Source organism: Mus caroli, unplaced genomic scaffold (genome assembly GCF_978045245.1).
Source record: "Mus caroli unplaced genomic scaffold, Mus_caroli_1 scaffold_9, whole genome shotgun sequence".
NCBI classification, from domain to species: Eukaryota; Metazoa; Chordata; class Mammalia; order Rodentia; family Muridae; genus Mus; species Mus caroli.
In genome coordinates this window covers 77,999,941-78,072,029 of record NW_028227264.1, presented here as the reverse complement: position 1 = coordinate 78,072,029, position 72,089 = coordinate 77,999,941, and the positions used below count along the sequence as shown (strand labels likewise).

Here is a 72,089-nt window from a genome sequence, read left to right as displayed (position 1 = left end):
CCTCATTACCAGTTGGAACTTCTTCTGGGTATATGCCCAGGAGTGGTATTGCTGAATCTTCCAGCAATCTTCCTATTTTCTGAGGAACCTCCAGACTGACTTCCAGAGTGGACATAAAAGCTTGCAATCCCACTAGCAGTGGCAGAGTATCCCTCTTTCTGCACATCCTCGCCAGCATCTGCTGTCACCTGAATTTTTGATCTTAGCCATTCTGATTGGTGTGAGGTGGAATCTCAGGGTTGTTTTGATTTGCATTTCCCTGATGATTAAGGATGTTGAACATTTTTTTAGGTGCTTCTCAGCCCTTCAGTATTCCTCAGTTGAGAATTCTTTGTTTAGCTCTGTATCCCATTTTTTAATTCTTTGTATATATTGGATATTAGTTCCCTATCAGATTTATGCTCCACTATGTTCATAGCAGCCTTATTTATAATAGCCAGAAGCAGGAAAAAACCCAGATGTTCCTCAAGAGAGGAATGGATACAGAAAATGTGATCCATTTACACAACGGAGTACTACTCGGCAATAAAAAACAATGAATTTATGAAATTCTTAGGCAAATGGATGGATCTGGAGGATATAATCCTAAGTGAGGTAACCCAATCACAAAAGAACTCACTTGATATGCACTCATTGATAAGTGGATATTAGTCCAGAATCTTAGAATACCCAAGATAGAATTTGCAAAAAGTAAGAAAATCAAGAAGAAGGAAGACCAACGTATGGATACTTCATTTCTCCTTAGAATCGGGAACAACATAGCATGGAAGGAGTTACAAAGACAAAGTTTGGAGCTGAGATGAAAGGATGGACCATCCAGAGACTGCCCCACCTGGGGCTCCATCCCATAATCAGCCAACAAACGCAGACACTATTGCATATGCCAGCAAGATTTTTCTGAAAGAACCCTGATATAGCTGTCTCTTGTGAGGCTATTCCAGTGCCTGGCAAACACAGAAGTGGATGCTCATTGTCATTTATTGGATGAAACACAGGGCCCCTAATGGAGGAGCTAGAGAATGTACCCAAGAAGCTGAAGAGTTCTGCAACCCTATAGGTGGAACAACAATATGAACTAACCAGTACCCCCAGAGCTCGTGTCTCTAGCTGCATATGTAGCAGAAGATGGCCTAGTCGGCCATCATTGGGAAGGGAGGCCCCTTGGTATTGCAAACTTTATATGCTCCAGTACAGGGGAATGCCAGGGCCAAGAAGTGGGAGTGGGTGGGTAGGGGAGCAGGGTGGGGGGAGGGTATAGGGGACTTTTGGGAAAGCATTTCAAATGTAAATGAAAAAATATCTAATTAAAAATTGAAAAAAAAAGAAGTTTGAGGATCAATTCATTGCACATATGCTGTACACCTTAATATAAAGTTTTAGTTCTTTACATTTGCATATTTTGGCCAGTGAAGAGTTCTTTACCTTAGATTTTATTCATCTAATAGAGATTTTCACATCTACCTGTGAAATGGGTGTCTTTAGCTGTCAATTGTAACAAGCCACATATGCAAAACACTTATGTGGGGAAATTCTCTGATGAAAGCTTCTTTGATAAATTATATATGAAAGTCACACATTGACATTCAGTGTCCACAGTAGTTGAATATTGATTATCAAATTTATCAAGTGATATGGGGGTGAACACTTCACATTCATGAAAGGAAAAAGAATCCACCAAGAGACAGACTCAATTCTGCATACCCATGCTCCAAATTTAATAGCCATATTCATAAAATAAAATTTAATAAATCTCCAAACACATATCCATATTCATAAAATAAAATTTAATAAATCTCCAAACACACATTGACCACAAGACAATAATAGTGGGAGAAATCAACACCCCACTCTCACCAATGGACTGGTCATTGAAACAGAAACTAAACAGAGACACAGTGAAACTAATAGAGGTTATGAACAAATGGATTTAACAGATATTTACAAAACATTTTATCCTGAAACAAAAGAACATACCTCTTCTCAGCATCTCATGGTACCTTTTCCAAAATTCACCATATAAGGGGTCACATAACAAACCTCAACAGATACAAGAAGATTGAAATAATCCCATGTATTCTATCAGATCACCACAGATTAAGGCTAGATTACAATAACAACAAAAGCAATAGAAAACCCACTTATATGGAAACAGAACAACTCCCCACTCAATGATAATGTGGTCAGGGAAGAAATAAAGAAAGAAGTTAAAGACTTTCTAGAATCCAATGAAAAAGAAGGTACAACATACCAAATTTATGGGACACAATGAACGCAGTGCAAAGAGGAAAATTCATAGCACTAAGTGCCCTGGTAAAAAATTGTAGAGATCCTACACTAGCAACTTAACAACACACCTGTGATCTCTAAAACAAACAAACAAACAAACAAGCATGCAAACAAACAAACAAACGACAAAAACACACACAAGAGAAGTAGAGGACAGGAAATAGTCAAACTCAGAGCAGAAATCAACAAAATAGAAACAAAGAGAACTATACAATGATTCAACAAAACCAGAAGCTGGTTTTTGAGAAAATCAACATGACAGATAAACACCTATCCAAACTAACTAAAAGACTCAGAGACATTATGCAAATTAACAAATCAGAAATTAAAAACATAACTACAGAAACCGAAGAAATTAAAAAAATCATCAGGTATTATTACAAAAGCATATACTCAACAAAACTGGAAAATCTAGACAAAATGCATGATTTTCTAGACAGAGAACACAAAAGTTAAATCAAGAGCAGGTAAACTATCTTAACAGACCCACATCCCCTAAGGAAATAGAGGTCATTAAAAACCTCCCACACTCCCCATAAAAACAACCCAGGGCTTTAGTGCAGAATTCTACCAGACCTTCGGAAAAAAAAAAACAAAAAACCTTAATACCAATATTCCATAAAACAAACATAAGAAACACTACCTAATTCATTCTATGAAGCCAAAATTACTCTGATAACTAAACCATAGAAGGATGCAACAACAACAAAAACCTAATAACTTCAGATCAAATTTGCTTATGAATATCCTTGCAAAAATTCTCAATAAAATTCTAGACAACAAAATACAAGGACACATCAAAACCATCATTAAACACAATCAAGTAGGCTTCATCACAGGGGTGCAAGGTTCGTTTAATATACAAAATCCATTTATATGATTCACTATATAAAAAAAACTCAAAGTAAAAAAATCACATGAAAAAGTATTTGTCAAAATACAACACATGTTCATCTTAAAAGTATTGAAGAGATCAGTAATTCAAGGCTCACACCTAAACTTAATAAAAGCAATTTACTGCAAATCAATGTGAATATCAAATTAAATGGAGAGATTCTTAAAGCAATCCCACTAAAATTAGAGACAGGACCAGGATGCCCACTCCCCCAATATCTATTCAATATAGTACTCGAAGTTCTACCTAGAACAATAAGACAACAAAAAGAAATCAATGGGATAGAAATTGGTAAAGAAGAAGTAAAAGAAACACTATTTGAAGATGATATGATAGTGTACATAAGTGACCCTAAAAATTCTACCAGAGAACTTCTGCAGCTGATAAACAACTTCAGCAAAGTGGCTGGATATAAAATTAACACAAAGAAATCAGTAGCCTTCCTGTCTTAGTCAGGGTTTCTATTCCTGCACAAACATCATGACTAAGAAGCAAGTTGGGGAGGAAAGGGTTTATTTGGCTTACACTTCCATACTGCTATTCAGCACCAAAGGAAGTCAGGACTGGAACTCAGGCAGGTCAGAAAGCAGGAGATGATGCAGAGGCCATGAAGGGATGTTCTTTACTGGCTTGCCCCCCTCCCCCAGCTTGCTCAGCCTGCTCTTTTATAGAACCAAGACTACCAGCCCAGAGATGGTTTCACCCACAAGGGGCCTTTCCCCCTTGATCACTAATTGAGAAAATGCCTTACTGTTGTATCTCATGGAGGCATTTCCTCAACTGAAGCTCCATTCTCTGTGATAACTCCAGCTGTGTCAAGTTGACACAAAACTAGCCAGTACACTTTCTTTATACAAATGATAAACAAGCTGAGAAGGAAATTAGGGAAGCAACTCCCATCACAATAGCCACAAGTAACATAAAACATCTTGGGGTAACTCTAACCAAACAAGTCAAAGTTCTGTATGAAAATAACTTAAAGTCTCTTAAGAAATAAATCAATGAAGATCACAGAAATGGAGAGACTCCCCCATGCTCATGGATTCCCAGAATAAACACAGTAAAAATGACCATCCTATCAAATACACTCTACAGATTCAAAGCAATCCCCATCAAAATCCTAACACAGTTCTTCAAAGACCTGGTAAGAACAATTCTCAAATTCATCAGGAAAAGCAAAAAACTCAAAATAGTTAAAACAATTATTAAAAATAAAATATCTTCTGGGAGAATGATCATCCCTGACCTCAATCTATACTACAGAGCAATAGTGATAAAACCACATGTCATTGGTAAAGAGACAGACATGTTGACCAATGGATTAGAATCAAAGAATCAGAAATAAAGCCAGATAATTACAGACACTTGATCTTTGATAAAGAAGCCAAAATATACAATGTAAAAAAGAAATCATCTTCAATAAATGGTGCTGGCCTAACTGGCAGTCAGTAAGTAGAAAAATGAAAATAGATCCATATGTTCCACCTTGCATAAAGCTCAAGTCCAAGTGGATCAATGACCTCAATGTAAAACTAGGTACATGAAATCTAATAGAAGTGAAAGTGGGAAAGAGGCTTGAACTCATTGGCACAGGGGGAAATTTCCTAAACAGAACTCCAATGGCTCATGCTCTAAGATCAAGAATTTATAAATGGGACTTCATGAAACTGGAAAGCTTCTGTAAGGCAAAGATATGGTCAATAGGACATAGTGACAACTTACAGATTGGGAAAAAACCTTCAGTAACATGACATCTGATATAGGGCTAAGATCCAAAATATATAAAGAACTCAAGAAGCTAACCACCAAAAAGCCAAACAAGCCAGTCAAAAGTGGGATATAGTAGTAAACCAAAAATTCACAACAGAGGAATCTCGAATGACTCAGAAGCACTGAGAAATGGTCAAACTCCTTAGTGATCAGGGAAGTGCAAATCAAAAACGACCCTGAAATTCCACCTTACACCAATCAGAATTGCTAAGATCAAAACCTCAGGTTACAGGACATGTTGGCAAGAACATGGAGAAAGAGGAACACTCCTCCATTGGTGGTTAGATTGCAAACTGGTACAACCACTCTGGAAATCAATCTGGAGATTCCTCAGAAAATTGGAAAGAGGTCTACCTGAAGATGCAGGTATACCACACTTGAGCATTTATCCAAATGATGCTCCACTATGCCAAAGGAACATGTATCCTACTATGTTCATGGTGGCCTTGTTTCTGATAGCCAGAAACTGGAAACAATGTAGGTGTCCCACAACAGAAGAATGGATACAGAAACTGTGGTTCATTCACACAATGGAATATGACACAACTATTAAGAATGAGAATAACCTGAGTTTTGCAGGCAAATGGACAGAACTAGAATATATTGAAAGACAAGGAAAAATTCAGACCCCCTAGCAAACAGAGTAAAGCCAAGAATGTAGGTTAGCCGGTTCAGTGACCCTTTTCCAGGAACTGGCTGACCACAAAAGTTAGATTAAAATCTTGAGAACAATCTTGAGAAGCAGGGAGTTTCCCCTTGTGATTTTTAGTTCCCCCTTCTGATTTTTCACTGGTATTTTCGATATTTTCCAATAAAGCCCTCCCCACCCCCTTGGGTTATGTTTTTTTTCTTTAAATATACCCTCTTTCAGCTACTCGGGGTCCAACTCCTCTACCCCTTTGTGGGATATGAGTCGGCCCCAGCGTGCTGGTTCCTATCAATAAACCTTTTATGATTGCAGCAAGGACGGTCTCTTGTGAGTTCTTGGGGGTCATGCCATCCCGAGACTTGAGTGAGGGTCTCCCCTCTTCAGGGGTCTTTCATTTGTGGGGGCTCGTCTGGGATTTGCGACCACCCTTGTCTCTGAAGGCCCACTTGGAGGTGAGATATTGTCTGTGACTTTGTGTTTCTGTGCTGGCTGAATTCTGGTTTTGTACTTTTGATTTTGCAGTCTTAGCAGTTGCTCACGTCTCAGGAGGAGACAAAGGGTGTGATCAACTGCCACCTTGGGAGACATCCTGGCAAGTCAGGAGGGTCCTCAGTCCTGTCAGGAGGCTGGAGAGGACTCGGCAATTCTCCTGGATAGGAGAAGCTGTCTGCCCTTGCGGCTGTCTGTATTTTTTGAGTGGTTTTGGCTGTCCAGGTGAAAGTGGACATCTGTTAGTATTTGTCTGAGTGTTTTGAGTCTCTGTTTTGTCTTATTTGTGACTTTGACGATGGGACAGACTGTGACAAATCCCCCCCACCCCCAGTCTGACTTTGAGCCATTGAACTGAAGTTAGGGCTAGAGCACACAACATGTCAATAGCAGTTAAAAAAGGACTGTGGCAGACTTTTTGCTCTTTGGAGTGGCCAATATTTGATGTCGGCTGGACCCCAGAAGGTATCATTTTTGAGATCAAAAGCCATTATTTTTCAGGAAGGACCCAGATCCCATCCTGATCAGCAACCATACATCACAGTGTGGCAAGATCTGGTTCAGAACACTCCCCGCCCCCTTCCCGCCTTGGGTCAAACCCAGGGTGCATGAACAAAAGCCAGGCTCCCGAGTCCTGGCTCTCTGTGAAACACCAAAGGATATATTGAAAGTGAAGGCTTCTCCTGAAATGGAGCCTCCAGCCAAGCCTTTAGCCCCTCCTAAAATCTATCCCGAGATTGAGGAGACTCCTGAGTGGCCTACTCCACTCCCCCCTTATCCACAGCCTCAACACCTGCTGCCAGGGAACCCCAAACCCCAGGGAACCCTGAACCCCTCAGGGAGGCAGGAGGCAGACCCGCTGCAGGTACACGGAGCTGGAGAGTGCAGAGTCTGGATGGACCAGACTCAACTGTGAGTCTGCTGCTACGTACCTATGGACCTCTGGTGGACCTGCTAAACCTTCAATCCCTTCAGTACTGGTCATTTTCCTCTGCTGATCTTTATAACTGGAAAACGAATCACCTTTCTTTTTCAGAAAACCCTGCAAGCCTGACAGGAGTGGTGGAGTCTCTGATATACTCCCACAAACCCACATGGGATGATTGTCAGCAGCTTTTACAGATTCTTTTTACGACTGAGGTGAGGGAAAGGATCCTGTTGGAAGCATGAAAAAATGTCCCTGGAGCAAATGGAGTGCCAACCAATCTTTCAAATGAAATAGATGCTAGATTTCCCCTTAACCACCTGATTGGGACTTCAATATGACAGCAGGTGGGGAGCAGCTGATGGTCTACCACCGGGCTCTCGTGGCAGGGCTAAAAGGGGCCGCTACACATCCCACCAATTTGGCTAAGGTAAGAGATGTTCTTCAGAGGCCTGTTGAAGAAAAACAGACCACCGTCTGTCTTTCTTGAATGTCTAATGGAGGCTTATTGGCGTTATACTCCCTTTGATCCAACCTCTGAGGGTTAGCAAGCTGCGGTGGCTATGGCCTTTATAGGGCAACAGCATCAGATATTAAGAAAAACTTACAGTGGCTAGAAGGGTTGCAGGATTATACCTTACAGGATTTGGTTAAGGAGGCAGAGAAAGTGTTTCATAAGCAGGAGACTGAGGAAGAGAAGCGAGAAAGAGAGAAGCAAGAGGCAGAAGAAAGAGAAGACAGGAGGGATCATAGACAAGAGAAAAATTTGACTAGAATTTTGGCCACAATGATAGGAGAGAAAGAAAAGACAGGACCTAGACAGATAGGGAACCTGGGCAACAGAAGACCAAGAATGAGTCACGATGGACAGAGGTGCCCCTTGGATAAAGACCAATCTGCTTATTGCAAAGAAAAAGGACACTGGGCAAGAGAGTGCCCAAAGAAGAAAGGGAGGGCCCCTAAGGTTCTGACTGTAGAAGATAATTAGAGAGGGCAGGGCTCGGACCCACTTCCTGAGCCTAGGGTAACCCTGACTGTGGAGGGGATCCCTATGAACTTTTTAGTGGGCACAGGGGCTGAATATTCTGTATTAAAACAACCATTGGGAAAGTTAAAAAAATAAAAAGACTATAGTAATTGGGGCAATTGGACAGAAACAGTACCCATGGACCACCTCACGGACTGTAGATCTGGGGAAAGATCAAGTAACACACTCTTTTTTGGTAATCCCCGAGTGCCCTATGCCTTTACTAGGGAGAGACTTACTAACAAAGTTGAAAGCTCAGATCAGGTTTACCCAAACTGGACCAGAGGTAACATGGAAGACTCCCACCTCCCTGGTGTTGGCCCTGAGGCTCAAAGAGGAATATCGATTGCATGAGGTCCCGAATCAGACAGAGACTCCTAACATGGAGAACTGGTTGATAACATTTCCTAAGGCTTGGGCAGAGACTGGGGGTATGGGAATGACAGTAGGAGTTCCCCCAGTGGTAGTAAGACTGAAGACTCATGCCACCCCCATAGGAATACGTTAGTACCAGATGAGCCAGAAGGCTAGGGAAGGAATCAGACCTTATATCTGAAGGCTTCTACAACAAGGCATTTTGGTACCTTGCCAGTCTCCCTGGAACACTCCTCTGTTGCCGGTCAAAAAGCCTGGCACTAATGATTATAGACCAGTACAAGAATTGAGAGAAGTTAACAAAAGGGTCCAGGACATACACCCAACTATTCCCAATCCTTATAATCTCCTCAGCTCATTCCCACCAGAAAGGAAGTGGTACACTGTTTTAGATTTAAAAGATGCCTTCTTCTGCTTGAAACTGCATCTGTCTAGTCAGCCTATTTTTGCCTATGAATATTTTTTGCCAATATCCGGAGAGATCTGGATATTGGATTGGCAGGTCAATTGACCTGGACTAGGCTGCCCCAGGTGTTCAAAAATTCCCCTACTCTTTTTGATGAGGTTCTCCATCGGGATCTAGCCTCTTTCAGGGCTGAAAACTCTTAGGTGACTCTGCTCCAGTACGTCGATGACCTTTTGATAGCTGCGACCACCAAGTTTGAGTGCAGACAAAGGACTGAAAAATTACTAACAGAATTAGGTGAGTTGGGAGAATCAACTGAGCCTCAGCTAAAAAGGCTCAGCTGTGTCAGATTGAAGTTACTTATTTGGGATACATCCTTCGAGATGGGAAGTGGTGGCTAATGGAAGCCAGACAAAAGACTGTAACTCAGATCCCCACCCCAACTACACCAAGGCAATTAAGAGAATTATTGGGCACCACTGGCTTCTGCAGGCTCTGGATACCTGGGTTTGCAACCTTAGCTGCCCCGTTGTACCCCTTAGCCAAGGAAGGGGGTGTTTGTGTGGACCCTAGATCATCAGAAAGCCTTTGAAGAAATTAAAAAATGCCTTACTGATGGCCACATCCTTAGCCTTGCCTGACCTAACCAAACCTTTCACTCTATCTGGATGAGAGAGAGGGGTCGCCAGAGGAGTCCTTACCCAGACTTTGGGTCCTTGGAAAAGGCCAGTGGCTTACCTGTCCAAGAAGTTAGACCCTGTTGCCAGTGGGTGGCCTTCTTGCCTGACAGCTATTGCTGCCATAGCTCTGCTTGTCAAGGATGCTGATAAGCTCACTCTGGGACAGCAAGTAACTGTAGTGGCACCCCACTCTCTTGAAAGCATTACCTGACAGCCCCCTGACTGATGGATGACCAACACTCATATGACACATTATCAGAGCCTTTTGTTGACTGAATGAGTGACCTTCGCTCCCCCTGCTGACCTCAATCCCGATACTCTACTGCCCAAGAGTGATGACTTCACCTACTCATCACTGTGCTGACATTCTGGCAGAAGAAACAGGTACTCGAAATGATCTGAAGGATCAGCCTTGGCCTGGGAGTCCAAGCTGGCACATGGATGGCAGGAGCTTCATGGCTGAAGGTAAGTGGATGGCAGGGGCAGCAGTGGTGGACAGGAAGCAAGTGATCTGGGCCAGCAGCCTCCCTGAAGGGACGCCGGCCCAGAAAGCCGAACTTGTGGCTTTGATACAAGCTCTACGAATGGCAAAGGGGAAGTCTATCAACATCTACACTGACAGCAGGTATGCTTTTGCCACTGCCCATATACACTGGGCAATATACAGACAAAGAGGGCTGTTGACATCTGCAGGGAAAGACATAAAAAATAAAGAGGAAATTTGAGTCTCTTAGAAGCCATACATTTGCCAAAAAAGATGGCCATTATATATTGTCCAGGACACCAGAAAACTCGAGATGCTGTGGCTAAAGGTAATCAGATGGCAGACCTAACTGCCAAACAGGAGGCCCAAGGAGCAATGATCCTGGCAGTCAAGGAGCCTAAAGATTATTATGATGTCAGAGAGACCAGCTTTAGATACACCCCTGAGGACTATCAACTTATGAACCAATTAGGACTGGTAAAGGAAACCCCAAATGGGGTAGTAGAAACAGAAAAAGGAAAACTAGTCCTCCCATGGGAAGAAGGATGCAAGTATGTTTTCAACTTACATTACTTGACTCACTTGGGGGCCAAGAAATTAAAAGGTGTGGCTAGGTCCTCCAACTACTATGTTATAGGACTCTCTGACTTGGCAGAGGAAATAGTCAAAAGCTGCAAGGCCTGTGCTATGACTAATGCAGGATACTCCATGTATACTCCTGGGAACAAGCTCAGGGGTGACCGGCCTGGGGCCTACTGGGATGTAGATTTTACAGAAATTAAGCCATCTAGATATGGCAACAAGTACTTATTAACATTTATAGACACCTTTTCAGGCTGGGTAGAAGCTTTTCCTACCAGGACTGAGACAGCCAATGTGGTAGCCAAGAGGATCCTAGAAGAAATCTTCCCAAGGTTTGGGATACCCAAGGTAATCGGGTCTGATAATGGATCTGCTTTGTTGCCCAGGTAAGTCAGGGATTGGCCACTCAGCTGGGGATTAATTGGAAATTACATTGTGCTTACCGACCCTAGAGCTCAGGTCAGGTAGACAGGATGAATAGAACCCTAAAGAAACCCTCACCAAATTGGCCTTAGAGACCAGAGGGAAAGACTGGACAGCCCTCTTTCCCTTTGCCCTATTCTGAGTTCGGAACACCCCAGGATGATTTAAACTTACACCTTATGAGATCCTGTGTGGGGGACCACCACCGCTCACTGAGTTGGGTGGAATACATGATCCTGATGCTGTTCTCTCTAAACCCTTGTTTGCTTGCCTAAAGGCCCTTGAGGTGGTGAGACATCAAGCCTGGGAACAACTGAAAGAGGCCTATGAGACTGGGAGCCCGGACGTGCCCCACAAGTTCCAGGTCAGAGACGCCATCCTGGTCCGATGCCATAGAGTAGAAAATCTGGAACCTTGCTGGAAAGGACCATATCTGGTGCTCTTGACAACTCCTACAGCGGTGAAGGTTGAAGGCATTTCTGCTTGGATCCACGCCTCCCACGTAAAACGGGCTCCAAGGCCAAAGATGAGCGGACAGTCCAAAAAACTTTGGACCCTCTTAAGCTGCATCTGCATCACAGGCTTAACTCAGGTGACAGGTAATAATCCCCATGCACCCCAGAAGCTGACCTGGCAGATCCTGTCCCAGGAAGGAGATGTAATATATAGATGGGGTAAGGAGACTCAACTCTGGACGTGGTGGCCCAATATGACCATAGACGTATGTCAATTGGCAGGAGGTTTAGATTCCTGGTGGTCAGGTGGATTTGGCTGCCATTCAAACATGTCCTCTTGCTACCTCAGGGGGGTGGATCTTTATACGTGCCTCAACTTGGCTACTACGTGTGGAGGGGCAGAACATTATTTCTGCAAGGCCTGAGGATGTGAAACTGCATGAGAAGCTGCCGCCCCAGACTCCATCTAGTTCAGAGATCACCCCCAGTAATACTATTAATGCCCAATCAACAGGACAGAGACTGCTCAATCTTGTACAGGGAACCTTCAGTGTGATAAACCGAACCAATCCTGATATGACTAAGTCTTGTTGGCTTTGCCTTGCTTCAGGACCTCCTTATTATGAAGGAATTGCAGTGTCTGGAACATTCAAGAACACCACCAGTCATGAGGCTTGTGTTTGGGGAACCAGTCATAGACTGACCCTTACTGAAGTTACAGGTACAGGAACTGGCTTGGGAAACCCACCGGCTGCCTATAGATATTTGTGTAATGAGACACTTAAGAGCCCTAGGACTTCTGATATTAGATATTTATTTCCTGGCCTAGATAAATGGTGGGCCTGTAGTATGGGTTTGACTCCTTGTGTGTCAACTTCAGTGTTTAATAATACCAAAGACTACTGTGTGCTCATACAATTAGTACCTAGAGTCCTTTACCACCCCACTAACTCTTTTGAAGGTGAATTTGACAGGCAGCTAATCTGTTACCAGAGAGAACCCATCTCACTGGCTTTGGCAGTAATCTTAGGCATCGGAGTTGCTGCAGGTGTGGGGACAGGCACTGCTGCTCTCATACAACAGCCTCATTATTTACAAAAGCTAAGATCAGCTATGAATGAAGATTTGAGAGCATTATAACAATCCATAGCTAAGCTTAAAGAATCTTTAACTTCTCTTTCAGAGGTAGTCTTGCAAAATAGGAGGGGTTTAGAATTGCTGTTTTTAAAAGATGGAGGATTATGTGGTGCCCTCAAAGAAGAATGTTGCTTTTATGTAGATCACTCTGGGGTGATTGAAGACTCTATGAGAAAACTTAGAAAGAGATTGGACAAAAGAGAGAGAGAGAGAGAGAGAGAGAGAGAGAGAGAGAGAGAGAGAGAGAGAGAGAGAGAGAGAGAGAGAGAGAGAGAGAGAGAGTTTGAAAATTGGTTTAATAAAACTCCATGGATGACTACTTTGATATCTTCCCTTATGGGACCCCTTTTGATTTTGCTTCTGCTTTTAATTATAGGTCCATGTATATTAAATAAGTTAGTAACCTTTATTAGAGAAAGGGGTAAGTGCTGTTCAGATTTTGATGTTACGCCAACAATGTCATGCTTTAGAAAGTCAAGAAAATCAATATTATGAAGTTCTATGATTGGAACTAGGTACTAGAAGAAGTGGGGAGATGAAAGACCAGGAAAAATTCAGACCCCTTAGCAAACAGAGTAAAGCCAAGAATGTAGGTTAGCCGGTTAAGTGACCTTGTTCCAGGAACTGGCTGACCACAAAAGTTAGATTAAAATCTTGAGAACAATCTTGAGAAGCAGAGAGGTTTCCCTTGTGATTTTTCACTGGTGTTTTCCAATAACCTACCCCCTTGGGTTATGGTTTCTTTCTTTAAATATACCTTCTTCCAGCTACTCGGTGTCGAACTCCTCTATCCCTGTGTTGGCCCCAGCACGCTGGTTCCTATCAATAAACCTCATGTGATTGCAGCAAGGACAGTCTCTTGTGAGTACTTGGGGGATCTCACCATCCTGTGACTTGAGTGAGGGTCTCCCCTCTTCGGGGGTCTTTCAATATCACCCTGAGTGAGGTGACTCAGACCCAAAAGGACATGCATGGTATGTACTCACTAATAGGTGGATATTAGCCAAAAAATACAGAATACCCAGGATGCAATCCACAGAACTCAAAAAAGGTTAACAAACCAAAGAGCCCAAATGATAATTCCTCAGTCCCACTTGGGAGGGAGAAGAAAGCAATCACAAAATGAGGAGGGAAGAGCCTGGGTAGGAAAGGGAAAAGGGAGAGAAAGAGGGGAATATTATCAGCTATTGGGTGGGAGAAACAGGATTGAAGCTCTGAGGGTCGGCACAAAGAATAAAAACAGGCAACCTAGGGAGGTAGGGTGGGGGAGGGTCCTCCAGAATGTATCCAAGGCCAGGGAGATTGAGGCCCTCAGGACTTAAAGGGAGGGACCTTAGATGAAATGTCCAATACTGTGGAATGGGAACTTATAGATTCCACCTTCAGTGGAGGGATAGGACTTCAACTGGATGAATGGTGTTGCCATCTCACAATGAATAACTATGAACAAACTGCCAGGACAAATATGGAAAAGATCCTGAGAATAAGGATGTCCAGTGACAGGCCCAAATTGGGATTAAGTTCAGGTGGATGTTCTGAGGCTTGACATTATGAGGCTATGTTGTGCTCACAGAAAAGGGCCTATCATGACTCCCCTCTGAAACACCCAATAGGCAGATGAATGAGTCAGATCCAGATATGCTACATCCACTCCAGTAGTGACATGCATTACAGGCCTGAAAACCTGAAAGCAGTCACGAGGCAGGGAGTTTCAAGGAAACTTTTGTGTCCTGGAACCTTGGCATCTCCATAGCCCGTATACTCAAACCCTGTCCCCGCGTTAGTCTGGTGTATGGATCCATGTTCTCTCTTTCAGTACTATTTTATTATAAGTGCCTTTAAGGATTGATTTTGACATAGCTAAGCCTCCACCAGTGCTCCAATGGTTCCTAGAAAATCCTTGAAGCTGACTCTGAGCTTGGAATTCAGTAAGAATGTTACCTATTCAGTAACATTCAAATTCACTTCTAGTAGAGACATTGAAACTAATTAGGCATTACAAAGAACAGAGCTAGAAAAGCTCAGGGCTAGTCTGCATAGTAGTTACTTAGGACAATAGCCGAGTCACACCCAAACACAGGAATACATAATGGCCTAGCAAATAGGTGGGTTGTTGCATGAAAGAATTAGTGGAAGGGAATTCTCCTGGTACAGGTTTCTTCACTAGGCCCAGAGGAATAGCATCATCAGGTATTTACTAAAGAACCCCTGGTGGTAGGTTTAACAGTAGACTAGCATTACATCAGACCATTCAACTGACTCCTGTGTTTAGCTGATCTTTTTAATTAAGTGGTAAATGTAGCCTGGATCCTGCCATCTATTTATGTATGCATTCTTTTTGTTTTGTGTCACTGTAATTTGGCAGATGTATTTTCCTGGGTTTTCTTGTTTTTCTTCTGTATTAAAAGTCTGGTGTTCATTTGGACAAAATACATTCAGATCCAGCACACTCTCTCGTGCCTGTGTCTGTCTGTCAATACTCGCCGACTCTATGCACACTTGCCGGAACCCCTGATTCCCACGGATTGAGAGGGGCCAACTGGGTCAGGTCTGTGGCACAGATATTTATTCACAACCAACTGAAACAAGCTGCTGTCCCCTGTGGTTGAATTAGGGAAAAGCTGGAAGAAGCTAAGGAGGAGGTTCTCCTGTAGGAGAACCAGCAATCTCAAATTACCTGGATCCCAGAGATCTCTCAGACACTGGGCCAGGAACCAGGCAGCACACACTAGCTAATATGAGGCCCCCAACACATATACAGCAGAGGTCTGCCAGGGCTGGACTCAGTCAGTGAAGATACACCTAACATCCAAGGGACTAGAGGACCAAAGGAGTGTGGATGTCTGGTGGGGTTGGAGATGGCAGGGTGGAGACATCCTCATGGAGATAGGGTAGGAGGTATGGAATGTGGAACAGACATAGAATGGATTAGGAGGGGGAGAAAATCTGAACTGAAAAAAAGATTAATTTATATAAAATAAAAGATTTGAAAATGTGAAATCTTATGAAGACTATTGTGGTATGAAGTTTAATGTGGCAGTTACAGTGTGTGAAATCGATTACATACTTCATAATGGGGTTCCAGGGAATCAGGTTATGGATAGAATATTTGGTGAGAATGTATATCCACAAAACTATCATAAGAAAAACATGCCATAACTTTACATTTGACTGTCATAATGGTTGAGACCTAGAAAAATTCAATTTAGTTGAAGAATCATGTGAACTATGTTTTAAGTAAAGTTTTGCTCCTGTGGTGTCTTTTATCCCTGTTGTGAGTAAGTGTGTTCAATTCTGGCCTAAACAAAACGATGTAGCACTTAGGAGCAAAGACTATGATAAGAATGCTTGCACTGGAAGCCAAGATAGAGAACATTTCCATAGCCACCATGACCTTCCCAGAGGTGCTGTGGTAGACAGGGAGGAACATGACCCATAAACTGCAGAACACAAGCATGCTGAAAGCCAGGGACTTGGATTCATTAAATCTGTCAGGCAGTCTCCTGGATAAGAAAGCCAAGAGGTAACTCCCAAAGGCCATGACTCCCAGGTAAGCCAGAGTGCAGTAGAAGTAAATATATGAGCCCTTGTTGCAAAGAATGATGATATGTCCATGTTCAGAGTGATAATCCTTGTCAATAAATGGAGGAGATGTCCCCAGCCATATACCAGAGAGAAGTACTTGTATCAGTGTGCAAACTGGAATGGGAAATTTAGGGACCTGTGATGTCAGCAACCATCTTATCTTTCTTCCTGGAGTAGTAATCTTGAAGGCCATAACTACAGTGATGGTTTTGGCCAACACAGTGGATAGGGTCACAGTGAACAGAAGTCCAAACATGTACTGTTGCATTATACATGTTGCTGTATTTGGAAGGCCAATGAAGAGCAATGGAGAGAGGAAACAGAGGATGAGAGTGATGAGCAGGATGTAACTGAGAGATCTATTATTGGCCTTTATAATTGGAGTGCCTCTGTGTTCTACAAATACCCAAATAACAAGAGCTGTGAGTGTTGAGAATCCAGTGGAAAGAAGTGTAATTCCCTTCCCCAGGGGATCATTATAGGACAGAAATGTTACTGCTTTCTTCAGGCAGTATCTCTTCTCTGCACTTGCATAATGAGTTTCTGGACAGTGTACACACTGATCCAAACCTGGTAGAAATGAAGTTGGTTATGAATCCATGGTTAAGTTTTCCCTTTACCCTAATATATTTGAGAGTTCAAACTCATTGTCTTGTTATTACAACCATGTTCCATTGTCACTTTTGGTATAGAGAAACATGTATTCTAAAGTGAATAATCACACAAGTTAAGGTTCCTACTCCTTTAAAAAAACCCATGGGGGAAATGCCTCTTCTGGAGATATGGGTGTTTTTCACATTACTCATTACTAATATGTCACTGAGCAAACAATGAAGGAAGTGAAGATATGATAAGGAGGTAAGAACTCAGTCTGAATACATCTGAGTGTGGTTTAGCCTGCTCTGTCTCAACCATATTCCTCAACCTGATTTGTTAAGTAGCTCATGGTCACCTCCTCAAAAATCACAACAACGCAGTCAGGCTGTCCAGCTCACAGCAATCATTAAACACGATGTGTGCAAGAGGCTGGCCTACAATGCAGCCCTTGAAAACATTTCTAATACTAGTTTTCCTTTATTCCATAAATATTGATTGTGTCAAACAGACAATGAAAATATGCAGAAAACCATATTACTAAAGCCCATTTCTTTTACTGTATATTGAACTGTCCTTATTTTTTTTAACTTTTATTTTTATTAGATATTTTCTTCATTTACATTTCAAATGCTATCCCCAAAGTCCCCTATATCCTTCGGATGCCCTGATCTTCAACCCACCCACTCCCACTTTCCGTCCCTGGCATACCCCTGTACTGGGGCATATGATCTTAGAAGACCAAGGGCCTCTCCTCCCATTGATGGCCAACTAGGCCATCCCCTGCTACATATCCAACTAGAGACACAACTCTGGGGGGTACTGGTTAGTTCATATTGTTGTTCCTCCTATAGGGTTGCAGACCCCTTTAGCTCCTTGGGTACTTTCTCTAGCTCCTTCATTAGGGGCCCTGTGTTCCATCCAATAGATGAGTGTGAGCATATACTTCTGTATTATCAGGCACTGGCATAGCCTCAGAAAAAAGAGCTATATCAGGGTCTTGTCAGCAAAATCTTTGTGGCATATGCAATAGTGTCTGGGTTTGGTGACTGATTATGCAATGGATCCTCCGCGTGGGTGGGGGTAATTCTCTGGATGGTCCTTCCTTCTGTCTGAGCTCCCATCTTTGTCTCTGTAACTCCTTCAATAGGTATTTTGTTCCTCATTCTAAGAAGGAGCGAAGTATCCACACTTTGGTCTTCCTTCTTCTTGAGTTTCATATGTTTTGCAAATTGTATCTTGGGTATTATAAGTTTCTGGTCTAATATCTGCTTATCAATGAGTGCATAGCATGTGTGTTCTTCTGTGATTGGGTTACCTCAGTGGCCTTTCTCTACACAAAGGATAAAGAAGATGAGAAAGAAATCAGGAAAAGAACACACTTCACAATAGTCACAAATAATATAAAATACCTTGGTGTGACTCTAACTAAGGAAGCGAAAGATCTGTATGATAAGATCACAGGGCCCTCAATGGAGGAGCTAGAGAAAGTACCCAAGGAGCTAAAGGGATCTGCAACCCTATAGGTGGAACAACATTATGAACTAACCAGTACCCCGGAGCTCTTGTCTCTAGCTGCATATGTATCAAAAGATGGCCTTGTCGGCCATCACTGGAAAGAGGCCCATTGGACATGCAAACTCTATATGCCCCAGTACAGGGGAACGCCATGGCCAAAAAGTGGGAGTGGGTGGGTAGGGGAGTGTAGGGGAGGGTATGGGGGACTTTTGGGATAGCATTGGAAATGTAAAGGAGGAAAATACCTAATTAAAAAAAAAAAAGAACTTCAAGTCTCTGGAGAAAGAAATCAAAGAAGATCTCAGAAGATGGAAAGATCTTCCATGCTCATGGATTGCCAGGATCTATATAGTAAGAATGGCTATCTTGCCAAAAGCAATCTACAGACTCAATGCAATCCCCATCAAAATTCCAACTCAATTCTTCAACAAATTAGAAAGGGCAATTTACAAATTCATCTGTAATAACAAAAAAAACTAGAATAGCAAAAACTCTTCTCAACAATAAAAGAACCTTTGATGGAATCACCATGCCTGACCTCAAGCTGTATTTCAGAGTAATTGTGATAAAAACTGCAGGATACTGGTACAGCGATAGACAGGTAGATCCATAGAATAGAATTGAAGACCCAGAAATGAACCCTCAAACCTATGGTCACTTCATCTTTGACAAGGGAGGTAAAACCATCCAGTGGAAAAAAGACAGCGTTTCCACAAATGGTGCTGGCACAACTGGACGTTATCATGTAGAAGAATGCGAATTGACCCATTCTTACCTCTTTGCACAAAGCTCAAGTCTAAGTGGATTAAGGAACTCCACACAAAACCAGAGACCCTGAAACTTATAGAGGAGAAAGTGGGGAAAAGTCTCAAAGATATGGGCACAGGGGAAAAATTCCTGAACACAACAGCATTGGCTTGTGCTGTAAGACTGAGAATTGACAAATGGGTCTCATAAAATTGCAAAGCTTCTGTAAGGCAAAAGACACTGTCAATAATACAAATGGCAAACAACAGATTGGGAAATGAAGGAGAATCCAGAAGAATGGATACAGAAAATGTGGTACATTTAAACAATGGAATACTACTCAGCAATTAAAAACAAGGAATTTATGAAATTCTTTGGCAAATGGATGGATATGGAGGATATTTTTCTCTTCTTAATCTTTTATTTATATTTTGTAATATAGTTGAAACTTACATTTAGATTTTGAGAATTCAGAATTATACTGCAGAAAATAATTTACTTCTTACACCAATTCACAAAATGTTTCTTAATTTCCCATTGATTGTGTGAATTCAATTTTCAAGAAATATTGTTCATTGCATTTATTGTATAAAATCATGATAGTCTTAGATGTATGAAATGTTTTCTTTTCATGTGATCTTGATTGTATACCACTGAATAGTTGTTCAAAATATTTCTTGTCTTTTCCTCCCCTCTCATTTTTTGTTAAAAGGCAGATCTCACAGATGTTATTGTTAATATGTGGACGTTAGAGAAAAGTTATTGTGACTTAACTCTCTAATCACTTTTGTGTTCTTTGATGATATTCAGGTTAGTATGGGGGATGTAAACTCCTTTATATATTGAGAGAATTTTGTGGCTATTAGTTTAAGGAAGTTTTGATAAACTTAGTGAAAGTTTTTCAGTAAAACACCTACATAATAATAAAATTTATGTTTTCTTTGTTCCTCCAGAACAGAATTTAAGAACTAAATCTCTGTGAATCAAACTTAGTGGAAGAAAAATATATGACTTATTTCCTGACATGTATAACTTTCCACATTTTGTAAATGTGTCATTTCAAGAATGATTTTGTTTCATGTTTTTCCTAAATCATATAGAAAGAATATACATTTAAATCCTTTCTCCTTCTCCTCTCTATTTGTGTATGTTTCTTATGCTTTTAAAACTCTCCTGTCACAATCGTTAACATTTTCTCAATATCTTTATTTCTGCTAACTTCACACTCATATAAATATATGCTGGTCTGCTTTTAGATCATTTTTCTTTCTATGTTATGTTAGCTTCTAATATGTTTCATATAAACAGTATTCATTTATCAATGGTGACTGATTTGTAAGAGACCACATTTTATTTGTTTAAAACTTATGTTTTGTCTTGAAATATAGGTTTTGTATATTTCCCTATATTTTCTTTAACTTTTGAATATTCAACACAAAAAAATCAATACAATCTGACTTAGTGATATATGGAGAAAAAATTTTAATTCTATTCTATCAACCCAAATGTATATAACACTGAAATGTCTAATCCTTAGTCTATAAAAATAGAAGAATTTTGAGGGGACATTTGATGTGCTAATTCTACAATTACATTAAATTAATAAAGGAAATGACTATGGCTTCAATCTGCATAGAGGAACTATAATCAAATGAACAGTCAGGTAGGTAGATTCTACGTTTTATCTCTATATGTTCTAGAGGAATAACTTATGTATAATGTGTTTATAGTGAAATAATGGGAATTAATAGGTGAGGAAATATAATTATCGTTCTTTCCAGACCAGACTTCCAGTCTCCTACCACATGTCTGCCTACCTTCATCAGACCCATTGATCCAGAACTATAAAGGTACAATTAAAACATAAAACCAAAGAATGATAGGAAACAACAAAAGTCAAGGACCATAGAACACCCCATCCTACAATTTCAAGCCCTGCATAACTTAACACAACCAAACCACAATGTCCTGAAATACAATCTTATAAAGATGTGGGAAATAAATAAATCGCTCAAAGAAATAAAGGGATACAAATTGGAAAGGAAGAAGTCAATATATCACTTTTTGCAGATGATATGATAGTATATATAAGTGACCCTAAAAATTCCACCAGAGAACTCCTAAACCTGACAAACAGCTTCGGTGAAGTGGCTGGATATAAAATTAACTCAAACAAGTCAATGGCCTTTCTCTACACAAAGAATAAACAGGCTGAGAAAGAAATTAGGGAAACAACACCCTTCTCAATAGTCACAAATAATATAAAATACCTTGGCATGACTCTAACTAGGGAAGTGAAAGATCTGTATGATAAGAACTTCAAGTCTCTGAAGAAAGAAATTGAGGAAGATCTCAGAAGATGGAAAGATCTCCCATGCTCATGGATTGGCAGGATCAATATAGTAAAAATGACTATCTTGCCAAAAGTAATCTATAGATTTAATGCAATCCCCATCAAAATTCCACCTCAATTCTTCAAGGAATTAGAAAGGGTAATCTGCAAATTCATCTGGAATAACAAAAAACCTAGGATAGCAAAAACTCTTCTCAAGGATAAAAGAACCTCTGGTGGAATCACCATGCCTGACCTAAAGCTGTACTACAGAGCAATTATGATAAAAACTGATATAGCGACAGACAAGTAGACCAATGGAACAGAATTGAAGACCCTGAGATGAACCCACACACCTATGGTCACTTGATCTTTGACAAGGGAGCGAAAACCATCCAGTGGAAAAAAGACAGCATTTTCACCAAATGGTACTGGCACAACTGGCAGTTATCATGTAGAAGAATGCGAATTGATCCATTCCTATCTCCTTGTACTAAGGTCAAATCTAAGTGGATTAAGGAACTCCACATAAAACCAGAGACACTGAAAGTTATAGAGGAGAAAGTGGGGAAAAGCCTCAAAGATATAGGCACAGGGGAAAAATTTCTGAATAGAACAGCAATGGTTTGTGCTGTAAGATCGAGAATTGACAAATGGGACCTCATGAAACTGCAAAGCTTCTGTAAGGCAGCGTACACTGTCAATAAGACAAAAAGGCCACCAACAGACTGGGAAAGGATCTTTACCTATCCTAAATCAGATAGGGGCCTAATATCTAATATATATATATATAAAGAACTGAAGAAGGTGGGCTCCAGAAAATCAGATAACCCCATTAAAAATGGGGCTCAGAGCTAAACAAAGAATTCTCACCTGAGGAATACGGAATGGATGAGAAGCATCTGAAGAAATGTTCAGCATCCTTAATCATCAGGGAAATGCAAATCAAAACAGCCCTGAGATTCCATTTCACACTAATCAGAATGCCTAAGATCAAAAATTCAGGTGACAGCAGATGCTGGCGAGGATGTGGAGAAAGAGGAACACTCCTCCATTGCTAGTGGGATTGTAAGCTTGTACAACCACTCTGGAAATCAGTCTGGTGGTTCCTCAGAAAATTGGACATAGTACTACTGGACAATCCTGCAATACCTCTCCTGGGAATATATCCAGAATATATTCCAACTGGTAAGAGAGACACATGCTCCACTATGTTCATAGCAGTCTTATTTATAATAGCCAGAAGCTGGAAAGAACCCAGATGCCCTTCAACAGAGGAATGGATACAGAAAATGTGGTACATTTTCACAATGGAGTACTACTCAGCTATTAAAAATAATGAATTTATGAAATTCCTAGGCAAATGGATTGACCTGGAGTGCATCATCCTGAGTGAGGTAACCCAACTACAAAAGAACTCACATGATATGTACTCACTGATAAGTGGATATTAGCCCAGAAACTTAGAATACCCAAGATACAAGATATGAAACATGAAACTGAAGAAGAACGAAGACCAAAGAGTGGACACTTTGCCCCTTCTTGTAATTGGGAACAAAACACCCATGGAAGGAGTTACAGAGACAAAGTTTGGAGCTGAGACAAAAGGATGGACCATCTAGAGACTATCATATCCGGGGATCCATCCCATAATCTGCTGCCAAACGCAGACACCATTGCATACACTAGCAAGATTTTGCTGAAAGACCCTGATATAGCTGTCTCTTGTGAGACTATGCTGGGGCCTTTGCAAACACAGAAGTGGATGCTCACAGTCAGCTATTGGATGGATCACAAGGCCCCCAAGGGAGGACCTAGAGAAAGTATCCAAGGAGCTAAAGGGATCTGCAACCCTATAGGTGGAACAACAATATGAAGTAACCAGTACCCCAGAGCTCTTGACTCTAGCTTCACATATGTATCAGAAGTTGGCCTAGTTGGCCATCAGTGGAAAGAGAGGCTCATTGGTTGTGCAAACTTTGTATGCCTCAGTACAGGGGAATGCCAGGGCTAAGAAGTGGGAGTGGGTGGGTAGGGGAGTAGGGGGAGGGTATGGGAGACTTTAGGGATAGCAATGAAAATGTACATGAGGAAAATACCTAATAAAAAATTAAAAAAATAGAAATAAAGGAAATCAAATATAGTTCTTTAAAGAGGAAGCAAATAAATCTCTTAAAGAATCTACAATTAACCAGGGGAATAAATAAATGTGTTCAAGACATGATAGTGAAATAGGAGCAATAAAAAAAAATACAAACTGAGGGAAAACTGGAGATGGAAAACTTAGGGAAGAGAATCAGAACAACAGATGCACGAATCACCAACACAGAAAGGATGGAGGAGAGAATCTCAGGCAAACAATAAAAGAAATTAATTCATTAGTAGAAGAAAACATTCATTCTAAGATATCCCTGAAATAAATTATACAGAAAATTTGGGTTACAATGAAAACACCAAACTAAAGAATGATAGGAATAGAAGTTCAAGAGTCTCAGCTCCAACGATGAGGAAGTTTTTCAACAAAATCATTGTAGAACATATTCACCCATTAATGAGAGAAATTCCTATAAATATCTAATATGCTTGCAGAACACAAAGTATATTGGAGCAGAAAAGAAAGCCTTGTCTCAACAAAATAACCAAAATATGGAATTTAGAGAACAAAAAAAGAATATTAAAAGAAGCAAGGGAAAAAGACCAAGTAACATACAAATGCAGAAAGTACTAGAATTTTGCCTTTTTGATAGAGACTCTAAAAACTGAAGGGCTTTGACAAATATCTTAAAACCTATAGAAACACACATGCCAATCTAAGGTACTATACCCAGAAAAATTCTCAATAAATATAGATGGAGAAAACAATGATATTTCAAGAAACCTCTGAATTTAAAAACTATCTATCCACAAAACTAGTCCTACAAAAAAACAAACAAACAAACAAACAAAAAAAACCAAAAAACTAATTGAAGGGGAACTCCAACAGAAAGATAACTACTTTTAAGAAAACACAGGAAATAAATAATTCCGTACCAGAAAAATAAAGTTAAATACACACAATAACACATACACACTAACACTACAAGCATCAAAATAACAGGGGTAAACAATAACTGGCTGTTAATGTCTCTCACCAGCAATGGACTCAACTTTCCAATAAAAAAGAAACAGGCAAACAGAACAAATGCAAAAATAGGAACCAACCTTTTGCTGCAAAAAGGAAACACAGCTCAGCAATGCAGATAGCTATTACCTCAGAGTAAATGATATAATTTTTTTCTGGGTCACCAGACCCTAGAAGCAAGTTATAATAACTATTTTTTTTTGATACTTGTTCTTTATTTTTATTTTTGAGAATGTAATTTTATTACAGCATTTTCCCCCTTCCCCTTTCTCTCCCCCCCCAGCCCTCCTGTGCTCCTCTTCTGTTCATGACCTCTTATATTAGTGCAATAACAATGATTTTTTTTTTCAATTTTTTATAGAGTCTAGATACTAACCTCTTGTCATATGTATAGTTTGCGTACAATTTCTCCTATTCTGTAAGTAGTCTCTTCATGACGCTATGCCTCCCAGAGAGATGTCTTAATTTCATGCAATTGCCTTTTGTCAATTCTTACAATTATTTGAGAGCTATTGGAGCCCTTTTCAGAAAGTTCCTTCCTACCCCCAAGTCTTGAAGTATTTTGCTGGCATTTTCTATGGGCAGTTTCAGAGTTTCTGGTCTTACATGTAGGCCTTTGATCCATTTTGAATTGATTTTTGTACGGGATGAGAAATAAAGATTGAGTTTTATTCTCCTACCTGAACTTTCCCCAGCACTATTTGCTGAAGTGGTTGTTTCCTTTTCTTTCTTTCTTTTTTTTAAATATTTTTTATTACGTATTTTTCTCAATTACATTTGCAATGCTATCCCAAAAGTCCCCCATACCCTCCCCCCACCACTTCCCTACCCACCCATTCCCATTATTTGGCCCTGGCGTTCCCCTGTACTGGATACTTTCACTAGTTCCTCCATTGGGGGCCCTGTGATCCATCCAATAGCTGACTGTGAGCATCCACTTTTGTGTTTGCTAGGCCCCGGCCTAGTCTCACAGCAGACAGCTATATCAGGGTCCTTTCAGCAAACGCTTGCTAGTGTATGCAATGGTGTCATAGTTTGGAGGCTAATTATGGGATGGATCCCTGGATATGGCAGTCTCTAGATGGTCCATCCTTTTGTCTCAGCTCCAAACTTTGTTTCTGTAACTCCTTCCATGGGTGATTGATTCAAATTCTAAGAAGGGACAAAGTGTCCACACTTTGGTCTTCGTTCTTCTTTAGTTTCATGTGTTTTGCGAATTGTATCTTATATCTCGCTATACTAAGTTTCTGGGCTAATTTCCACTTATCAGTGAGTACATATCATTTGAGTTCTTTTGTGATTGTGTTACCTCACTCAGGATGATGCCCTCCAGGTCTAACCATTTGCCTAGGAATTTCATAAATTCATTCTTTATAATAGCTGAGTAGTACTCCATTGTGTAAATGTACCACATTTTTTGTATCCATTCCTCTGTTGAGGGGCATCTGGGTTCTTTCCAGCTTCTGGCTATTATAAATAAGGCTGCTATGAACATAGTGGAGCATGTGTCCTTCTTACCGGTTGGAACATCTTCTGGATATATGCCCAGGAGAGGTATTGCTGGATCCTCTGGTAGTACTATGTCCAATTTTCTGAGGAACTGCCAGACTGATTTCCAGAGTGGTTGTACAAGCTTGCAATCCCACCAACAATGGAGGAGTGTTCCTCTTTCTCCACATCCTCGCCAGCATCTGCTGTCACCTGAATTTTTGATCTTAGCTATTGTGACTGGTGTGAGATGGAATCTCAGGGTTGTTTTGATTTGCATTTCTTTGATGATTAAAGATTTTGAACATTTTTTCAGGTGTTTCTAAGCCATTCCGTATTCCTCAGGTGAGAATTCTTTGTTTAGCTGTGAGCCCCATTTTTAATGGGGTTATTTGATTTTCTGGAGTCCACCCTCTTGAGTTCTTTATATATATATTGGATATTAGTCCCCTATCTGATTTAAGATAGGTAAAGATCATTTCCCAATCTGTTGGTAGCCTTTTTGACTTATTGACGGTGTCTTTTGCCTTGCAGAAGCTTTGCAGTTTCTTGAGGTTCCATTTGTCAATCTTCGATCTTACAGCACAAGCCATTTCTGTTCTATTCAGGAATTTTTCCCCTGTGCCCATATCTTCAAGGCTTTCCCCACTTTCTCCTCTATAAGTTTCAGTGTCTCTGGTTTTATGTGAAGTTTCTTGATCTACTTAGATTTGACCTTAGTACAAGGAGATACGAATGGACCAATTCTCATTCTTCTACATGATAACTACCAGTTGTGCCAGCACCATTTGTTGAAAATGCTGCTTTTCTTCCACTGGATGGTTTTAGCTCCCTTGTCAAAGATCAAGTGACCATAGGTGTGTGGGTTTATTTCTGGGTCTTCAATTCTATTCCAATGGTCTACTTGTCTGTCACTATACCAGTACCATGCAGTTTTTAATCACAATTGCTCTGTAGTAAAGCTTTAGGTCTGGCATGGTGATTCCACCAGAGGCACTTTTATCCTTGAGAAGAGTTTTTGCTATCCTAGGTTTTTTGTTATTCCAGATGAATTTGGAGATTGCTCTTTCTAATTCGTTGAAGAATTGAGGTGGAATTTTGATGAGGATTGCATTGAATCTGTAGATTGCTTTTGGCAAGATAGTCATTTTTACAATGTTGATCTTGCCAATCCATGAGCATGGGAGATCTTTCCATCTTCTGAGATCTTCTTTAATTTCTTTCTTCAGAGACTTGAAGTTTTTATCATACAGTTCTTTCACTTCCTTAGTTAGAGTCACGCCAAGATATTTTATATTATTTGTGACTATTGACAAGGGTGTTGTTTGCTGGCCCTCTAATTGAAAATCTTCATTCTCATCAACTTCTATTATTCATAGGTTTGGTCTTCTCATTGTGTCCTGTATTTCCTGGATGTTTTGAGTTAGGATCCTTTTGCGTTTTGTATTTTCTTTGATTGTTGTGCCGATTTTCTCTATGGAGTCTTCTGCACCTGAGATTCTCTCTTCCATCTCTTGTATTCTGTTGCTGATGCTCGCATCTATGTTTCCAGATTTCTTTCCTAGGGTTTCTATTTCCAACGTTGCCTCACTTTGGGTTTTCGTTATTGTGTCTACTTCCCTTTTTAGGTCTCGTATGGTTTTGCTCATTTCCATCACCTGTTTGGATGTGTTTTCCTGTTTTTCTTTAAGGACTTCTACCTGTTTGGTTGTGTTTTCCTGTTTTTCTTTAAGGACTTGTAACTCTTTAGCAGTGTTCTCCTGTATTTCTTTAAGTGAGTTATTAAAGTCCTTCTTGATGTCCTGTACCATCATCATGAGATATGCTTTTAAATCCAGGTCTAGCTTTTCGGTTGTGTTGGGGTGCCCAGGACTAGGTGGGGTGGGAGTGCTGCGTTCTGATGATGGTGAGTGGTCTTGATTTCTGTCAGTAGGATTCTTATGTTTGCCTTTTGCCATCTGGTAATCTCTGGAGTTTGTTGTTATAGTTGTCTCTTGTTAGAGCTTGATCCTCAGGTGATTATGTTAGCCTCTATCAGCAGACCTGGGAGACTAGCTCTATCCTTAGTTTCAGTGGTCAGAGTACTCTCTGCAGGCAAGCTCTCTTCTTGCAGGGAAGGTGCCCAGATATCTGGTGTTCAAACCTGCCTCCTGGCAGAAGTTGGGTTCTACTCACCAGAGGTCTTAAGATCCCATGGAGGGTCCTGTAAGGACCTTCGGGGTGTCCAGAAACTCAGTGCACGAGGTACCCCGGTGCTAGAGTGGACTGAAAGGGACTTGTGCCCCTGATAAGGCCGGGTTATCTGCTTCCTTAATTACTGAAGTCTCAGGTCCCGCACGATTGGATTGGAGCAGGCGCTGTGTTCCACTCACCCGAGGTCTTAGGATCCCGTGGGGGATCCTGTGTGGGTCCTTGCGGGTGTTCAGAGACTCCCCAGGCCAGGAAACCCGGTGCTGCAGTGAACCGGAAGGGACTTGTGCCCCTGCTCAGGCTGGGTTATCTGCTTCCGTAGTTAATGCAGTCTCAGGACCCACGCGATTGGATTGGAGCAGATGCTGTGTTCCACTCACCAATGGTCTTATGATCCCGTGGCAGGTGTTGTTGGTAGCTGGCAGGTGTCAGCCGACTCTGCGCCCTAGCTACCCCGGTGCTGGCCGGACCGGAAGGGACTAAAATAACTATTCTTATATGTATTAAAATAGACTTTCAGCTATAATTAAAGCAAATGGGAAAGGACACTACATACTCATTAAAGAAAAAAATCTATTAAAATGATATCTCAATTCTCAACATGTATGCTCCTAATTCAAGGGCACCCATGTTTGTAAAAGAATCATTCTTAAAGTTGGAAACACACATCAAACTCCACATATTAAAAGTGGTTGATGCTATACCCCATTCTCACCAACTGACATGTTATTTAGTCAAAAAGTAAATAGAGAAATAAGAAAACTGACAGTCAGTATGAATCAAATGGACCTAAAAGTCATCTAGATATTACTCCACACAAACACAAAAGAATATACCATTTTCTCATCACTCATGTCTTCCCCCAAAATTTAGTATCCTTCATAGATACAAGAAATATATAATTTCCTCTATGAGGCAACTGTGTAGGAAAGCTGGACTTCAACAACAACAGAAACAGCAGAAAGTAGACACACGCAAGGAAATTGAACAAGCCTCTACTCCATGATGTCTGGTTCAGGGAAGAAAGAAAGAAAGAGAGAGAGAGAGAGAGAGAGAGAGAGAGAGAGAGAGAGAGAGAGAGAGAGAGAGAGAGAGAGAGAGAGAGAGAGAGAGAGAGAGAGAGAGAGAGAGAGAGAGAGAGAGAGAGAGAGAGAGAAATGTAAAATTCAATAAAAATAAGGGCACAGCATATGCAAATTCTTGGGAAACAGTAAAAATAGTTCTAAGAGGAAAGTCCATTACATTGAGTATGTCCATAAAGAAATTTATTTGAAAAATTTCATATGAATAATTAAAATGTACATTTAAAAGGTCTAGGAAAAAAAGAAGAAAACACAGTTAAGAGGAGTTGAGGGCAGAAAATAATCTGATTTCAATAATCTGAAATCAAACAATTAGGAAAAAATGGACCAATGAAGCCAAGAATTAGCTCTTAGAGAAAGTCAACAAGATAGACCCACCCTTGCCAAACTAACTCAAATATGTGGAGATGTTATCAAAATAAATAAAATCCAAAAAGAAAAGAGAGAGAAAACAGAGAGAATAAAGTACAAATAAAGCACTAGGTCTTTCTTCAAAGCCCGTAATCTACAAAACTGGAAAATCTTAATAAAGAGGATGTTTTTCTAAACAAGTATCACACTTACAAAGGTTAAATTAAGATCAGGAAACCTACATAAATAGACCTAAAACCCCAAGAAAAGAGATGCTGTCATGAAATATCTCGACCAAAGAAGCCCTGACTCAGATGGTTTTATTGCGGAACTCTACCAGACTTTCAAAGAAGAGCTAATAGCTATACTCCCCAAATTACTCCACCCAATAGAAGCAGAGCAACACTGTGGAACTCGTTCTATGTGGCTTCCATCATACTGATACCCAAATTACACCAAGACTCAACAAAGAAGAGAATTTTTGTTCTATTTCCCTTATGAATATTGATGAAGAAATTAACACACACACACACAATAAATAAATAAATAAAAAAGATAAATAGATAGATAGATAGATAGATAGATAGATAGATAGATAAGTACCTCACAAACTGAATGCCAGTACACATCAAAAGCATCTTAAGTAATAAAGTAATAAGCCTCTAATTAGGGATACAGGCATGGCTCAATACATGAAAACCCATTTGTGTAATTCACTATAAAAATAAAATGAAAAAAAAATCTAATGGTCATCCCATTAGATGCAGAAAAATAACTTTAACAAAATGTGACACCAATTATTTTTAAAAGACTTGAAGCAACCAGGGATACAAGGCATATATCTCAACACTGTAAAACCAACATATAGCAAACCAATAGCCAACATCAAATTACATGGAAAGAAACTTAGGCAATTCCACTAAAATCAGGGACAGACAAGGCTACTCATTCTTGTTAATCTATTCAGTACAGTACTTGAACTTCTAGCATGAGTTATCAGAGAACTAAAAGAAATCAATTCGATACAAATTTGAACAAAAGAAGTCAAAGGATTGCTATTCACAGATGATATAATAAATACAAATAGCCCCAAAAATTCTATCAGAGAACACCTTCAGCAAAGTGGCTAGATTCAAAATTAACTAATATAAAATTAAAAGAAAACATAGTCCTTCTTTATACAAATGATAAATTAACTGAGAAAGAAATAAGGGAAATAAAACACTTTACAATATTTACAAATAACACAAATGTCTTCATGTAACTATAACTATGCAATTTAAACACCTATATAACAAGAAGTTGAAGTCACTGTAGAAAAAAAATTAAGGAATATATCAGAATATGGAAAGATCTCCAATGCTCTTGAAATGCTAGGGTTAACATAATGTACATGGCTATCTTACCAAAACCAATCTACATATTTAGTGTGATTCTCATAAAAATTCCAATACAATTCATTACATACCTTGAAATAGCAATTTTTAACTTTATATGGAAAAAAACAGACAAAGAAACAAACAAACAAATAACCCAACATTGCTATAACAAGCCTAAACTATAATTAAACTCTTGGAGGTACACACATCCCAGAACTCTAGGTATATTATCAAGGAATAGGAATAAAATCTGCATGGTAGTAGTTTAGGGATAAACGGGTTGATCCATGGCATCAGTCTTCAAATATTGCCACATACCTATAGACACAAAACCATAGAATGGGAAAAAGAAAGCATCTTAAAGCTCTTCCGGCCGGACCAGCACCCGGATAGCTAGAGCGCAGGGTCGGCTGACACCCGCCAGCTACCCAGGACCCCCGCCACAGGATTTTGAGACTGCTGGTGAGTGGAACACAGCTTCTGCTCCAGTCCAATCACACGGGACCTGAGACTGCTTTGGTTGGGGAGGCAGAAATCCGGCCTCAGTAGGGCCACAAGCCTCTCCGGTCAGAAAAGCGCCCGGGTAGCTAGGGCGCAGGGTCGGCTGACACTCGCCAGCTACCCACAACACCTGCCACAGGATCTTAAGACTTCTGGTGAGTGGAACACAGCTTCTGCAACAATCCAATTGCGGCGGGACCTGAGACTGCATTAATTAGGGAAGCAGAAAAACGGCCTGAGTAGGACCACAGGCCTCTTCCGGCCGGACCAGCACCGGGGTAGCTAGAGCGCAGGGTCGGCTGACACCCGCCAGCTACCCACAACCCCCGCCACAGGATTTTGTACTGCTGGTGAGTGGAACACAGCTTCTCCTCCAATCTTTAAACAGTGACAACGACAACAACTAACCCCAGAGATTACCAGATGGCGAAAGGTAAACGTAATAATCTTACTAACAGAAACCAAGACCACTCACCATCATCAGAACCCAGCACTCCCACTTCACCCAGTCCAGGGCACCCCAACACACCGGAAAAGCTAGACACGGATCTAAAAGCATATCTCATGATGATGGTAGAGGACTTCAAGAAGGACTTTCATAACACACTTAAAGAAATACAAAGGAATACTGGTAAACAGGTAGAAGACAGTAAAGAGGAAGCACAAAAATCCCTTAAAGAATTGCAGGAGAACACTGCTAAAGAGTTACAAATCCTTAAAGAAAAACAGGATAACATAATCAAACGGGTAGAAGTCCTTACAGAAAAACAGGAAAACACATCCAAACAGATGATGGAATTGAACAAAACCATACTAGACCTAAAAAGGGAAGTAGACACAATAAAGAAAACCCAAAATGAGGCAACACTGGAGATAGAAACCCTAGGAAAGAAATCTGGAACCATAGATATGAGCGTCAGCAACAGAATACAAGAGATGGAAGAGAGAATCTCAGGTGCAGAAGATTCCATAGAGAACATCGGCACAACAATCAAGGAAAATGTAAAATGCAAAAAGATCCTAACTCAAAACATCCACGAAATACAGGACACAATGAGAAGACCAAACCTACGGATAATAGGAGTGGATGAGAATGAAGATTTTCAACTCAAAGGACCAGCAAACATCTTCAACAAAATTATAGAAGAAAACATCCCAAATCTAAAGAAAGAGATGCCCATGAATATACAAGAAGCCTACAGAACTCCAAATAGACTGGACCAGAAAAGAAATACCTCCCGACACATAATAATCAGAACAACAAATGCTCTAAATAAAGACAGAATACTAAAAGCAGTAAGAGAAAAAGGCCAAGTAACATATAAAGGCAAGCCTATCAGAATTACACCAGATTTTTCACCAGAGACTATGAAAGCCAGAAGATCCTGGACTGATGTTATACAGACACTAAAAGAACACAAACTCCAGCCCAGGCTACAATACCCAGCCAAACTCTCAATTAACATAGATGGAGAAACCAAAGTATTCCACGACAAAACCAAATTCACACATTATCTCTCCACGAATCCAGCCCTTCAAAGGATAATAACAGAAAAAACCAGTACAAGGACAGGAACCACGCCCTAGAAACAACAAGAAGGTAATCCCTCAACAAACCTAAAAGAAGACAGCCACAAGAACAGAATGCCAACTTTAACAACAAAAATAACAGGAAACAACAATTACTTTTCCTTAATATCTCTTAATATCAATGGACTCAACTCCCCGATAAAAAGACATAGACTAACAAACTGGCTACACAAACAAGACCCAACATTTTGCTGCTTACAGGAAACTCATCTCAGAGAAAAAGATAGACACTACCTCAGAATGAAAGGCTGGAAAACAATTTTCCAAGCAAATGGTATGAAGAAACAAGCTGGAGTAGCCATTCTAATATCTGATAAGATTGACTTCCAACCCAAAGTCATTAAAAAAGACAGGGAGGGATACTTCATACTCATCAAAGGTAAAATCCTCCAAGAGGAACTATCAATCCTGAATATCTATGCTCCAAATACAAAGGCAGCCACATTCATTAAAGAAACTTTAGTAAATCTCAAAGCACACATTGCACCTCATACAATAATAGTGGGAGACTTCAACACACCACTTTCACCAATGGACAGATCATGGAAACAGAAACTAAACAGGGACACAGTGAAACTAACAGAAATTATGAATCAAATGGATCTGGCAGATATCTACAGAACATTCTATCCTAAAACAAAAGGATATATCATCTTCTCAGCACCTCATGGTACCTTCTCCAAAATTGACCACATAATTGGTCACAAAACAGGCCTCAACAGATACAAAAATATTGAAATTGTCCCATGCATCCTATCAGATCACCATGGACTAAAGCTGATCTTCAATAACAAAATAAATAATAGAAAGCCAACCTTCACGTGGAAACTGAACAACACTCTTCTCAATGATACCTTGGTCAAGGAAGGAATAAAGAAAGAAATTAAGGACTTTTTAGAGTTCAATGAAAATGAAGCCACAACATACCCAAACTTATGGGACGCAATGAAAGCATTTCTAAGAGGAAAACTCATAGCTCTGAGTGCCTCCAAAAGGAAACTAGAGAGAGCACACATTAGCAGCTTGACAACACACCTAAAAGCACTAGAACAAAAGGAAGCAAATTCACCCAAGAGGAGTAGACGGCAGGAAATAATCAAACTCAGGGGTGAAATCAACCAAGTGGAAACAAGAAAAACTATTCAAAGAATCAACCAATCAAGGAGCTGGTTCTTTGAGAAAATCAACAAGATAGATAAACCCTTAGCCAGACTCACTAGAGGGCACAGGGAAAGCATCCTAATTAACAAAATCAGAAATGAAAAAGGAGACATAACAACAGATCCTGAAGACAACCAAAACACCATCAGATCCTTCTACCAAAGGCTATACTCAACAAAACTGGAGAACCTGGATGAAATGGAGAAGTTCCTAGACAGATACCAGGTACCAAAGTTGAATCAAGATCAGGTTAATGATCTAAACAGCCCTATATCCCCCAAAGAAATAGAAGCAGTCATTAATAGTCTCCCAACTAAAAAAAGCCCAGGGGGGCGCAGGGTCGACTGACACTCGCCAGCTACCCACAACACCTGCCACAGGATCTTAAGACTTCTGGTGAGTGGAGCACAGCTTCTGCTCCAATCCAATTGCGCGGGACCTGAGACTGCATTAGTTAGGGAAGCAGAAACCGGCCTGAGTAGGGCCACAGGCCTCATCTGGCCGGACCAGCGCTGGGGTAGCGGGAGCGCAGGGTTGCCTGACACCCGCCAGCTACCCACGACCCCCGCCGCAGGATTTTGGGACTGCTGGTGAGTGGAACACAGCTTCTGCTCCAGTCCAATCACGCGGGACCTGAGACTGCTCTGGTTGGGGAGAGAGAAATCCGGCCTACATAGGGCCACAACCCTCTTCCGGTCAGAAAAGCACTGGGGCAGCTGGGGCGCAGGGTCGGCTGACACTCGCCAGCTACCCACAACACCCGCCACAGGATCTTAAGACTTCTGGTGAGTGGAGCACAGCTTCTGCTCCAATCCAATTGCGCGGGACCTGAGACTGCATTAATTAGGGAAGCAGAAAGCGGCCTGAGTAGGGCCACAGGCCTCATCCGGCCGGATCAGCACCGGGGTAGCGGGAGAGCAGGGTTGCCTGACACCCGCCAGCTACCCACGACCCCCGCCGCAGGATTTTGGGACTGCTGGTGAGTGGAACACAGCTTCTCCTCCAATCTTTAAACAGTGACAACGATAACAACTAACCCCAGAGATTACCAGATGGCGAAAGGTAAACGTAATAATCTTACTAACAGAAACCAAGACCACTCACCATCATCAGAACCCAGCACCCCCACTTCGCCCAGTCCAGGGCACCCCAACACACCGGAAAAGCTAGACACGGATTTAAAAGCATATCTCCTGATGATGATAGAGGACTTCAAGAAGGACTTTAATAACACACTTAAAGAAATGCAGGAGAACACTGCTAAACAGGCAGAAGACAATAAAGAGGAAGCACAAAAATCCCTTAAAGAATTGCAGGAGAACACTGCTAAAGAGTTACAAATCCTTAAAGAAAAACAGGATAACATAATCAAACAGGTAGAAGTCCTTACAGAAAAACAGGAAAACACATCCAAACAGATGATGGAAATGAACAAAACCATACTAGACCTAAAAAGGGAAGGAAGTAGACACAATAAAGAAAACCCAAAATGAGGCAACACTGGAGATAGAAACCCTAGGAAAGAAATCTGGAACCATAGATACCAGCATCAGCAACAGAATACAAGAGATGGAAGAGAGAATCTCAGGTGCAGAAGATTCCATACAGAACATCGGCACAACAATCAAGGAAAATGTAAAATGCAAAAAGATCCTAACTCAAAACATCCAAGAAATACAGGATGCAATGAGAAGACCAAACCTATGGATAATAGGAGTGGATGAGAATGAAGATTTTCAACTCAAAGGACCAGCAAACATCTTCAACAAAATTATAGAAGAAAACTTCCCAAATCTAAAGAAAGAGATGCCCATGAACATACAAGAAGCCTACAGAACTCCAAATAGACTGGACCAGAAAAGAAATACCTCCCGACACATTATAATCAGAACAACAAATGCTCTAAATAAAGATAGAATACTAAAAGCAGTAAGAGAAAAAGGCCAAGTAACATATAAAGGCAAGCCTATCAGAATTACACCGATTTTTCACCAGAGACTATGAAAGCCAGAAGATCCTGGACGGATGTTATACAGACACTAAAAGAACACAAATTCCAGCCCAGGCTACTATACCCAGCCAAACTCTCAATTAACATAGATGGAGAAACCAAAGTATTCCACGACAAAACCAAATTCACACATTATCTCTCCACGAATCCAGCCCTTCAAAGGATAATAACAGAAAAAAACCAATACAAGGACAGGAACCACGCCCTAGAAACAACAAGAAGGTAATCCCTCAACAAACCTAAAGGAAGACAGCCGCAAGAACAAAATGCCAACTTTAACAACAATAATAACAGGAAACAACAATTACTTTTCCTTAATATCTCTTAATATCAATGGACTCAACTCCCCGATAAAAAGACATAGACTAACAAACTGGCTACACAAACAAGACCCAACATTTTGCTGTTTACAGGAAACTCATCTCAGAGAAAAGGATAGACACTACCTCAGAATGAAAGGCTGGAAAACAATTTTCCAAGCAAATGGCATGAAGAAACAAGCTGGAGTAGCCATTCTAATATCTGATAAGATTGACTTCCAACCCAAAGTCATCAAAAAAGACAGGGAGGGACACTTCATACTCATCAAAGTTAAAATCCTCCAAGAGGAACTATCAATCCTGAATATCTATGCTCCAAATACAAAGGCAGCCACATTCATTAAAGAAACTTTAGTAAATCTCAAAGCACACATTGCACCTCATACAATAATAGTGGGAGACTTCAACACACCACTTACACCAATGGACAGATCATGGAAACAGAAACTAAACAGGGACACAGTGAAACTAACAGAAATTATGAATCAAATGGATCTGGCAGATATCTACAGAACATTCCATCCTAAAACAAAAGGATATACCTTCTTCTCAGCACCTCATGGTACCTTCTCCAAAATTGACCACATAATTGGTCACAAAGCAGGCCTCAGCAGATACAAAAATATTGAAATTGTCCCATGCATCCTATCAGATCACCATGGACTAAGGCTGATCTTCAATAACAAAATAAATAATAGAAAGCCAACCTTCACGTGGAAACTGAACAACACTCTTCTCAATGATACCTTGGTCAAGGAAGGAATAAAGAAAGAAATTAAGGACTTTTTAGAGTTCAATGAAAATGAAGCCACAACATACCCAAACTTATGGGACGCAATGAAAGCATTTCTAAGAGGAAAACTCATAGCTCTGAGTGCCTCCAAAAGGAAACTAGAGAGAGCACACATTAGCAGCTTGACAACACACCTAAAAGCACTAGAACAAAAGGAAGCAAATTCACCCAAGAGGAGTAGACGGCAGGAAATAATCAAACTCAGGGGTGAAATCAACCAAGTGGAAACAAGAAAAACTATTCAAAGAATCAACCAATCAAGGAGCTGGTTCTTTGAGAAAATCAACAAGATAGATAAACCCTTAGCCAGACTCACTAGAGGGCACAGGGAAAGCATCCTAATTAACAAAATCGGAAATGAAAAAGGAGACATAACAACAGATCCTGAAGACATCCAAAACACCATCAGATCCTTCTACCAAAGGCTATACTCAACAAAACTGGAGAACCTGGATGAAATGGAGAAGTTCCTGGACAGATACCAGGTACCAAAGTTGAATCAAGATCAGGTTAATGATCTAAACAGCCCTATATCCCCCAAAGAAATAGAAGCAGTCATTAATAGTCTCCCAACTAAAAAAAGCCCAGGACCAGATGGGTTTAGTGCAGAGTTCTATCAGACCTTCAAAGAAGATCTAATCCCAGTTCTTCACAAACTATTCCACAAAATAGAAACAGAAGGTACTCTACCCAACTCATTCTATGAAGCCACAATTACTCTGTTACCTAAACCACAAAAAGACCCAACAAAGATAGAAAACTTCAGACCAATATCCCTTATGAATATTGATGCAAAAATCCTCAAGAAAGTTCTTGCTAACCGAATCCAAGAACACATCAAAACAATCATCCATCCTGACCAAGTAGGTTTCATCCCAGGGATGCAGGGATGGTTCAATATACGGAAATCCATCAACGTAATCCAGTATATAAACAAACTCAAAGACAAAAACCACATGGTCATCTCGTTAGATGCGGAAAAAGCATTTGACAAGATCCAACACCCATTCATGATAAAAGTCTTGGAAAGATCAGGAATTCAAGGCCCATACCTAAACATGATAAAAGCAATCTACAGCAAACCAGTAGCCAACATCAAAGTAAATGGTGAGAAGCTTGAAGCAATCCCTCTAAAATCAGGGACTAGACAAGGCTGTCCACTTTCTCCATACCTATTCAACATTGTACTTGAAGTCCTAGCCAGAGCAATTCGACAACAAAAGGAGATCAAAGGGATACAAATTGGAAAAGATGAAGTCAAAATATCACTCTTTGCAGATGATATGATAGTATATATAAGTGACCCTAAAAATTCCACCAGAGAACTCCTGAGCCTGATAAACAGCTTCGGTGAAGTAGCTGGATATAAAATTAACTCAAACAAATCAATGGCCTTTCTCTACACAAAGAATAAACAGACTGAGAAAGAAATTAGGGAAACAACACCCTTCTCAATAGTCACAAATAATATAAAATATCTTGGCGTGACTCTAACTAAGGAAGTGAAAGATCTGTATAATAAAAAGTTCAAGTCTCTGAAGAAAGAAATTCTAGAAGATCTCAGAAGATGGAAAGATCTCCCATGCTCATGGATTGGCAGGATCAACATTGTAAAAATGGCTATCTTGCCAAAAGCAATCTACAGATTCAATGCAATCCCCATCAAAATTCCAAATCAATTCTTCAACGAATTAGAAAGTGCAATCTGCAAATTCATCTGGAACAACAAAAAACCTAGGATAGCAAAAACTCTTCTCAAGGATAAAAGAACCTCTGGTGGAATCACCATGCTGGACCTAAAGCTCTACTACAGAGCAATTGTGATAAAAACTGCATGGTACTGGTATAGTGACAGACAAATAGACCAATGGAATAGAATTGAAGACCCAGAAATGAACCCACACACCTACGGTCACTTGATCTTCGACAAGGGAGCTAAAAACATCCAGTGGAAGAAAGACAGCATTTTCAACAAATGGTGCTGGCACAACTGGTTGTTAACATGTAGAAGAATGCGAATCGATCCATTCCTATCTCCTTGTATTAAGGTCAAGTCTAAGTGGATCAAGGATCTTAATATAAAACCAGAGACACTGAAACTTATAGAGGAGAAAGTGGGGAAAAGCCTTGAAGATATGGGCACAGGGGAAAAATTCCTGAATAGAACAGTAATGGCTTGTGCTGTAAGATCGAGAATTGACAAGTGGGACCTCATGAAACTACAAAGCTTCTGCAAGGCTAAAGACACCATCAATAAGACAAAAAACCACCAACAGATTGGGAAAAGATCTTCACCTATCCTAAATCAGATAAGGGACTAATATCCAATATATATAAAGAACTCAAGAAGGTGGACTCCAGAAAGTCAAATAACCCCATTAAAAATGGGGCTCAGAACTGAACAAAGAATTCTCACCTGAGGAATACCGAATGGCAGAGAAACACCTGAAAAAATGTTCAACATCCTTAATCATCAGGGAAATGCAAATCAAAACAACCCTGAGATTCCACCTCACACCAGTCAGAATGGCTGGTCAAAAATTCAGGTGACAGCAGATGCTGGCGAGGATGTGGAGAAAGAGGAACACTCCTCCATTGTTGGTGGGATTGCAAGCTTGTACAACCACTCTGGAAATCAGTCTGGCGGTTCCTCAGAAAATTGGACATAGTACTACCGGAGGATCCAGCAATACCTCTCCTGGGCATATATCCAGAAGATGTCCCAACCGGTAAAAAGGACACATGCTCCACTATGTTCATAACAGCCCTATTTATAATAGCCAGAAGCTGGAAAGAACCCAGATGTCCCTCAACAGAGGAATGGATACAGAAATTATGGTACATTTACCCGATGGAGTACTACTCAGCTATTAAAAAGAATGAATTTATGAAATTCCTAGCCAAATGGATGGACCTGGAGGGCATCATCTTGAGTGAAGTAACACAATCACAAAAGAACTCACACAATATGTATTCACTGATAAGTGGATATTAGCCCAAAACTTAGGATACCCAAGATATAAGATACAATTTGCTAAATGCATGAAACTCAAGAAGAATGAAGACCAAAGTGTGGACACTGTGCACCTTCTTAGAATTGGGAACAAAACACCCAGGGAAGGAGTTACAGAGACAAAGTTCGTAGCTGTGATGAAAGGATGGACCATTTAGAGACAGCCGTATCCAGGGATCCTTTCCATAAGCAGCTTCTAAACGCTGACACCATTGCATACACTAGCAAGATTTTGCTGAAAGGACCCAAATATAGCTGTCTCTTGTGAGACGATGCTGGGTCCTAGCAAACACAGGAGTGGATGTTCACAGTCAGCTATTGGATGTATCACAGGGCTCCCAATGGAGAATCTAGAGAAAGTACCCAAGGAGCTAAAGGGATCTGCAACCCTATTGTCGGAACAACATGATGTACTAACCAGAACCCCGGAGCTCTTGTCTCTAGCTGCATATGTATCGAAAGATGGCCTAGTCGGCCATCATTGGAAAGAGAGGCCCATTGGACTTGCAAACTTTATATGCCCCAATATAGGGGAATGCCAGGGCCAAAAGAATGGGAATGGGTGGGTAGGGAAGTGGGGGGCGCTATGGGGGACTTTTGGGATAGCATTGGAAATGTAACTGAGGAAAATATGTAATAAGAATATTAAAATTAAAAAAAAAAGAAAGCATCTTAAAGAATTTGTGCTGAATTAATGGGATGTCTGCATGTTGAAGAATGAAAATAGATTTATATCTATCTTCCTACAGAAAACTTCAAGTGAAGTGGACTAAAGATCTTAATATAAAGACAAATAAAATAAATCTAGTAGAAGGAAACTGAGGAATAGCCTGCCATGCATTGGTACTAGAGAAAACTTCCTGTACAGAAGAGCAGTGGATCAGGCTCTAAGATAAAGAATTCATAAATGGTAACTAATGAAACTAAAAACCTTCTATTAGGAAAGGACAATCTGGAAATCAATTTGCTGGATTAACAGAAAAGTGTCAATATTTCTTCCTCAAGATCCAGCTCTATCACTTCTGGTCATAAATCCAAAGATGGCACATTATTCCACAGTGACACTGGCTTAACTATGTTCATATCAGTTTACTTTCTAATAACCAGAAACTGGAAAAAACGTAGATATCCCTTAACTGAAGAATGGATAGATAAAGAGTAATTGTATGCCTACAGAATGGAGTACTATTCAGACATTAAAAACAAGGACATCATGAAATTTGCGGGAAATTGATGGAACTTGAGACTATCACCCAGAGAATGGTAATTCCAAAGGATTATCATGGTATGCTTATAATTATACGTGGATATTAGTCATAAGTACAGGATACACACAATATACACTAAAGACTGAAAGCTAAACTAAACGTATCATCCAAGTGAGGGTACTTGATTCTCACTTAGAAGGTAGAATATAATAGTTATAGGAGGCAGATGGAATGAGGAATCTGGGTGGCAGAGGGGATAAGGAGGTGACTTGGAGTGTTCCTGGTTAAGTGTACAGAGAAACACAGGAGAGGGATAGAATGTCAAGAGAGAGAATAGAAATCCATTGTGTGAGGTATAGGATGGCAAGCATTTTGAGGATATGCTAAAGATTTGGGATATGGGAGCCCCCAGCAATCAAAGGGGGTGACTTAGCTCAGAGTCATAATAGTGGTTCTTTGGAACCTGAAAAGTGTACCTCCTTTAGCCAGGAAGCCCCTATTGAAGCAATAGGGAAACCAACTCACAAACACAATTTTTGACTCCAAATTCATCCTTTCTACAAGAGATGCAGAAATAGGGGTTGGGGTAGAGACTGAGGGTAGGGACAACCAATATTCCCAATAGAACCAATAAAGACATAGGTCGTACTTCAGTATTATTCCATTGGAAAATACCAATCGCTCAAATTATTAATGATAGTCTCTCCTGCTGAATGAAATAGATGCAGACACTCTCAGACAAAACCTGCCCCTCCCTACATATGGAACAGATGAGCAGCAAAGAAATGAAAATATAGCTATCTATATAGTGCTTGATTGTCTGTCAAATGTTTTTCTAACTTGTCTGCCTTCTCTGGCCTCAGTAGAAGAGGATTTGACTAGTGATGTAGAGAAATAATATGCCAGGTTAGAAGGCAGCCAACGACGAGGGCTCCTGCCTCTGATTGGAGAATGAGAAAGTGGATAGGAGAGGGACTTTCTGAGGATGAGAACAGGAGGTGAGACATGGATTGGGACGTAGAATAAATAATAAAAACAAAATTATCATGCTCCTGTCAGAAATGAGATATGTTTAATACAATGTACATATAGGAAATGGAATTTATTTTATGAAAAATCCTGAAAGAATCAACAAATAGCCTTCTTTTTCACATCAATGTTATTAACTGCAAGTCCCTTCTACTTATGTTACTATTCAACCTGGAGTGGCACAATGCTTATTCTACACATGCTGATTGCAGATACCTTGTGACTGTCTCATGCTTGTTCTTATTTTGGCATAGTTTAACATTTCCCCCAAATTTTCTGTAACTAATTATTCTTCACTTCATGTCTTGATTCATGAATACAAGTGTGTGCAGTGTTCAGTAGATCTTGGCATATTCACTCCAGCAACATTACATGCATGTATCTACCAGTGCATCAAAACGTGTTCATATGCCAAGTTCTCATTTTAAAGGATGTCACATGACCTTTCTACACATTTATATTTGGTTCCAGTAGTTCTAATGAGAACATACATACACTATTGATATTTGGGTGTGAATGCGTTAATGTGTAACACAACATATTATAAACTTTGTGGACACCCCCACTGTTGAGTCAGTTACAATATTTTCAAATGGTACATAACTACAGTTTCAACTTCATTAGTAGATATGGAAATATTAAATATATAAAATAATTACACTTTTTGAATAATGTGAATTAATTTATAAAATTCTATACAAAATAGGTATTCAGTTTTTTAATTGCATCCCTTACATCTTTGACTATCTGTCTTTCAGCCTCTTCACAATAACTAAATGTCTTTGTCTAACCTATTGTTTCAGATGCATTAACTGGGTTGAAGAAAACCTGGCAATAAAATGTTTTAATTAAATTAATTTAGAAACTTTCTTATGCCATAAAACAGATCAAATACAGAAATTGCAACTGGGAAAATGAAATAGTTTTCTGGGTCCACTGTATGAAATAAGACAATTATGGAACTACTATAGTAAAGCTAAATTATTCAAATTTAAATGTAATGGAAGTGTCATTAAAGTATACTTTCAAGATTACTTTTCATTTTTTGTTTTGGTTAATTTTTTTCTTTTTCTTTTTCTTTTTTCTTTTCTTTTCTTTTCTTTTTTTTTTTTTTTTTTTTGAGACAGGGTTTCTCTGTGTAGTCCTGGCTGTCCTGGAACTCACTCTGTAGACCAAGCGTGCCTTGTACTCAGATTATCCACCTGCCTCTACCTCCCAAGTGCTGGGAATAAAGGTATGTGCCAACACGACCTGGCCAAGATTCCAAAGACTTAATACTCAGAATATTATTGATTAAATTCTATGCTGAAATTTCACATTTGTCTCTGCTGTGAGGAAGTAAATTCTTGATGCCACAATGCCTACAATGACTTCAAAAGGTGAATCATTCCTATGTGTTATTTTAATAGAACATACAGGTAAAAGATTCAGTTGTTAAACTGAAGTAATGTAATGGCCATATGGTTCCCTTGTCTATTTTTTTCCTTTACTTAGTTTTGTGAATGCACTGTAGAAGGAATGGAAAATCCTCTGAGAAACTTGTCCTTCACCTGTTTCATTGGAAATCTCATTGTCTGGGCAAGGAGTGCAGTCAAAGCAACAGGTAGGCTTGCTCTCAAGGACAACTTTCCTGAATCCAGGATTGCAGCTCTCACTGCACACAGAGTGAGGAATCTGAAAAATATTAAATACAAGATACAAAACACTTAGCTCTTAATTAGTGCACAAGTAAAGTATGTATTTTATAATACAGAAAGTATATTGATTAAAATTTATATCTAAATATGTTGGTTTTTGCTGTTTTACTCCATTGGCCATTGAATGAAAGTGGAAATGACCTTTGGTCAGCAGCAGCCTTCACATTCCTTTCCTGATTTAATGAAATCTGCCCAGTGTCCTAAAATCAGCACTGTCATAATCCTCTGCCTTCGGGAACTTCACCCTCAAACTGTGATGTGACAAAGAAAATTTTTCTATGCTCATATTAATTTTGTTGCCTACATATTTCCAACAATACAGATAAGTATAAAAGGAAATACTCACTTTGTTTTTTATTTGTCAAAAGCTTAAAATCAAAGGCCATCTGAAAACTGACTGTGACAGTCTAAGCTAAGAGTCTTAGGGTTCCTATTGTGATAAAACAGCATGACCATAGCAAATTGTGGACAGAAAGGTTTATCATCAGTTGAAATAAGGACTGGAGTTGAAGCAGAAAATTTGAGAAAGTAATGGAATTGGAGAACATGTACTATTTCTGTTTACTCTCATGTTAATTGTAGCATTCTCACCTTAGATTCTTAAACAACTTAGGACCACCTGCCACCATCCAAATATTCTATAGGCCATTTGTGTTTTTAGTGATTTCTCCATTAATTATATCAAATGCTGACCCTCCTGGTTCAATTCCAAAGAGTCCCCCTTTCTGTTTTCTGCTGGAAGGGTGTGCAACCACTGTATATGTTGCCACCCTAGCACACCAAGTTTCACCAGGATTAAACTCATCCTCTCCCACTCTGGCCAAAGAAGGCAGCTCATTTGTGGAATGAATTCTCCAGAGAAGTATCAGCTTAAGGACAACACCCACTTCAGCTGTTGTGGAACTCACATGGATATCGAGTGGCACATATGCTACATATATTGGGGGTGGGTGAGGCTAAGTCCAACCCACGTACCCTCTTTGATTTGTGACTGATCTGTGAGATTCCCCAAGTGTCGAGTTTATATGACTCTTGGTCTTCCTGTGTAGTTCTTAAACATTTCTGGGCTCCAATATTTCCATAATTGTCCTATAACTCTGTCCAGTGTTAGGCTGTGAGTCTCTTCATTTGTTTCAGTTAGCTGCTGGGTGGAGCCTCTGGAAGGACATTTAAGCTAGGTTCTTTTTTTGCAAGTATAACAGGTATCATTATATGTGTCAGGGATTGATACTTGCCCCTGCAGTACTTCTAAAGTTGGGCCAGTTATTGGTTGGCCATTCTCTCAGTCTCTGCAACATCTCTGCATTTCTTGTAGCTAGGACTATTTTTGGGTCAAAAACTTGGTGCCTATGTGTTGTCCTTATCCCTCCTCTACTGGAAATGCTTGGCTATTGACGGTATCTTCTTCAAGTTTCATAACTACAGTGATATTGGTCTTAGTTATCGTCACATGCACTAAGTACTGTTGGCCTTCCTAATGCCATGTCTTTGACTCTTCCTTGACAATTCCCCAACTCCTGCACTCCTGGCAGGTACAGGTCACCTTTCATTCTCCTGACTATCTGAACATCTTTTCTGACTATTCCAAGACCTGATACTGAAACCACCGTTCTCTACCACATTCCCTATCACAGAAAGTTACCTCCCTCCATCTAGCTCTTACGACTATTTTATGCCCCTTCTAAGTGAGATTCAAGTATCCTCTTAGTCACTAACGTTTCTTAGAAGTAAGTACATACTATTCATGTCTTTTGAGTCTGGATTACCTCATTGAGGATGATATTTTCTAGTTCTATCCAATTTCTTGGAAATTTTAAAGTCCTAATTTTTATAGCTGCATAGTATAACACTGAGTGAATTAACCACATTTTCTTTTATCCTTTTTTTTTTTTTTTTTTGGTTGAGGGACATCTGGTTGTTTTTAGTTTCTGGCTATAATGAATTAGGCTACTATAAACATAGTGGAGCACATGTCCTAATATGGTGGAGCAGTATATCTGTGTCTTCATGTAGTACTATTTCCAGGTTTCTGAGCAACTACCAGATTGCTTTCCTCTGTGTTTGCACAAGTTTGCAATCTCAACAGCAATGGACTAGTGTTCCCATGTCTCTATGTCCTCATTAACAGAAGCTATCTCTTCAGTTTTTAACTTGTCCATTTTGTTTGTGTCAGACTGATTCTCAGGGTTGTTTTTATTTATCTTTCTCTGATTGGTAAGCTTGTTGAACATATCTTTAACCATGTCTAGTACATTTGAGACTCCTTTTTTGAAAATCTCTGTAGCTTTTATCACATTTTTAAATTGGTTTATTCACTTTTTAAGTTTTAGAATCTAACTTCTTGAGTACCTTATTATTTGGAATATTAGACCACTGTTGGATGTAGGGTTAGTGAAGACCTTTTCCGGATTACCAGCTCCCATGTTTGTCCTTTTGATACTGTTCTAGGCCTTAGAAAAGCTCTCCAGGGTCATGAGGTCCCATTTATTAATTGTTCCATGATCCACCCAGGAAATCGTCTTCTGCACCAATGGGTTCAAGGCTATTCACCAATTTCTCTTCAATTATATTCAGTGTATCTGGGATCATGGTGAGGTCTCTGACCCACTTCGACTTGGGTTTTGACGAGTAATGAATATGGATCTATTTGCATTGTTGTACAAAGCAGATATTCAGTTGAACCAGAATCATTTGCTAAAGATGCTTTCTTTTTCATTGTATGTTTTTTTAAGTTTTTGTCAAAAGTCAAGTGTCTATAAGTGTACTTCTGGGAATGGATTTCATTCCACTGATTAACTACCTTGTTTCTATACCAAAACCATGCATTGCTCTGTAGATCAACTTGAGACCAAGGATGGTAATTCCTCCAGAGATTATTTTATTGGTAAGGTTCATTTTTGTATCCTGGCTTGTTGTTCTTCCATATGAATTTGATAATTGTTCTTTCAAAGTCTGTAGATGATTGTGTGGAACTTTGATAGGAATTGTATTGTATTTGTATATCGCTTTGTTAAGTATGTGGAATTTTGGTAAGAGTCAAAAATATAGTTCATCGTCACTAGGTTAATCCAACTAATATATGAGAATGGAAGATCTTTCTATCTTCTGAAATCTTCAGTTTCTAAATTCAGGGACTTGAGGTTAATTTCATTCTATCCTTTTATTTTTTTGGGGTATTGATGTGGTCCATAATAGCAATCAAGGGTCATTAATTTCAGAAATATAATATTTACTTATAATAGAGACATACCCACCTCTGGTCCAATTAATCCTATATTCAGATATAGACAATTGTTTCTCTGCACTGTGAGCAGTTGTAACCACTTTCACTAATATTGAAAGACCCATTGGTTATTCTAAAGAGTGTTGTATACTAATTTCTTTCTCTTTTTTTTCATAAATTAGGGAAATAAATCCACTCTCAGTAAAATGGTCCCTCATGTGTAAGCCCTTTTAGAGTACAATACTTGACAGGTTTTGCTTGATGAAAGGGGTTTGGGAATATTATTCCTATTAAGATTCATCTTGTCAGGTTATTGCAATTTATGTTGTTTTGAAAATAAATTCACCTATGACTCAGGAAGTCAATATAAACATCCTGATATCCCTTTTATTACAATGTCCTCAGAAAGGACTAATTGATATCTTTTTTTAAAATGATAAAATGAATAGATAATTGGAAAGTATTTAATACACATCCACCAGAATAAGTCACCAGTAAAAATCTTAAGATTGATAGTTTTTAGTGTATTGATGTGGTCAATAATACCAACCAAGAGTCATTACATCTAGAAACATATAATATTTACTTATATTAGAAACACACCCACCTCTGTAAATCCTATGGGCCAATTAATCATATATTCAGTCATTGACAATTGTTCCCCTTTGGGAGCACTGGGAACAAATGTACCCACTTTCACTAATAGTGAAAGACCTGTTGGGAAATTCCAAATGTTGGTAATATCATACTCTGGATCTGCCTTCCTTCTCCAGTCCAGAACCACACAGTCACCAACAGAATTTTTCACTTGAATCTTCTTCAGAAAAGGGTGAAGCTAAAACATTTATGAAATCCTGTCATGAAATTGAAGTTATATAGTCATAACTGAATTACAAATAATAAGTTATATCCTGACTGTAAATGTATCATGTATGTAATATATCATGTTAATGCTGTTTTAATTAATTACCTATGGGGTTGAACAAAGGCAAGCTTAGGAGAATATAAATATTTGTTTTTGTAAATGTCAGTTTGTATAGAATATAACTTGTCAAGCAGTGCCAAACAATCAAGGATTAGACAGAAAACAAGTTTCAAATTAAAAAAAAAATTCTAAGATCATCATTTCTATCACTATAATCTAATGGAATAAGACATAATTCTGAGAATCTGTACAATAATGGGAAAGGAGTCTACTTTGCTCCATTATTTTTAAATTGTTTTAGTGTTATGACAAATATTGAAAAATGATCAAGAACTATATAGTAAATAATTCTCAACTTCTCTGAAAATAGCTCTCTCCTTATATTTTCTGAAAATTTCATAGCCTCAATATTTAAGATGAGGTAATTTGAGTTTGGTGGATAATCAGGAGTGATTGACAGCACATAAAAATTCTAATGGCATCCAGGAATATTGGATATATTTTGTGTCAAGTCAACATGAATACTTGATTTTCTTTGTTTTATTTTGTATCCAGACTCTTTAGTTAAAAAAATCAGACTTTAAGACACTTAACAATGTAGAATATAATAGCAGTTTGCAACTTTGACAGGGTAGTTTAACATAAATTTTTAGCCTAGATCTACATATTTTGATAACTTCTATGGAATCCAGAGGGGCACAATTGACCTGTATGTTTCACTACCTTAGAGAGTGCTTATGGTTCATAAGAATAAAACAGCACACAAATTCTCCAGTATCTGAAGATGAAAACACCCAAAACCTCATGACATATACCTCTCAAGCCAACTATACCAGGGCAACTCTAGTAGACCCTATAGGCAGGCTTTTGGGTTTTAGATAATTCCAGATTCAGGAAAAATTGACAACAGTGAATACACACTAGTAGTAACTATAGGTTAGAATGAAGAAAAACAAATTAAGCTTGTTTATGTATTGTAATGTATTCTCTAATCAATATTTTCATTTTCTTTACCCTCTAATCACCTTTCTTCTGACAATTATCATTTTACTTCCTAAATCCCCTCGATAAGGGGGATCTCGATAATTATTTTTCTATTATCCATATTATTATTTTTTTTTTCTAGGCTATAAGTTTATTAATGGCACAGGCAACAAATGATCTGGAACAGAGTGAAAGACTTCAAGGAATTAGTATTAAATGATCTAGCTGAGAAATAAAATTCATTTCAGATTCTTAACCGCCTTCGGGTATAGTAACATTTTACCATGGTTTTAGACATTATAGATAAGACTAAATTTTACAAAGTAGCTCATTAAATAAACAGTAAACAGAAGGAGGAATTCATTAAAGTCAAATACATTTGAGTGGAGGAACATAAAATATATGAACACATCTCAAATGTCATATGGGTTGCTATATATTATATCAGTATACATGTAATCCTTACCTTACATAATTACACACATGTGATTCATGAACCTAGTGAATATTATATTTTATTTAGATCCTTAGTCATTGATAGAAAATAAACTTGGTATGATTTTAATAATTCTGAACTGTACAGTAAAGGTCTTTTTAAAATTAATTTTAGAAAAAAATAAATTCTAAGAGGTCATGAAAAAAACCAGTCAACAGAGGATAGAATTCCAGTAAATAGGTAAAGCAGGACAACTCCCTGGTATTAGTACATAAATTCATGTTGAATTGCTCTCAGGTTTATCTAGAATATTTTGTGTATGACTGGCAACAGAAAAAGGATGCAGCTTTAAAAAGTAAATGTACATTTTAAAAATCTGTCCGCAATGGATAGAAGTACCTTCTCAACACTATGACTAATGATGTAATATGCTAAAAGTTAAATGTGATGAGTTGAACAACTACTGATAAGAAATATAATAGCCTGTACCTTGGCCCAATGAAGTTTTAATAGTTCAGAACAGATGTTTTAATAGGTAAAAATGAGCTAATTAGTACAGATTTTTAGATTTACATAATCACTTAGAAACTGGTCATCCCAGTTTGGAATGTTTATAAAATACAATGTTTGACAAGCTATGCTTATTAGGAAAGATAATTAAACTAAGATATACTGATAACTATATTTAGTTAATTTTTATGAGTCTTGCAATGGTTTTTAACACTAGCAAGATTTTGCTGAAAGGACCCAAAGATAGCTGTCTCTTGTGAGATGATGCCGGGGCCTAGCAAACACAGGAGTGGATGTTCACAGTCAGCTATTGGATGTATCACAGGGCTCCCAATGGAGAAGCTAGAGAAAGTACCCAAGGAGCTAAAGGGATCTGCAACCCTATTGTTGGAACAACATAATGTACTAACCAGAACCCTGGAGCTCTTGTCTCTAGCTGCATATGTATCGAAAGATGGCCTAGTCGGCCATCAATGGAAAGAGAGGCCCATTGGACTTGCAAACTTTATATGCCCCAATATAGGGGAATGCCAGGGCCAAAAGAATGGGAATGGGTGGGTAGGGAAGTGGGGGGCGCTATGGGGGACTTTTGGGATAGTATTGGAAATGTAATTGAGGAAAATATGTAATAAAAAAAAAAAAGAAAAAAAAAAGTAAGCAATTTTCTTGAAGGAAAAAAATTTACCATTTTGTAATTACTCTTACTTGACAAAAATCATAACAATAATAAACAAATACTCTTTTTTTCCCCTTTGGATATACTTCTCACATAAGTTTGAGTCATTTTAAGCAATTAGCATAAACATTAGACAAATATCTGTTTCATAGTCAGGAAGTACATTATAAATGTTTGAAGAGATTCAGTATTTGTTGAGTGCTTCCATCCTATTTCATAGATGACAATTTCGTATTATGTTCCCATACAGTAGAAGAGGCACAGCAGTTTTCTGAATTTTGTTTTATAAGTATACTTAGACAACTCTGAAAGCTCTGCCCTCAATATCTAAGCCATTCACAAAGGCTCTTCCTACTCCTACAATCACATATCCATATTATTTTAAGCTTAGTTATTCAATTCCATCCTGATTGCAGCTTTTCTTTCCAGGCTATCCCTAAGACAACCCATATCCCTGTTGCCCATCAACTTCTCTGATATGGTAGAGCCTTCTCTGCATGTTACCCACTCTGAGACATCAAACCTCTTTAGAGCTAGGTGCATCATTGAAAACCTGGGTTTTCCTTCTGAGAAATTGCAAAGAGAAATATCCATATTTTCCTCTACCAAAATAAGAATTATTCTGTTAAATGCAATCTTCCACAGGTGCACTCATCATGTTTATAGACATATAAGTACAGTGATATCTAGGCACTGAAATATATGCTACCTCTTATAGATTATTGAATGGAAAAAGTAATCTAGCATAACTAGTTTGAGAGCTTTTAAAGCATCTGATGTCATATTGGGGAGTTTAAAATACACATCACCTTCCAGGGGAATAACAGAGTCCTATCAATATTTGCCTGTGGTTGAAATTGTATTTGACTGAGTGTCTCCTCATGCAGACTGTGGGCCACTGCATACACAGCATTATACACATTGTAACTCTCTTCAGTCATGGCCATTGTAAACATATTCCCTGGCAACAATTCCAAAGAGGCATTCTGCAGGCAGTTTTTAAATATTTTACATTCAGAACGCAAAAATGAGCAATTGAAATGCTCGTGCCACAATAAATGAAGAACAATATCTTCTGGGTACTTGATGGGAGTGGCTTCTTGCATAAACTTTTTGAAACCAGCAATCTCCTCATAATGGGGTGAAAAAATGAGAGCCCCATGGGATAATTCTAACATATTATATAGTTTCAAATTTTGGCAAAACCATTTTGAAGTCATAACCCAAATTTTTTTCATGTTGTATTTTCTATATGTACTTTCTATTAAAGTTAATAGAATCGAAGTAGGTCCATAAATTACAATCACATTTGCTGTCGATGATTCTAGAAAGTGGATATGATTTTGGGATAGCAAACGAAGTAGGGTTTCCCCCAAATATAATACTGTTTGCACAAAAGCTATGCAGATTTTAGTTTTGTCTAGCTCCTTTCTAAAGTCTGATAGAAACTGAGCACCTCTGTGGTCATCTGGGATGAGGAGTCCCACCCAGTTCCAGCTGAAATGCAGCATCAAAGAGGCAATACCAGACAACAGAGCTGTGTCTTTGGGGGCCACCTGGTAGAGAGATTGAAACTGGTTTCTATCAATCTGAACAGGATCCAAAGGCCCAAAAGTAAGCTGAAAGAAATACAAAATGTTAAAATGGAGAACAAGAATTGCCATTCAAAATGTCTTAGTCTTAAAAGACAAAAAGAAATTATTAAACTTTCCACATTGCTGTTGATCACCAAAGGAAGTCAGTACTGGAACTCAAGCAGGTCTGGAATCAGGAGCTGATGCAGAGGCCTTGGAGGAATGTTACTGGCTTGCTTCACCTGGCTTCCTCAGGTTGCTTTCTTATAGAACCAAAGAGGACCAGCCCAGGGATGGCACCACCCACAATGGGCCCTCCCCTCTAGATCACTAATTGAGAAAATGCATTGCAGCAGGATCTCATGGAGGCATTTTCTAAACTGAATCTAATTTCTCCGTCGAGCCTGGGTCACTTTGACAGAAAATCAGCCAGCATACTATATTTAAAAGTAAAAACAAAAACAAAACAACCCCCCCCAAAACACCCCAAAAACCAAAAACCAAAGAAACAAAACCCCAAAAAACCCCGAAACTCCCCCCCAAAAAAACCAAAAAAGAAAAAAAAGAACCCCCCCAAATACCAATGTGTCTTTGTCTTTGTAAATGATATTTTAACTTCAATAATCAAACTCCTTCCCTTTAATTTTACAAATGGCTAAATTCAGAAGAAAGAGTCCTGGCTGACCATCATTCACACAACTTGCACTTACCTGAGGAAATTTGTAAAGATCCAATATGGTGCAAATTGTTTCAGATATTTTCCATGATAGTCCAGTAAGTGTAGCAGCTGATTTGCTTTCTTTTCTACATGTATAATTAGGGATCAATTTACTCAAACCTGTGAGCCAAGAGAATACAGTCCTAAAAATGTTCCTTCCAATATGTGGCAGATTATAAATCTCAAGTCCAAGAGAGGTGTTTGGTAAAATATGGGAGTTCAAGTTGATCTCATTGATGGCAAATAACATGGCCAAAACGAGTTGGTAGTTTCGTGTACTCATCCTGCAGAGAAGTATCACAGCATTCACGTGGGGGAACTCATAATAATATACACACAACTTTAGTGCACTAGTTCTATACTTTTAATGGTAGTGTTTGCTTAGAACATGCATTTTTATGTCAGCCAATGAATTTTTTTTCTATTAAAATGGTACGCTATGGCAATTACAGCTAATGAGATCCTGAAAGGGAGACCTTGTTAATTGTAGATCCAACAGAACTTGCTTTCTCTGGCTTGCAGATGTGGAAATATAACATAAATCAACCATAAATTCAAGTATATTTCTTAAAATCTTTTCTTCCAGCATTGAAGATTATGCAAAATAATTGATTCTTCACAAAGCCACCAGATTCCTATGGTAGATTATTGTGAAAGAACTCACTCAGTGATTTCAATCTATCAGTGGCAAGATTTTGATTTTGTATAAGCTGGTTATTATTTGTACATCTTGGAAAATAAGTGCATACCACCTTCTCAGTGTGGACTAGAGATTAAATACCTTTTGTAAGAAATAATGTCCAGGAAGGCAATCTTATTGGGTAAAACCTCAGGGACTCTGCATTCCTCATTAGCATATAGAACTTTAGTTTTCTACACGTGACCACAGTGATGTTTCTTTTGTGGGAAATATGGCACATGTGTCAGTTAAGGAATCAAATAGGGTATAGGGAGATGCCTACCATCTCAGATGGGTACATGGATGTTGGGTTCTCAGAACCACTCAAGCTTATTATGCTTTCTGGCATGGTGTATTATCCCACAAAACAGTTCTTAAGAAAACACTGAAAAGGGTCAGGCATGATGGCAAGTCTCTATGTAGGGGAACGTTGTGTGACATTTTTTAACTATATTATTTTGTTGACTGCTAAACTTGTTGAGAGAAAAGTTCTATCTTAGTTGTTAGTTCATGGAATTGCTATTTCTATAGCCCATCACTGGTCTAATATTTTGTGAACATACATCCTTCCTCACTTGTCTTTTGGATGTAATATATATCTGACCACTAATAGATAAGCAGAAAGTGGGATAGCAAGACTCCCAGGATATATGGGGATTCTTCAAAGCAGAAATCAAAAGGGAGAGATTTTCTAACAGGACACCAAAATTATTGGTTGGATGTGAAGATGAGGAGAGAAGTAGAACTGTCTGTATCCAGGACACAGTGCCAGGTTTGGAATTAGTGAGGTTGAAATCTGTCTGATAATCTGCTCAGCCAAAAACTCCTAAGATTTAAAATATGAAAAACTGTCTATGTCATTGTTTATACCACCACATATACAAGCGTCCCATTACATTGCTACAGTATTATCATAAAGAAGCAGAAAGAGGCATATCTGTAAATTCCAAAGCAGTTTGTGCTATATTTTGGGATCTCGACAGCCCTGGATATACATTGATCCTACAACAAAGAAAATGAAAGAGTAGAATAAATTCACTGTAAAGTCTCAAATATTCTTAGAAATTATTAAGTTTGCATTCAGTCTGGGGCAGTGCCTAGTGCAGACCTGGGGTGTCAACTCTTTAACCAGGCTCCACGGACAGTGGAAGATCCACTCCTAGGTGATCTAACACTCCTAGGATCATTCGATCAGAGGGGCATAGAACATAACATCTGTCCCAACATGGGAAGTAACTGGGACCAGCACAACTGGGGCACTAAGGAACCACACATGATCAGTGTTACGGGCTCTTATCAGTTTGAGCTGGTGCCCTGAGCAGACCTTGGTGCTCATCTCCACAGCCAGTCCTACAACAACAAGAAGAAGCTCCACTCCCAGGAGCTCTGACACCAAGGATCTCAGGATCCCAGAATCCCAGGATGAGATTATTATTTATTTCCAGTGGAAAAAAGACAGCATTTTCAACAAGGTGCTGGCACAACTGGAGGTCCGAATGCCAGGTATCTGTGCACCTTCCCTGTAAGAGGAGAGGTTACCTGCAGAGAGTGCTCTGACCACTGAAACTCAGAGGAGAGACCTAGTCTCCCAAGTCTGCTGATAGAGGCTAACAGAACCACGAAAGGAACAATCTCTAACCAGAGACATCTATAACAACTAACTCCAGAGATTACCAGATGGCAAAAGGCAAATGTAAAAATCTTAATAACAGAAACCAAGACCACTCACCATCATCAGAATGCAGCACTCCCCCCTCGCCCAGTTCTGGGCACCCCAACAAACCTGAAAAGCTAGACCCAGATTTAAAAGTATATCTCATGATGATGGTAGAGGACATCAAGTAGGACTTTAATAACTCACTTAAAGAAATACAGGAGAACACTACCAAAGAGTTACAAGTCCTTATAGAAAAACAGGAAAACACACCCAAACAGGTGATGGAAATGAACAAAACAAGAACAGAATGCAAACTAACAACAAAAATAATAGGAAGCAACAATTACTTTTCCTTAATATCTCTTAATATCAATGGACTCAATTCCCCAATAAAAAGACATAGACTAACAGACTGGCTACACAAACAGGACCCTACATTTTGCTGCTTACAAGAAACCCATCTCAGGGAAAAAGACAGACACTGCCTCAGAATGAAAGGTAGGAAAACAATTTTGCAAAGAAATTGTCTGAAGAAACAAGCTGGAGTAGCCATTCTAATATCGAATAAAATCAACTTCCAACCCAAAGATATCAAAAAAAAACAAAAAAAAACCCAAACAAACAAAAAAAAAAAAACAAGGAGGGACACTTCATTCTCATTAAAGATAAAATATTCCAAGAGGAACTCTCAATTCTGAATATCTATGCTTCAAATACAAGAGCAGCCATATTCAATAAAGAAACTTTAGTAAACCTCAAAGCACACATTGCACCACAAACAATAATAATGGGAGACTTCAACACACCACTTTCATCAATGGACAGATCGTGGAAACAAAAACTAAACAGGGACACAGTGAAATTAACAGAAGTTATGAAACAAATGGATGCAACAGATAACTACAGAACATTTTATCCTAAAACAAAAGAACATAACTTTTTCTCAGCACCTCATGGTACCTTCTCCAAAATTGACCATATAATTGGTCACAAAACAGGCCTCAAGAAATACAAAAATATTGAAATTGTCCTATGCATCCTATCAGATCACCGTGGACTAAGGTTGATCTTCAATAACAACATAAATAATAGAAAGCCAACACCTACCTTGAAACTGAACAACACTCTTCTCAATGATACCTTGGTCAAGGAAGGAATAAAGAAAGAAATTAAAGACTTTTTAGAGTTTAATGAAAATGAAGCCACAACATACTCAGACCTATGGGACACAATGAAAGCATTTCTAAGAGGGAAACTCATAGTTCTGAGTGCCTCCAAAAAGAAATTAGAGAGAGCACACACAAGCAGCTTGACAACACACCAAAAAGTTCTAGAACAAAAGGAAGCAAATTCACCCAATAGAAGTAGACAGCAGGAAATAATCAAACTTAGGGGTGAAATCAACCAAGTTGAAATAAGAACTATTCAAGAATCAACCAAAGGAGGAGCTGGTCCTTTGAGAAAATCAACAAGATCAATAAACCCTTAGCCAGACTCACTAGAGGGCACAGGAACAGCATCCTAATTAACAAAATCAGAAATGAAAAGGAGACATAACAACAGATCCTGAAGAAATCCAAAACACCATCAGATCCTTCTACAAAAGGCTATACTCAACAAAACTGGAAAACCTGGATGAAATAGACAAATTTCTAGACAGATAGCAGGTACTAAAGTTAAACCAGGATCAGGTTAATGATCTAAACAGTCCTATATCCCCTAAAGAAATAGCAGCAGTCATTAGTAGTCTACCAACCAAAAAAAAAAAAAAAAAAAAAAAAAGCCCAGGAGCAGAGAGGTTTAGTGCAGAGTTCTATCAGACCTTCAAAGAAGATCTAATTCCAATTCTGCACAAACTATTCCACAAAATAGAAGCAGAAGGTACTCTACCAAATTAATTCTTTGAAGCCACAATTACTCTGATACTTAAACCACAGAAAGACCCATCAAAGATAGAGAACTTCAGACCAATTTCCCTTATGAATATTGATTCAAAAATCCTCAATAAAAATCTAGCTAACCGAATCCAAGAACACATCAAAACAATCATCCATCCTGACCAAGTCGGTTTCATTCCAGGGATGCAGGAATGGTTCAATATACAGAAATCCATCAACGTAATCCACTATATAAACAAACTCAAACACAAAAACCACATGATCATCTCGTTAGATGCTGAGAAAGCCTTTGACAAAATCCAACACCCATTCATGATAAAAGTCTTGGAAAGATCAGGAATTCAAGGCCCATACCTAAACACGATAAAAGCAATCTACAGCAGGTCAGTAGACAACATCAAAGTAAATGGCGAGAAGCTGGAAGCATTCCGACTAAAAACAGGGACTAGACAAGGCTGCCCACTTTCTCCCTAGCTATTCAACATTGTACTTGAAGTCCTAGCCAGAGCAATTTGAGAAGGAGATCAAGGGAATACAAATTGTAAAGGAAGAAGTCAAAATATCACTTTTTGCATATGATATGATAGTATATATAAGTGACCCTAAAAATTCCACCAGACAACACCTAAACCTGATAAACAGCTTCAGCGAAGTAGCTGGATATAAATTTAACTCAAACAAGTCAATGACCTTTCTGTACACCAAGGATAAACAGGCTGAGAAAGAAATTAGGGAAACAACACACTTCTCAATAGTCACAAATAATATAAAATACTTTGGCGTGACTCTAACTAAGGAAGTGAAAGATCTGTATGATAAGAACTTCAAGTCTCTGAAGCAAGAAATTAAAGAAGATCTCAGAAGATGGAAAGATCTCCCATGCTCATGGATTGGCAGGATCAATATAGTAACAATGGCTATCTTGCCAAAAGCAATATACAGAATCAATGCAATCCCCATCACAATTCCAACTCAATTCTTCAACGAATTAGAAAAGGTAATCTGCAAATTCATCTGGAACAACAAAAAACCCTAGGATAAGAAAAACTCTTCTCAAGGATAAAAGAACCTCTGGTGGAATCACTATGCCCTACCTAAAGCTGTACTACAGAGCAATTATGATAAATACTATATGGTACTGGTATAGCGACAGAGAAGTAGACCAATGGAATAGAATTGAAGACCCCAAAATGAACCCACACACCTATGGTCACTTGATCTTTGAAAAGGGAGCTAAATCCATCCAGTGGCAAAAAGACAGCATTTTCAACAAATGGTTCTGGCACAACTGGCAGTTAACATGTAGAAGAATGCGAATTGATCCATTCCTATCTCCCTGTACTAAGGTCAAATATACATAGATCAAGGAACTCCACATAAAACCAGAGACAGTGAAACTTATTGATGAGGAAGTGGGGAAAAGCCTCAAAGATATGGGCACAGGGGAAAAATTCCTGAATAGAACAGCAATGACTTGTGCTGTAAGATTGATAATTGGCAAATGGGACCTCATAAAATTGCAAAGCTTCTGTAAGGCAAAAGACACCTTCAATAACACCAAAAGGCCACCAACAGACTGGGAAAGGATGTTTACCTATCCTAAATCAGAGAGGGGACTAATATCCAATATATATAAAGAACTCAAGAAGGTAGACTCCTAAAAAAATCAAGTAACCCCATTAAAAATGGGGCTCGAAAAAGCACCCTGGAAGCTAGGGCGCAGGGTCGGCTGACACTCGCCAGCTACCCACAACAACCGCAATAGGATCTTAAGACTTCTGGTGAGTGGAACACAGCTTCTGCTCCAATCCAATTGCGCGCGGGACCTGAGACTGCATTAGTTAGGGAAGCAGAAACCGGTCTGAGTAGGGCCACAGGCCCCATCCGGCCGGATCAACACCAGGGGAGCTAGAGCGCAGGGTCGGCTGACACCCGCCAGCTACCCACGACCCCTGCCACAGGATTTTGAGACTGCTGGTGAGTGGAACACAGCTTCTGCTCCAGTCCAATCACTCGGGACCTGAGACTGCTTTGGTTGGGGAGGCAGAAATCCGGCCTACATAGGGCCACAAGCCTCTTCCGGTCAGAAAAGCACCTGGGAAGCTAGGGCGCAGGGTCGGCTGACACTCGCCAGCTACCCACAACACCCGCCACAGGATCTTAAGACTTCTGGTGAGTGGAACACAGCTTCTGCTCCAATCCAATTGCGCGCGGGACCTGAGACTGCATTAGTTAGGGAAGCAGAAACCGGCCTGAGTAGGGCCACAGGCCCCATCCGGCCGGATCAACACCAGGGGAGCTAGAGCGCAGGGTCGGCTGACACCCGCCAGCTACCCACGACCCCCGCCACAGGATTTTGAGACTGCTGGTGAGTGGAAAACAGCTTCTGCTCCAGTCCAATCACGCGGGACCCGAGACTGTTCTGGTTGGGGAGGCAGAAATCCGGCCTACATAGGGCCACAAGCCTCTTCCGGTCAGAAAAGCACCTGGGAAGCTAGGGCGCAGGGTCGGCTGACACTCGCCAGCTACCCACAACACCCGCCACAGGATCTTAAGACTTCTGGTGAGTGGAACACAGCTTCTGCTCCAATCCAATTGCGCGCGGGACCTGAGACTGCATTAGTTAGGGAAGCAGAAACCGGCCTGAGTAGGGCCACAGGCCCCATCCGGCCGGATCAACACCAGGGGAGCTAGAGCGCAGGGTCGGCTGACACCCGCCAGCTACCCACGACCCCCGCCACAGGATTTTGAGACTGCTGGTGAGTGGAAAACAGCTTCTGCTCCAGTCCAATCACGCGGGACCCGAGACTGTTCTGGTTGGGGAGGCAGAAATCCGGCCTACATAGGGCCACAAGCCTCTTCCGGTCAGAAAAGAACCTGGGAAGCTAGGGCGCAGGGTCGGCTGACACTCACCAGCTACCCACAACACCCGCCACAGGATCTTAAGACTTCTGGTGAGTGGAACACAGCTTCTGCTCCAATCCAATTGTGCGCGGGACCTGAGCCTGCATTAGTTAGGGAAGCAGAAACCGGCCTGAGTAGGGCCACAGGCCTCATCCAGCCGGATCAGCACCAGGGGAGCTAGAGCGCAGGGTCGGCTGACACCCGCCAGCTACCCAAGACCCCCGCCACAGGATTTTAAGACTGCTGGTGAGTGGAACACAGCTTCTGCTCCAGTCCAATCACGCGGGACCTGAGACTGCTCTGGTTGGGGAGAGAGAAATCTGGCCTACATAGGGCCACAAGCCTCTTCCGGTCAGAAAAGCACCTGGGTAGCTAGGGCGCAGGGTCGGCTGACACTCGCCAGCTACCCACAACACCCGCCACAGGATCTTAAGACTTCTGGAGAATGGAACACAGCTTCTGCTCCAATCCAATTGCGCGCGGGACCTGAGACTGCATTAGTTAGGGAAGCAGAAAACCGGCCTGAGTAGGAACACAGGCCTCTTCCGGCTGGACCAGCACCGGGGTACCGCCAGCTACCCACCACCCCTGCCACAGGATTTTGAGACTGCTGGTGAGTGGAACACAGCTTCTGCTCTAATCTTTAAACAGTGACAACGACAACAACTAACCCCAGAGATTACCAGATGGCGAAAGGTAAACGTAATAATCTTACTAACAAAAACCAAGACCACTCACCATCATCAGAACCCAGCACTCCCACTTCGCCCAGTCCAGGGCACCCCAACACACCGGAAAAGCTAGACACGGATCTAAAAGCATATCTCCTGATGATGGTAGAGGACTTCAAGAAGGACTTTAATAACACACTTAAAGAAATACAAAGGAACGCTGGTAAACAGGTAGAAGACAGTAAAGAGGAAGCACAAAAATTCCTTAGAGAATTGCAGGAGACCACTGCTAAAGAGTTACAAATCCTTAAAGAAAAACAGGATAACATAATCAAACAGGTAGAAGTCCTTAATGAAAAACAGGAAAACACATCCAAACAGATGATGGAAATGAACAAAACCATACTAGACCTAAAAAGGGAAGTAGACACAATAAAGAAAACCCAAAATGAGGCAACACTGGAGATAGAAACCCTAGGAAAGAAATCTGGAACCATAGATACGAGCATCAGCAACAGAATACAAGAGATGGAAGAGAGAATCTCAGGTGCAGAAGATTCCATAGAGAACATCGGCACAACAATCAAGGAAAATGTAAAACGCAAAAAGATCCTAACTCAAAACATCCACGAAATACAGGACACAATGAGAAGACCAAACCTACGGATAATAGGAGTGGATGAGAATGAAGATTTTCAACTCAAAGGACCAGCAAACATCTTCAACAAAATTATAGAAGAAAACTTCCCAAATCTAAAGAAAGAGATGCCCATGAACATACAAGAAGCCTACAGAACTCCAAATAGACTGGGCCAGAAAAGAAATACCTGCCGACACATAATAATCAGAACAACAAATGCTCTAAATAAAGATAGAATACTAAAAGCAGTAAGAGAAAAAGGCCAAGTAACATATAAAGTAAGCCTATCAGAATTACACCAGATTTTTCACCAGAGACTATGAGAGCCAGAAGATCCTGGACGGATGTTATACATACACTAAAAGAACACAAATTCCAGCCCAGGCTACTATACCCAGCCAAACTCTCAATTAACATAGATGGAGAAACCAAAGTATTCCACGACAAAACCAAATTCACACATTATCTCTCCATGAATCCAGCCCTTCAAAGGATAATAACAGAAAAAAACCAATACAAGGACAGGAACCACGCCCTAGAAACAATAAGAAGGTAATCCCTCAACAAACCTAAAAGAAGACAGCCACAAGAACAGAATGCCAACTTTAACAACAAAAATAACAGGAAACAACAATTACTTTTCCTTAATATCTCTTAATATCAATGGACTCAACTCCCCGATAAAAAGACATAGACTAACAAACTGGCTACACAAACAAGACCCAACATTTTGCTGCTTACAGGAAACTCATCTCAGAGAAAAAGATAGACACTACCTCAGAATGAAAGGCTGGAAAACAATTTTCCAAGCAAATGGTATGAAGAAACAAGCTGGAGTAGCCATTCTAATATCTGATAAGATTGACTTCCAACCCAAAGTCATTAAAAAAGACAGGGAGGGATACTTCATACTCATCAAAGGTAAAATCCTCCAAGAGGAACTATCAATCCTGAATATCTATGCTCCAAATAAAAAGGAGGCCACATTCATTAAAGAAACTTTAGTAAATCTCAAAGCACACATTGCACCTCATACAGTAATAGTGGGAGACTTCAACACACCACTTTCACCAATGGACAGATCATGGAAACAGAAACTAAACAGGGACACAGTGAAACTAACAGAAATTATGAATCAAATGGATCTGGCAGATATCTACAGAACATTCTATCCTAAAACAAAAGGATATACCTTCTTCTCAGCACCTCATGGTACCTTCTCCAAAATTGACCACATAATTGGTCACAAAACAGGCCTCAACAGATACAAAAATATTGAAATTTTCCCATGCATCCTATCAGATCACCATGGACTAAGGCTGATCTTCAATAACAAAATAAATAAAGAAAGCCAACCTTCACATGGAAAGTGAAAACACTCTTCTCAATGATACCTTGGTCAAGGAAGGAATAAAGAAAGAAATTAAGGACTTTTTAGAGTTCAATGAAAATGAAGCCACAACATACCCAAACTTATGGGACGCAATGAAAGCATTTCTAAGAGGAAAACTCATAGCTCTGAGTGCCTCCAAAAGGAAACTAGAGAGAGCACACATTAGCAGCTTGACAACACACCTAAAAGCACTAGAACAAAAGGAAGTAAATTCGCCCAAGAGGAGTAGAAGGCAGGAAATAATCAAACTCAGGGGCGAAATCAACCAAGTGGAAACAAGAAAAACTATTCAAAGAATCAACCAATCAAGGAGCTGGTTCTTTGAGAAAATCAACAAGATAGATAAACCCTTAGCCATACTCACTAGAGGGCACAGGGAAAGCATCCTAATTAACAAAATCAGAAATGAAAAAGGAGACATAACAACAGATCCTGAAGACATCCAAAACACCATCAGATCCTTCTACCAAAGGCTATACTCAACAAAACTGGAGAACCTGGATGAAATGGAGAAGTTCCTAGACAGATACCAGGTACCAAAGTTGAATCAAGATCAGGTTAATGATCTAAACAGCCCTATATCCCCCAAAGAAATAGAAGCAGTCATTAATAGTCTCCCAACTAAAAAAAGCCCAGGACCAGATGGGTTTAGTGCAGAGTTCTTTCAGACCTTCAAAGAAGATCTAATCCCAGTTCTTCACAAACTATTCCACAAAGTAGAAACAGAAGGTACTTTACCCAACTCATTCTATGAAGCCACAATTACTCTGATACCTAAACCACAAAAAGACCCAACAAAGATAGAAAACTTCAGACCAATATCCCTTATGAATATTGATGCAAAAATCCTCAATAAAGTTCTTGCTAACCGAATCCAAGAACACATCAAAACAATCATCCATCCTGACCAAGTAGGTTTCATCCCAGTGATGCAGGGATGGTTCAATATATGGAAATCCATCAACGTAATCCAGTATATAAACAAACTCAAAGACAAAAACCACATGGTCATCTCGTTAGATGCAGAAAAAGCATTTGACAAGATCCAACACCCATTCATGATAAAAGTCTTGGAAAGATCAGGAATTCAAGGCCCATACCTAAACATGATAAAAGCAATCTACAGCAAACCAGTAGCCAACATCAAAGTAAATGGTGAGAAGCTTGAAGCAATCCCTCTAAAATCAGGGACTAGACAAGGCTGTCCACTTTCTCCATACCTATTCAACATTGTACTTGAAGTCCTAGCTAGAGCAATTCGACAACAAAAGGAGATCAAAGGGATACAAATTGGAAAAGATGAAGTCAAAATATCACTTTTTGCAGATGATATGATAGTATATATAAGTGACCCTAAAAATTCCACCAGAGAACTCCTAAGCCTGATAAACAGCTTCGGTGAAGTAGCTGGATATAAAATTAACTCAAACAAATCAATGGCCTTTCTCTACACAAAGAATAAACAGGCTGAGAAAGAAATTAGGGAAACAACACCCTTCTCAATAGTCACAAATAACATAAAATATCTTGGCGTGACTCTAACTAAGGAAGTGAAAGACCTGTATGATAAAAACTTCAAGTCTCTGAAGAAAGAAATTCTAGAAGATCTCAGAAGATGGAAAGATCTCCCATGCTCATGGATTGGCAGGATCAACATTGTAAAAATGGCTATCTTGCCAAAAGCAATCTACAGATTCAATGCAATCCCCATCAAAATTCCAAATCAATTCTTCAACGAATTAGAAAGTGCAATCTGCAAATTCATCTGGAATAACAAAAAACCTAGGATAGCAAAAACTCTTCTCAAGGATAAAAGAACCTCTGGTGGAATCACCATGCCGGACCTAAAGCTCTACTACAGAGCAATTGTGATAAAAACTGCATGGTACTGGTATAGTGACAGACAAATAGACCAATGGAATAGAATTGAAGACCCAGAAATGAACCCACACACCTACGGACACTTGATCTTCGACAAGGGAGCTAAAAACATCCAGTGGAAGAAAGACAGCATTTTCAACAAATGGTGCTGGCACAACTGGTTGTTAACATGTAGAAGAATGCGAATCGATCCATTCCTATCTCCTTGTACTAAGGTCAAGTCTAAGTGGATTAAGGAACTTCACATAAAACCAGAGACACTGAAACTTATAGAGGAGAAAGTGGGGAAAAGCCTTGAAGATATGGGCACAGGGGAAAAATTCCTGAATAGAACAGTAATGGCTTGTGCTGTAAGATCGAGAATTGACAAGTGGGACCTCATGAAACTACAAAGCTTCTGCAAGGCTAAAGACACCATCAATACGACAAAAAAACCACCAACAGATTGGGAAAGGATCTTCACCTATCCTAAATCAGATAAGGGACTAATATCCAATATATATAAAGAACTCAAGAAGGTGGACTCCAGAAAGTCAAATAACCCCATTAAAAAATGGGGCTCAGAACTGAACAAAGAATTCTCACCTGAGGAATACCGAATGGCAGAGAAGCACCTGAAAAAATGTTCAACATCCTTAATCATCAGGGAAATGCAAATCAAAACAACCCTGAGATTCCACCTCACACCAGTCAGAATGGCTAAGATCAAAAATTCAGGTGACAGCAGATGCTGGCGAGGATGTGGAGAAAGAGGAACACTCCTCCATTGTTGGTGGGATTGCAAGCTTGTACAACCACTCTGGAAATCAGTCTGGCGGTTCCTCAGAAAATTGGACATAGTACTACCGGAGGATCCAGCAATACCTCTCCTGGGCATATATCCAGAAGATGTCCCAACCGGTAAAAAGGACACATGCTCCACTATGTTCATAGCAGCCCTATTTATAATAGCCAGAAGCTGGAAAGAACCCAGATGTCCCTCAACAGAGGAATGGATACAGAAATTATGGTACATTTACACAATGGAGTACTACTCAGCTATTATAAAGAATGAATTTATGAAATTCCTAGCCAAATGGATGGACCTGGAGGGCATCATCTTGAGTGAAGTAATACAATCACAAAAGAACTCACACAATATGTATTCACTGATAAGTGGATATTAGCCCAAAACTTAGGATACCCAAAATATAAGATACAATTTGCTAAACGCATGAAACTCAAGAAGAATGAAGACCAAAGTGTGGACACTGTGCACCTTCTTAGAATTGGGAACAAAACACCCAGGGAAGGAGTTACAGAGACAAAGTTCGTAGCTGTGATGAAAGGATGGACTTTTTAGAGAGTGCTGTATCCAGGGATCCATCCCATAATCAGCTTCTAAACGCTGACACCATTGCATACACTAGCAAGATTTTGCTGAAAGGACCCAAATATAGCTGTCTCTTGTGAGACGATGCCGGGGCCTAGCAAACAGGAGTGGATGTTCACAGTCAGCTATTGGATGTATCACAGGGCTCCCAATGGAGAAGCTAGAGAAAGTAACCAAGGAGCTAAAGGGATCTGCAACCCTATTGTTGGAACAACATGATGTACTAACCAGAACCCCGGAGCTCTTGTCTCTAGCTGCATATGTATCGAAAGATGGCCTAATCGGCCATCAATGGAAAGAGAGGCCCATTGGACTTGCAAACTTTATATGCCCCAATATAGGGGAATGCCAGGGCCAAAAGAATGGGAATGGGTGGGTTGGGAAGTGGGGGGGGGCTATGGGGGACTTTTGGGATAGCATTGGAAATGTAATTGAGGAAAATATGTAATAAAAATATTAAAAATTAAAAAAAAATAAAAATGGGGCTCAGAGCTGAACAAAGAATTCTCACCTGAGGAATACCAAATGGCTGAGAAGCAACTGAAAAAATGTTCAGCATCCTTAATCATCAGAGAAATGCAAATCAAAACAACCCTGAGATTCCAGCTCACACCAGTCAGAATGGCTAAGATAAAAAATTCTGGTGACAGCAGATCCTGGTGAGGATGTGGAGAAAGAGGAACACTCCTCCATTGTTGGTGGGATTGCAAACTTGTACAACCACTCCGGAAATCAGTCTGGTGGTTCCTCAGAAAATTGGACATAGTATTACCGGAGGAGCCCACAATACTTATTCTGGGCATATATCCAGAAGGTGTTCCAGCCAGTAAGTAGGACACATGCTCCACTATGTTCATATCAGCCTTATTTATAATAGCCAGAATCTGGAACGACCCAGATGCCCCTCAACAGAGGAATGGATACAGAAAATGTGGTACATTTTCACAATGGAGTACTACTCAGCTATTAAAATTATGAAATTCCTAGACTAATGGATGGACCTGGAGGGCATCATCCTGAGTGAGGTAACCCAATCACAAAAGAACTCACATGATATGTACTTACTGATAAGTGGATAATAGCCCAGATACTTAGAATACCCAAGATATTAGATACAATTTGTGAAACTCATGAAACTCAAGAAGAACGAATACCAAAGTGTGGACACTTTATCCCTTCTCAGAATTGGGAACAAAATACCCATGGTAGGAGTTATAGAGACAAAGTTTGGAGCTGAACTGAAAGGACGGACCATCTAGAGACTGCCATATCCAGGGATCCATGCAGTAATCAGCCTCCAAACGCTCATACCATTGCATACACTAGCAAGATTTTCCTGAAAGGACCCTGATATAGCCGTCTCTTTTGAGACTATCCCGGGGTCTAGCAAACACAGAAGTGGATACTCACAGTTAGTTATTGGATGGATCACTGGGCTTCCAATGGAGGAGCTAGAGAAAGTACCCAAGGAGGTAAAGGGATCTGCAACCCTAGAGGTGGAACAATAAGAACTAACCAGTACCCTCCCGAGCTCGTGTCTCTAGCTGCATATGTATCAGAAGATGGCCTAGTCGGCCATCAGTCGAAAGAGAGGCCCATTGGTAGTGCAAACTTTATTTTTTTCAGTCCAGGTGAATGCCAGGGCCAAGAAGTGGGAGTGGGTGGGTAGAGGAGTGGGGTGGGAGGGTATAGGGGACTTTTGGGATGGCACTGGAAATGTAAATGAAGAAAATACCTAAGGAGTTACAGAGACAAAATTTGGAGCTGTGACGAAAGGATGGACCATCTAGTGATGAACATATCCAGGGATCCATCCCATAATCAGCTTCCAAACGCTGACACCATTGCATACACTAGCATGATTTTGATGAAAGGACCCAGGTATAGCTGTCTCTTGTGAGACTATCCCGGGGCCTAGCAAACACAGAAGTGGATGCTCACAGTCAGCTATTGGATGGATCACAGGGCCCCCAATGGAGGAGCTAGAGAAAGCACCCAAGGAACTAAAGGGAACTGCAACTTTATAGGTGGAACAACAGTATGAACTAACCGGTACTCCGGAGCTCTTATCTCTAGCTGCATATGTATCAAAACATGGCCTAGTCGGCCATCACTCGAAAGCGAGGCCCATAGGACTTGCAAACTTTATATGCCCCAGTACAGGGGAACGCCAGGGCCAAAAAGAGGGAGTGGGTGGGTAGGGGAGTGAGGGGGTGGGTGGGTATGGGGGATTTTGGGGATAGCATTGGAAATGTAAATGAGGAAAATACCTAATTAAAAAAAAAGAAAAAAAAAGAATAAATGTTCAAATAGAAAAAAAAAAAAGAAAGAAAAGTAAATACCTATTCAAAAAAAGTTTCCTAACCTAAAGAAAGTGATGCCTATAAACATTCAAGCAGCTTACAGAATTTGAAAAGACAAGGAAAGAAAACCCTCCTGCTATACAACAATCAAAAAACTAAATAAAAATAGAAAAGAAAACAACTACAAAAGATTAAAACTGCAAGGAAAAAATGTAAAGTAATATATAAAGTCATGCCTAACACAATTGTATGGGACTTCTCAATAGAGGCTTTAAAACTCAAATGGGACTGGCCTGACTTAAGTATATTCTAAGAGACCGCAGATATCCATGAAGAGTGTTATACCCTGCAAAACTTCCAATCACCATTGAAGAAGAAAACAAGTTACTCCTTGAGAAACACAAAGGACAAAAATGTATAAGTAGAAAATCTGTAACCTAAGGAAGTCAGATGTACTCCTGAAACTTCAGGCAATAAGTAATCTCATACCCGCATAATAAAAGGAGGAAAGCAAAAACGCACCCATCACCACCATCTATCTACAGCAAAATTACAAGAGTTAACAATAATTAATTATTGATATCTCTCATTATTATTGTACTTAATTTCTTATAAAACAATATCACCAAACAAAATGCTGACAAAAACAAGATGTCTACTTTGCTGTATGACACAAACACTCCTCAACATCAAGGATATACTTTATCTCAGAGTAAAGGCCTAGAAATAATTTTCAAACAATTATCCAATAATATAGCTAAGGTAGACATGTTAATGTCTAACAAAATAGAGTTAAAACTAACATACTTATAAAAAGATGGGGAAGTGGACTTCATACTTATCAAAGAAAATCTACCAATATTGTATTTCCTTTCTCAAAAACTATACCTTAAATTCAAGGGTACCAAGACTTGAAAAGAAACTTTTTTTTTTTTTTTGTTGGTTTTTCGAGACAGGGTTTCTCTGTGTAGCCCAGGCTGTCCTGGCACTCACTTTGTAGACCAGGCTGGCCTCGAACTCAGAAATCCGCCTGCCTCTGCCTCCCGAGTGCTGGGATTAAAGGCGTGCGCCACCACGCCCGGCACTTTTTTTTTTTTTTTTAACTTTTTTTTTTTTTTTTTTGGCTTTTTCGAGACAGGGTTTCTCTGTGTAGCCTTGGCTGTCCTGGAACTCACTCTGTAGACCAGGCTGGCCTCGAACTCAGAAATACGCCTGCCTCTGCCTCCCGAGTGCTGGGATTAAAGGCGTGTGCCACCACGCCCGGCTCGAAAAGAAACTTTAGTAAAGGTTAAATTATGCACCATCCCTCACACACTTGTCGATTGATACTTCAATATCCCACTCTCACCAATGGTCTGTTCATTCCAGACATAAAATAACCATAGAAATCATAGAGGTATCAGGCAATATGAACCAAGTGTATATAACAGATAACTAAGTGTGTTTCACCCAAACACAAAGGAAAACAATTTCTTCTTAGCACTTGAACACTCTTAGAAAATTACTACATACTTTTTCTCAAAGCATGTCTAAATACATAAAAATTGAAATAAAGCAGTATATAAATATGATCAGACAAATACTAAATATAGTAGGATATCAACAATGACAGGAACAACATACAGCTTACAAACTTATGGAAACTGAACAACTCTCTACTGATTGAGTAATAAATCAATGTATAAGTAAAGTAAGAAATTAAATACTTTGTACAATTGAATGAAAATGAATGTACATCACACTCAAATTTATAGTACTCAATAAAATTTTGCTAAGAGGAAGCTTTAAAGCACTAAGTATTTGCGTCAAAATATTGCAGAGATCTCTTCCATTTAACAGCACATCTGTATTCTCTAGGGAAAAGAAGCAAACACATGCACACTGACTGCATGGCAGGAAATACTCAAACTCATTGCTTAATTTATTAAAACAGAAACAAAGAGAACAAAACAAAGAATACATTGAACAAGAGTTGATTCTCTAAGAAAAGCAACACGATAGGAAAACATTTATTCACCCTGCCTAAAAGACACAAAGAAAATACCCAAATCACCAAAGTCAGAAACAAAAAGGGGCAAACAACATTTACCAAAGAGATCCAAATAATCATGTTTTTACTTTAAAGATTCATATTCCACCCAGTGGTAAAAGAAAGGGACAATTTCCCTCGTAAATACTACTTATCAAAGTTAAATCAAAATCAGATAAGCAATGTAAATTGTCCTATAGCCCTGAAGAAAAGAGAAGAAGTCATTAAAATCACCCAACAAAAACAAACACAAAAACTGAAGGCCAGGTGGTTTAGAGCAGAATTCAACCATACTCTCGAGGAAGAACTAGTGCTCATCCTCCTTGAAACATGTCCAGAAGAAACATTACACAATTCATTTAAAATGCCAGTGGCACTTTAATGACTAAAACCACAAAGAATAAAAAATATCAATTATAGACACATTTCCCTCCTGACTATAGATGCAAAAATACTCAATAAAGTACTTGAAAAGGAATTGTAGGCACACTTAAAATATCATCCACTATGATCAACCACGTGTAGTCTATGAGATGCAGCCATTGTTCAATATACAAAAATCTCTCAAGGTAATCCACATAATGAAAAATCTAAATCAAAGTACAGGATCATGTCATTAGATTCTGTAAGGTCATTTGACAAAATTGAGCATCTCTTAATGATAAAAGTCTTGTACAGATCGGAGATACAAAGGACATACCATAAAACCAGAAACACTGAATGTATTAGGAGAGAAAGTAGGTTATAGCCTTGAATGCATTGAAACAGTAAACAACATTCTGAACAGAACACCAATAATACTGTCACTGTACGTTATCACAGTTAATAAAAGGAGAAACCTCATGAGAATAAAAAGGTCTTTTAAGACAAAGGAAACATCAATATATCAAAACAGTAGTCTTCAGAATGCAAAAAATATTTTCACTAACTCTATGTCTTTCACTAACTGATATCCAAAATATTTAAAAGACTCAAGAAACTAGACATTAACAAACCAAATATTCTAGTTAAAATACAGATCTAAACATAGAATTCTCAACATGTGAATATCAGATTTTTGAGAAACTTTTGAATAAATGTTCAACAATCAACAGAGTAATGCAAACCAAAGCGATTCTGTGACTTCATATCACTCATGTCTGCTTGGCTAAGATCAGAAACAAGTGACAGTTGATGTTTTTGATGACCTGAAGAAAAGGGTACCTTCCTCCATTCATGGCAAACTTTTATAGTCACTGTGATTATAAAGGCCTCAACAACGAGTCATAACACTCCTGAACATATATCAAAAGTATTGACAATCTTACCACAATGACATTAGCT

At 39.6% G+C, this 72,089-nt stretch overlaps 1 protein-coding gene across 1 annotated transcript; it reads right to left on the bottom strand.

Moving 5' to 3' along the window:
* Nucleotides 1-15,731: 15,731 nt before the first annotated feature.
* On the bottom strand, nucleotides 15,732-53,623 carry LOC110289092 (vomeronasal type-2 receptor 116-like). Its single transcript, XM_085843374.1, has 5 exons — nucleotides 53,332-53,623; nucleotides 51,857-52,666; nucleotides 48,124-48,351; nucleotides 44,147-44,270; nucleotides 15,732-16,738 (listed from the first exon to the last, which is right to left on the bottom strand). Exons 1-5 carry the CDS (start codon nucleotides 53,620-53,622, stop codon nucleotides 15,810-15,812), a joined length of 2,382 nt encoding a protein of 793 aa, XP_085699500.1. The 5' UTR covers nucleotide 53,623; the 3' UTR covers nucleotides 15,732-15,809.
* Nucleotides 53,624-72,089: the final 18,466 nt, after the last annotated feature.

Bases quoted from the DNA above. Each gene is read 5' to 3' on its own strand.
- LOC110289092 (XM_085843374.1), bottom strand. From the start codon at position 53,622: ATGAGTACACGAAACTACCAACTCGTTTTGGCCATGTTATTTGCCATC. The intron at 52,667-53,331 runs GTAAGTGCAAGT...TATTTCTTTCAG, and splicing joins ATCTTTACAAATTTCCTCAG to CTTACTTTTGGGCCTTTGGA. The intron at 48,352-51,856 runs GTGATGTGTATT...TAAATGTTTTAG, and splicing joins CTCTGTTATTCCCCTGGAAG to CTTCACCCTTTTCTGAAGAA.